Raw genomic sequence first — 72,089 nt, forward strand, 5'->3', positions numbered from 1 at the left:
AAAGTTTGCTAAGTGTCAATATACTAAGGGTGACTTCAATTGTAGATTGTGCAAGGAAGGAGGTAAGAGGATATGGTAGATCATGTGCCAAATCCACCCTAGATGGTCCAAACAGCTAGCAAGTCCACCAGACACATGGAAAGACAAGCTCAAACTCCGCCCAACACTTAGAAGGAAAATGGCATGGGAAAGGTGAAGTCCACCTAGGGATTAAATCAAAATGGCAAGACATGTGTCAAGTCTTCCCTCTTAAACAAGGAATGTCCAATGAGCCTTATAGTCCGCCTAGGCATGAAAAACAATGTCCAACATACAACCAATTCCACCATGAGTAGAGGAAAGATGGCAAAGAACACCCCAAGTTCACCTAAGAGGAAAATGGCATGAGGTTGATGAAGTCTGCCCTGCCCAAGGTGTATATGGTAAGAGGTTGGTAAAGTCCACCAAGGGAGATGTCCAATCAAGCTCAAAGTCTACCCAAGGGAAGCAAGGTAAAATGACACCAAATTGTTGAAGGCCTAACAAGCATGAAGTTCGCCATGCCATGTATGGCAAATGGCTTAACAACTATAAAGTCCACCCAACCTTGGAACAATGTCCAAAGGCTCATGAAGTTCGCCTAGCACTTGAAAAGAATGTTCTAAAGCATAGTAAAGTCTGCCCTAGATAGGTCTAGAGCTTGGAAAATCAACCTTGAAGTCCGCCTGGGATGAATGTGAAGGTGGTTATCCCAAGGAGAAGTCTGCCAAAGTGAAAACAATGTTCAAATAAAGTTCATCATTCCATCAATGGCAAGTGGCTTGAAAAATAAGAAGTTCGCCTAGAACAAATTGGCATGAAGATGGTCAAGTTCACCAAGGAAAATGAAGAAATAACTGAGTAAAACAAACAAACATGGCATGAAGCACGTGAAATACACCATGGATGAAGGTTTAATCAAGTTTGAAGTTGGAAAAATGAAACTCAACACTTAGAATTTTTTTTTTTTCAACACTTAGAAGAAATTTTAAAAAATATCCAAAACTTAGAACAATTTTTGAAATTCCAACACAAGGGAAAATTTTTGAACTCAAGAAGAATCTAGAAGGTTCTATGCCAACTCGCTCAAAGGGAAGATTAAGTTTCCATTTTGGAAGAAATAAAACAAGTCCAAGTTCGATGAACCTGAGGAAAAACAAAAAACATGAAGTTTCTAAAAATCGGACTCTTCCAACTCTATATCAATTCAACTTGTCCTTTTCAATTCATTCTCAAATTAAAGATTGAAGTTTGAAGGTTTTTCTCTCTTGAGGTTTCGAAAGAGGATTTTGAAGATAAAGTGAATTTTCGAGGTGGATTTTTGAAGATAAAGTAAAATTTTTGAGTTGAAGGACATAATTTCCAAGAGAATAAAGTGTTTTTTTGAGTTAAAGACAAAATTTCAGAATTAAAGGCAAATTTTCAGCCAAAAATATAGTTTCAAAGGTTCAAAATCTAAGTTTCACTAATTTCTTTCATCCTTCTTCTGTCTTATTCTCTTATCCTCACAAAATTAACTAAGTATTTAGCCAAATTCGTCCATTTTCAGTCTACTTTCTCACAAGAAATTTAGCTTTTTGACGGAGTGAAAGTAAAATTTTCGAGAAAAAGTTCCAAAATCTGAGTTAGAATCTTGAACTTTTTTTCGAAAATAATGTTAAATTTTCATGTGTATTGCAAGTTAATGACCACAAAGGGAGGACCTTCAAGAAAGGCTCAAATGAAGTTCAACAGTAAAGGGTTGCAGCCGGAGACACAAATCAATTCCAAGTGGAAAAATGTCATAGACACCAACCTTTGGCATGTAGACTTCAAAGATTTCAAGAGGAGAATGTATGAGAAAGATGGATTTTTGCCAACACCTATTTCTCGTCGGATGATGAGAAATGACATCGTCCAAGAAGCTAGATTTCCACTAGCTATGGAATGTGCTGAGCTTATGGTTGAATTTGCCATACACTACAATTCCCAAGAAAGAAATCGTTGCACCAAATGGAAGAGTATTGGCTCAACTTGGAGAATTAGCCATTTAGGAAGCATTTGAAATACCAAATTACAATCGAACTTCCTATAAAACTAAAGAAGAAACTAGTAGACTCTATGAAGACCAGCTTGAGCTCTGCGCGATAAATGTCAATAAATCGTGGCTAGAGAAGCCAAGGCCCAGTCTCAAGAAAGTGCCAAAGAAATTGCTTTGCATAGACTTCAAAGAGGAATATGGTGATATCATTTTATTGCTGAATAGAGTAATGGGCAGCCCTCAAGGTGCGCCATTTGAAATGGATTCATTATTTTATTGACGAGATTACCTCTGGAGTCAAAATGTTCAATTGGTCCAGGATAATTAGTGACAACCTAAATGAGCAACTAAAGAATTTGGAAATGACGAATTCCTTTTACATGAGCTCCTACATTGTCTATCTACTAGCAAGAAACTATAGATACACTAGATTGATTTGCAAAGGCATAATAGGCAATGGTGAAAATGAATTTAAGTCCAATGACTGCTATGCACAACTGCAACTTACTGAGAAGGTCCACTTCAAGTGAGTAAATGATGCGTTCTTGATGTATATCACCAAAACATTGCAAGGAGGAACCCATCAGAGGCTTACTCCAGAAGCCAAGAGCCTGATAAGCAAGTATGGATCCTAGTTTATCTAGTCTCCAATATTCACATACATAAGAGTCCAAGGATTTACCAGATGTCCTTATCGACTTCCAATCTATCCCACTAATGGAATGATCTTGCCAGAAGTTCTAAGGCAATTGGAAACATATGAAGGCTTCCAAAGAACCAAGCAAAAAGCAACCATTTCCTTTCCATTTTTCATCAGAAATATGATGAGTCTTGTCCAACAACACAGGCAGCTGAAGGTGCCAGGTTGGAGATACAGTTGTATCCATTCACACTTTACCAATCCAACGTTGATTTCGATCCACACAAGGATCGGTGAATGGAGAAAAATATAGACATAGGGTTGATTTGGAAGATTTATGGGTGAATTCTGCAGATGAGTATGACATCAGGAAAAGACTATGGTCTAGATTGCTAGTAAGCTTGATCAGAATAACTAAGCTCTTCCGTGTGCCAGATCAGTTAGAGGATGATGGAGAATATGTTCAGCTAGGCTTTGATGAGAATTGATCTCTTCCTCCTATATGATGGTCAGAACCTTGAAGCTCGCAGATCTAACCACCTTGATGTAGCGAGTTGTTAAGTATTCGTAGTGATGGGTTGATCAGCAAGTCCAAGGGCTAAGGCAGAGAAATTTGACTCTTACTTATAACTTGATGGGCAAAATGGAGTCATATTCTTTGAATGCAAAAACATCCCAAAATGTCAAGCCAATTGAAAGCATCAACTCTGCGAAAAGGAAGGAAGCAATTGAGGGTTCTTCGACGACAAAAGGAAAGAAGGTTGTTAATGAGCAATCTGTTCAAAAGAAGCATAGAACAAAGTCATCCCATTCTGTAGCATCCAGAAATATGAACGATATATTGACTATTGAGGATGACCCATTAGTAGAATTGAAGATTCCAAAGATCTCCTTCACCCTTAACTTGGCTTCATTGACAGGATATTTCTCTTCTCCAAATATTTGAATATCCTCAAAACCATGCAGATTTCATACAGGGCTGTGAAACATTCTCCTAGTTTCCTTTATTTTGTTCAATCACTATTGCATTTGACTGTGGCCGCACTTTATCCTTTGTATTTTCCTCAAATGGTTTCCTTTTCACTTGCAACTTCAATAGCATCTTTACCTTAAAACATTTCTATGACTTTATCTCCAACGAAAAACAACCACCTTACTTAAATAGCAGCGACACTTCATTATGTGACAGGAGCTGTGGCATCCTTAGACCGTGCATCGCTCCCCCTCAAACAATTTCCTTTCCCTGCCAGCAATAGCTAGCGGCTTCTGTGTTTTTAGCTACACTATTTTTGTTCTTTCATAGATAGCAGCTTGCACCTTCAACATGGTCAATATTCATTAAAAACTCCTCTTTCTGCAAAACAGAGCAAAAAATAGAAACTAGTGGCTTCTTTCAACCTTGCAGCTCCTCTGTCTTTATCATTTGCACTTGTCTACTTACTTTCTTTTCTTGGACAACAGCCTTTACATAGTCTCATGGCTAGGACTTACAAATCCGCAATGCCTTCTGAAATATACAACAACAAACTTCTTTGAGTACCATGGCTTACCTCTGAAACCTCGATTCAATCTTCAAACTTTGGTGTTTCCTCCCATGATTTGCTTCTGCTTCTGTATTGCCTCCACACGATCTGCAGTTTCAATCTATCTGCAGCTTGATCTACATGTACAGTGGATTTTATGTTGCGTGGCTCCACTCTCTTCCTTACAGCATTAGAACAGCTTGTTGTTGACTCCTACAACCTTTGGCTGCAACTAATCTTCATCAATTTCTTCCTAAGTGGTCTTCAGATCAATGCTTCCTCCTCAGCTTTGAAATTCTCCCGACAGTGGTAGAACATATGCACAAATTCTGCTGGCTCTCCAGGATCTACATGGCTACCATTGGCTCTGATACCACATGAAGTAAACAAGGGAGCAAGAAAAATACAAAAAGAAACACAAGATTCATAGCATTCGATGATTTAAATCTTGATACTCTTCGAAATAGTAATACAATAATCTTCCCTTACATAGAGCTCTCTTCCTCATTACCGTATCCTATATGAGATGCTGATTGTTGAAATCGACGGTTAAAAACGAATGAAAAGCAGTGCAAGATGATTGAAGTTATATCCTCCGTTCGTCGCTTTTCACACGGTTTTTACCCAGACTTTCGCCATTTTTACATTTATTACTTGTTTTATATATATATATATATATTAAACATTTATTACTTGTATTATATTTTTATATATAGTCATGACATATCACATTGTTATTTTAAATTTATTCACACACAAATCATTATTAAATATTACTCAAAATATTAGATATTATTTTGTTTAGTATGTCCATAATATAAGTTTTAAAAAATATTTTAAAATAATAATTTTATCACTTGTTAATTTCTAATTATATTAAAAAAATATTGAAAATATATAATGATAATTAGTATAGATATTTTATGAAGCTTTATAATTTTTTAATTAAAATATAATATGATTTTTGATGCTACAAATCCATTTCAAATTGTTGGAATAAATTTTAACATGTTGCTATAAAAAATTAATCATTATAATATATGTTTTGACGGTAGAATATAAGAGGTATAAGTATGGTTACACTCTAATGGGAGGAATCATTATTGTTTTATCCTTTTAATTGAATTGAATTGAAGCAGTAAGCACCTAAAATTGACAATTTGTCAATTTTCCCCTTTTCCTCTAATATCTCACTAAAGTTTTTTGATTAATTATTTATTTTTTTCTATTTAATATCTCTTCATCCAACATTTTATTAAATAATATCTCATATTTAATTAGTATTCACCCATCTACATTAATTAAATCTTATTTAATTAATTTTCCATATCCTTCCCACCTAAATTAAATAAAGGTCTTCATTTATTTAATTTTGGATTAAAAATACACATGATATTAATTTTTATTCTAAAATCAATTATTAGAATTCTCTCAAACATACCAAGTGGCACCTTGAGAGGTTGCCACTCACCTTGCCACTTGGTCCAACCTCTTCCTAGCCTCTTGGACACATATCCATTTCCTCATCTTTGAGAATCAAACCAAATCTCAACCGTTGATTTCTCCATGCCATCCATTTTCAAATCGGGAAATCTATAAATTAGACCCTTCTAGGCCAAATTTATCCATCATATGAATGTAGTACCCGGTATCCAATTGAGCACTTGAAAATACCAAAATGGTGAAAAATCGAAGACAAATCAAGGGAATTATGTGAGCTTCTGGATTTGATTGTGTGAGCTTTTTTTGCATCAACGTTTCATATCACTTTCAGATGATGGATCAAAGAGTGTGATCCGAAACGTTGATTTAAAAAAGCTCACACAATCAAATCCAAAAGCTCACATAATGCTAATGGATTGTGGAAATCTACTAATATTGAAATCAAGAGAATTCAAGAAATTTTGATGCATTTTACTTTAATTTAAATTTCCTTTATTCTTAATTAGTTGGTTTTGGATTGGATATGTTTTTATGATGGTTCTAATAATTCTAATTAAAAATGGACTACAAATAAACAATTTTTATGCATGAAGAGAAAAGAAAGAAAATGATATTAAACTTTAATTTTATAAATTTGCATAAAGAATCTTTCCTAAAACCCATCTAGCTATGGAGCCATCCTTGCCCCTAATGAAAAGGTAGCTTGATTAATTTCATCCAAAGTAAATGCCTTCATTACATCCTTATTTTGAAAATCCTTCACTAACATAGGGATATTCCTCAACATTGTCTCTTAAGTGTAACAAATATTCCTATAGGGTAAAATCCAAGAATTCTTTGAAGAAATTCATATCTTCCTTCCTAATGGATCATTTATGGCCAATTCTTCCAAATTTATAAGTGAATCATTCATACTTAGGGGACCATCCTCAAAGGTGATGTTCAAATTTACCCTTGCGCTTATGGTAATTTAATTGTGGTTTATGAATATAAGATCAACACATGCTTATGCTTAAAACTTCATACCCAAATTTTGACCCCACCTCAAAATATTTCTCTATTTTGCCTATGTTGGTTCAGCTCCCCAATCTTCCACTCCAATTCTATTTTGAATCTAGTTTTGAAGCAATTGATAATATGTTGGGGAATTTTTCAATAGTGGAAAAAGCCTCTTCTAATTTCCTTCATACCACTTTCACTCACATTTTGGTTAATCTAGACATCTCCATAACCATTTTAGTGGACATCACTTAAAAATTATTGATTGGATTTGGACCCAACTTTTGGAATATGAAAAGCCTAAATTAACTTAAATAAAATATAATATTCAATAAATAATATATTAATAGTTAATGGTATATATAATATATTTATTAATTAATTATTTTTAATATAAATAATTTTTTAATCATTTAATTTTAAATAATAATAAATTCATGTATGAATAAATTGCTTGTAATTAAAATCTTAAATTTGTCTTAGTTTTGTAATATTTTCCTCCATGCATTGAAAATGGTTTAATAAATAGAATTTGTATTTTATGTGTGATTTGATGTGATTTTATATTTGAATTTTTAAGTTTTTAAATAGTTTTAAAAAATTTAAATGTATATTTTTAATTATTATTATATAGCATATTTTATATTAAATAGATTTATTTTCAAAATAATATTTTAATTTTATTTATTATATTTTACAATAATGAGTGTTTAATAGTCATCATCGGTATAATTTTTATATTATATGTTATATATTTATTAATTATAATTATGTTTACTATTCTATATTATATGATATGTTATTTAATTTAATCTAATATATATTAAATTATGATATTATTTTAAGTTGATCTATACAAAGTTAGAAGAATCAATTAGAGATTTTTTTAAAATAATTTTTAAGTTTCTAATATATATCACTTCCTCTCTCCACCTCAATCTCCCACTCTCTATCTATCGATCTTTCTCTCAATATCTTTCTTTTCCTCTATCTTCCTATCTCTCTTCATATCTTCTCTACCTGTATCTCCCTATCTATATCCCTTCCTCCCTCCCTCTCTCTCCATCTCTCTACATATATCTCCCTCAATCCCCTTTTCCCCTCTTCCTCTCTCCCGCTATATTTGTATATCTATTCTCTCTCTCTCTCTCTCTCTCTCTCTCTCTCTCTCTCTCTCTCTCTCTCTCTCTCTCTCTCTCTCTCTCTCTCTCTCTCTCTCACACAAAATATCCCTTTATATCTATATCTCTCTATCACTCTTATCACTCTATTCCACCAACTATATAGATCTCTCTCTATTTCCCCAACTCTCTCTATCTTTATATCTCTCACCCTCTCTTTAATATCTCTCTATCTATTTCTTTGCCTCTTTCTCTCTCCTCTCTCTAGACCTCCATACCCATATATCTTTGGCTCTCTATCTCTATCTCTATCTCTCTATATTTATTCTTCCACATATTTGTACCCCTATATTTCTCCCTCTCTACCTCTCTCTATATATCACTTCCTTTATCTATATTATTTTCTCTCGAGCTCAATATATTTATCTCTTCCATCTCTATCCCTCTATTTTCTCCATCTCTATCACTATCTCTATCATGCTCTCTATCTTTATCCTTTATCTCTATCTCCTTACCTCCCCCCTCTCCCTCTAATTATCTTCCCCACTCCAACTCTCCCTCTTTTTATCCATATCTCTCCTTCATTAACCTTCCACACTTATTCGACGTACCCATTGCACACTAAGATACAATTGCTAGTTTTAATGCTAAAAAATTGATAATGAAAATAGAATTTATTAACTGTTGTTGCTACAGCTACATATCACTTCTACACACTTTTTCTTTTCTACCCCTTTTGTTCTTGGGTGCACCTATTTTTGCTTTTTTAATACGAGAGGGACTTCTAGACTCTTCTATGAATATCTAACAAGGAGGGAAAGCTGAAAATTGACTGCAGATGTGACAGGAGACTTGTGAAGAAATCAATCCTACCAAATCTGTCGTTTAATGTGGATATATTCCTGCATACGGAGGATATTGGAGTAGTTGGGATTATTTCCAACAGATTTGATTTTATAATTTACCAAAGGCGAAAAAGTTGATGTTGAAATTAGTCATTTTTCTTTGTAATAATTAAATGATTATATATCTCTCCTTGTAGTCGCATATAGGACGTCATCGATTCTTGTTCACAAAATCCACTTTATTCACAAAGAATATAAGCGATTAATGGTGGGCCAAAACCGTCCAAATTGACGACACTCCAGTTTTATTAGAATTAATTGTTTTAATCCTTTAAAGCTCTCATAATCGGCATTCTTCCTTTAAAGTATGCATGCACATTTATATGTAAACATGATGATCGTGTTTTCGCATCTCATTAGATGCAGGCATTTCAGTATGTAGTGATATGATCACATTACAGAAATGATTTCTGAGTTTCTCTGTAGTGATATGATCAATCTGTATATCTTATGTATGTGAAATAAGAAGTTGATCAACATGAATAGCATTTTTTTTTAAATGAATATTCCTATCTTATTTTATATTATTTAAAAATAATACAATTTTAACAAAAAAGTAGGGTGGTAGAAAGGAACATTCAGAAAGTCTAGTGAGACTTATTTTGAAATAAAGATGAAAACAACATTAAGCATCTATAGCTACACCAATATCATCTTGATATTCATCATTAGGTTTAAATCTTCATACATCAGTAAGTGTAGTATTGTCAAGAGGCTCTCAACCACTCATAGCGTCTTCCACCTAAAGAGTATCCTTGATAGGTTGTTTTGGGTGAACATAAGAGATGACAAGTTGTAGGTGTCAGAATTTGTCAAAGCTTGACCAGATAACCTCCCCACATCTTGAGAGAGAAGGAGGAGGCTATCAAGGAGGTTGTGATCATCTATGAGAAGTAGGGCCTTAAGAATTGTCTTAGGAATGAGACTTGTGACCTCTCTCAATAAATTGGTTGTGATTATGTTTGTGATTCACTTATTGATGGGAGGATTCTAAAGGTACCCTGGAAACATTATAGGAGACATTTCTCCATTGATATAAGAATTCTTATAGAGGTGATCCACGTCAAATGCAACTTTGATAGTTTGCACCTAAATCAACATGAGGACATTGGAGCACATCATAGCCCTGGTGTGCAAAGATAAATGAATATCAATACTGCAATTAAAAATATATATAAAAAACTTCCTATCTTTTCAAATGCAAAAGAGATTTCCTACCCTAAAATAATATCATAACTAAGTGTATTTAATGGGCAGACAAAGCCAAACTCCTAACAAGACCACATGCCAGTAAAAAGGAGAGGGGTGAAAGGGTGTGAAGAGATCATGGATCCAATTCTAGGTTTCCCGAGTGTGTTATATCTAAGTAGATTGATCTTAGAATCAGTCACTACCAAGCCATAATTTGAGTACAAATGCACTCATGTTATTTCTTGTATGGGACTGGTTCCCCATATTTCTACACTTTTAAATATTTATTAGATCAAATATCTCTAAACCAAGAGGATAAACCACATGTTATATGTCCCAAGTAGAAATTATCCATCCACCTAATCATCCATTCTCTCATCCCAATGCAACACACCAATGCAAAAAGACCATAGAAAATACTAACTACAATGAAACAACCTATGGATATAGAGAGTCCACATCCAAGTTACCCCATTATAATAAATTCATTATTACACTAGTAACCTAGAAATTGAGATAAAAAAGATACATTGTAGACCTCTCATGATTCAAACACCATATCAAATTCATATATGATTTTCTAAATAATTCCACAAATGAGTAAACATATTCAAGGAACCAAACAAGCATGTAGGAGATATGTGCACCCACTTAAAGCTAAACCAAAGGCCAACACCTATAATCATGAATCAATCAACACCAAGGCCCATCAATTACATACATGATCATGTCATGCCAATGCTCAAATGTACATAAATATCAATGACATCATAATCACAACCATCACTATACCTACACTCAGCACTAATTAAATTAAGAGTCCTAGTCTCATATGTATTAAATCTATGTCTTCAAACCAAAATACAACCAATTTACCCATCTCCATCAAATTTAAACTCTAAAAATATCTATAAATCTATATTAGAAAGAAGTAAATCTCATAACTTGTTGTACCATCATATTTGTCTCATAAAAAACATGCATTCCCATAATTTTTTTGGATGCTTAGACCATCACACCTTAAATATTAGACACCTACAAGTACTAAAAAAAGTACAAACTTGTATCTCTCCATCAATTGCCCGCATTGGCTCTCGCATTAGCTCCCACCCATGAAAATTCAAACTTGATGCTCCTGCTCATTGTTGTTTGCAACAGTTCCCTATTTGGGATGGCTCCCCTAATTGCAACAGTGTTGTTGACTTTTTTCATTAGCCTCCCAATCAACACACCCACATGGCTTCTCTAGATGCTTGTGCTTCAATAAATTCCTTGCTTAACACTTCCTTTGTTGATTAGCTCCATAAACTCCATTTTGGTACTCTAGAGCCCCCTCTAATAAAATGCCTTTCATGTACCTCCTCTGTCCCAAAGGTGTTCTTGAGAAAGGTTGTTCTTGATTGCATTTCCTCCTAGTTGCTCCCTTCAGTACACTCCTAGATTTGGACTCATTGGAATCCCTTACTTTCTAGTAAGTTGGAAATCTATCCTTGTCCTTGTGGGTGTTTTGTCATTTTCTTTGGTAATACAATGATAGGTATGTAGTTCTCTCAATGGTCCCCTATAAATGAGATACTCATGCCCTATCTTTATGCCCTTGGACTCCATCTTTTAATCCCTTGGCAAATCTTGTTGATGTATCTCCTACTTGGGTCTATCACCCTCACCTCTCATTTCATTTTTGGTGCATGTTTGCTTATGAATCCACTGGTAAAAATCTAGGCTAATTCATCAAATTTGACCCTAAAACTAGTCTCTTCTCACACACTTCCTTTGTGCGGATCTTAGTGGATCTTGATCTCTCTAAACCCCATCCTCCTAAGATTTTTCTTATGGTCAGAGAGCTCAAGTGGTGCTAGTTCTTGGACTGCAAAGGGATCCTATTTAGGTGTCACTACTACTTCACGATGCAACACCTGGCCTCTTCTTATCCCAGTGGGTCTAGTACTTGGTCTTCTCCTACCTAGTGCAAGGATGCAGAAATGCACCATCTTATTATATTCCTTTTGTTTTCAGACTCAAAATATTCTTCTTTTTGAGAACCCTTCTTGTTGACGACCCCTACTTCTATGGCTCATGTTGTTTCAAACACTACGACTCTTGTAAAGTCCCCTATTGCTCTTTCTACTAGGGTGCATTCTTTTGCTATACTTGCTTTGTCGGTTCGGTGTGTTGTTGTTTTCCTGTAGGATCCTTTTGGGTCTCTCTAGAGTATGAGACTCATCCTTCTATGGTCCTAGATTCTCTCTCCCTTGATTGCTAGGTTCCCATCCTTGTCTTAGCAACCCCTCTTTATGACTTTACAATAGTGTCACTTGGTTCAGGCAATACTCTACCTTATGCTTCTCCTATCAAAGATTTGTTATAGATTGTTTTTCGTAGAAGGAAAAAAAGTTAATCTCTTTCTTCGGAGAGATCTTAGAATGTTCCTCTGGGCCCACATTTTGGTCCCATGTCTAATTCTTAGGGTTCTGATGTAATTCAATTGTGTTGTTTTGTTGTTTGAGTTACCTAGTTGCAACCTTGTTGTTTTATCTTGGGTTTGTTATATGCTATCTATTTTATAATGGGTTGGGGCCCTTCCCCACTTACTTTAATAAAAAAAGTATGTACAAACCTCTCTTTACTCATCCAAATTAAAAACCATTTGATTTACTATGTAGTGTGTTACAATTTCTCTCTATTGTCTATTCAAAATATCACAATTGATTATGTATTTGAAAGATGTCATCTATTAATAATAATTGATAAATGTTGGCTTCATACACCAAATTCTAGAACAAATAGTAAAATCTAATGACCAAACTTATACCACTATGTAGTGCCCAGAGAGATCTTTATAACACTTATAAAAGGTCAAAAAATTGATAGCGTATATGAAATTTATGTGTCATGACCCCCTTTGGTTGAAATATTAAAACCTTATAATATTCAAATTAATTAATAGAACATGATTGAGCACTCACAATGAAACCAAAGCATGGTAAGAACACAAAATTTTAATGGGGATCCTTGAGATTACTAAAATCAATTAAAGATTTCAAAGTTTAATGGGTGTCAATGTTCATTGCTATTAGACTTGATATATTTTCAATATGTTTTGATATAGTACAGATTATTTTTTCCATCAATCTTGATTAGTCACGTAGTTAATCTTTTGCTAGATGTCCACAAAATAGCTAGATACCTACTTGAACCATAGACAATGTGCACTAATGATAAATATAGAGGTCCAATGAGCATGTGAATAGTTTTATAGTTGGTGGTTATAAAGTTTTGGTTTTAATTTATTTTTGTTACTCACATGATAAATTTTGGATGGGGTTGTTGACTATTTTGGTAAGATTTAGCTTTAAAGGCCGTGATGTACAATTTTTGGGGGGGGATCTATAATTTTACTAGCAAAAATTAAAGATGTTGGAGGATAATGGGTGTCAATGTTCATTGATATTAGACTTGATACATTTCTAGTATGGTTTAGCACACTGCACGAGAATATTCATGTCATCAACCTTAATACATTACATTATCTAGTTAATAGTTGGCTAAATTTCCACAAAATAGCCAGCTGACTACTTTAGCCATAGTCCAATTTTACTAATTGCATCTAATGGGTTCTTGATAAATGTAGGGGTTCCAATGAATTTGTGAATAATTGTACAATGGATGGTTTCTCTTTAATAGCTAATGATGGAGTGGGGAATGCAACTATTGTTCTTAATTCATATCCTAGCTAGCAAGCTTGTTGGACCTCAAGTTAATTCTTTTGATGGGCTCAAAACTTAAGGTGGTAAAATCTTGTATGTGAAGACATCTACGATCTTACATTTTATGTTCTAAATTAAGTTTTATGATTGAACAATTCTTAATTATCACCCTCCACACCGTTCTTAAACTAGAGCTCTATAATAGGGTATGAACATCGATGTACAACCTCATTGATTCAAATATTCTAATGCCTTAATTTATTTTAGAATCAGAGTGAAATTGTCATCCTCTATCTTGTGTAAATATTTCTCCAAAATTGAAGCCATCAGTAGGAATTGTATTTGCATTGCAACTCATTTAAAATAACCATTTGTTTATATGAAGATAAATATTATATAACTTTATATCTAAATATGATAAATTAATATTCTTTTAAATTTGTAAGTAGAATTACAAAAAATATTAAATAAAATAATACTTCTAATTAATGTTGAGAAGCACGCCATAAGAAATGTGTTGAGAGTGTTAACAAACACTGTTACCTTTTTATTTTAAATTTGTGAACTATTTACATATCAAAATTATCAATATTTAAAACAAATATAATATTTTCAAAATAAATACATAAAATTTATGTCTCAATGTATTTAGTAAATAATTTATAGCTCCAAATCGACATCTTTGAACTTTTTTACATAGATCTATTTAAGATATCTAAACTAATTTAATTACAAATCAAATAGTTTAATTGAAGATTAAAAAAAAAATTAATAGTATTACAAACTAGACAATAGGTGTTTAAGAGGAGGTACAACTCTCCAAATGAGTCCACTGGGTATCAAGTATTGCTGAGTGTGAGTGCAAGGCTCCATCATAGAGATGAGGCCAGGATCATGCCTCTCGCAAATTTGGTGGAATGGATGCCTCTGAGTCCTTGGCTCTTAGTCTATAGGCTTGTGTCTTTGTATTAAGTGGCTAAAGTTTTTTTGTGAAGACCCTCCCTGGACTAGTGTGCTCGCAGAATTTGTACCCTTGTTGAACTATCGTGCTAACTGATCTAAACCTCTATCTAGAAAACTAAATTATTATTTTTTTTTGTAACCATGGTTTAAAGAATTTATACCTATCTTATCGGAAAAGAAAACATGCAAAATGGAAGGAATATATATATATATATATATATATATATATATATATATATATGAAAAATAAGAAATAATTTAAATATTTTCTATTGAAAGTTCCAATTGATTCAGTGTAATTAAGTATTGTAATCTTCATCGATTCATTTTACTCATGCTATTCTTAATAGAGAAGACTAGTTTGTGTTTATGGTGAAAATGGATAACAACAATGTTGAAAGACTAAATAGATTCAACCACAAAACCCTAGCCTAACAACAACAAAGATCCACCATAACATATGAAGATTACCTAAGACAATGCAAATCAAATGAAATCACAAAGATTATACCATCACATGTCCAATAGGGTTTGGATCTCCATTCTTCCTATCTCCATTGATCTTGCTTGATATATTTGCTCTCAATTTTTTATGTGCACAAGAGCTCAACAAATAACGGAATGTGGTTGCAAGTAGGATCGCCTATGTTCAAAAGCTTAGTGTAGTCAAGTAGTCAACGAGGGGTTTGAATGCATAGATTGATTAGGGTTGATAATGAAGGAAACATCTCCTTATATAGAAGACACTATATGAAATGGAGGGATAAGATTGAGAGGTGTAAAAGGAGGTCGGCTATGATTAGAGGGTAGGTAAAAGAAATAATAAAATAATGAAAGGGGTAGGTAGTGTATGAATTAAGAGATGAATGACATGTATCATAGGTAGAAAAGGCTAATGAATTAATTAAATAAATAAAGATTTATTTAATTAATAGGAGTGAGATCAATTAAATAAATAAGATATTTATTTAATTTAGGAAAAGGATAAATGAGAAATAAGGCTAGAAGAGGATAAATGAATTAATTAAATAAATAAAGATTTATTTAATTAATAGAAGAATTAAGCTTAGATAATTAAATAAATAAAATATTTATTTAATTAGACTGGACAATTTTGGGTGTCTACATTTTGCCCCTCTTTGAGACAATGCGGCTTGTCGCGTTGTTTCAAAGAAGATAAGATGAACTAATACAGAGTTGCCTCAAGATGGGAATGATATGCCCCCTCGAGAGATTGGATGAAAAAATGTCTAAAAAGATCGCAGACAATCTCTCAATAAGAAAGACGGGATAGAATGGACTGACCGGATAAAGTGACAGAGTCACGGGATAACGAAGACTGACATAGGAGACTAGGGCTAGGGCTAGGGCTAGGGATAGGGTAGTCTATAAGATAGACCATGAGGGGAATACATCCTCATTGTCATCCACACATCCAAGAGATTAGAGTGCAGAGAGAGAAAAGAGCAGCAACAGTTAGCAGCGATGGCTTTGGTTCACAAATTCGATTGTGTTCGCCGATTCCAGAGGCCAATAGAGGCAGGAGAACCAGTAAGTACCACAAAACCTCCTTGTACTTTGATGCATTTATTGTTGTCATTAATGCATGCTAGGTAGAGTAATAAATGCGTGTTTATGTCAGGAAAGCGCATTTGTGTCCAAAAATGTGAATTTGTGTCTTCTAGGTCAAATCAGCAGTTTTGTGATGAACATACACTGTCGATTGGATAAGCTGCTGAGAGGATACACTCAAGCAGGTCCTCTAGGGAAGACTAGGATAACAAATAGGGCTAGGATTGACAATTCTGTGATAGAACATACGTTGCCAATTAGGAAACTTCTCAAGAGGATTCACTCAAGCAGAGGCCCTAGGATAGGATAGATCAAGGCACTTTGTGATGAACAGTGAGTACCAAGATATAGTACTTTGTGATGAACAAGGAGTACAAATGTGAGCATCACTTTGTGATGAACAATGAGTGCAAATGTGAGCAGCACTTTGTGATGAACAGGGAGTGCAAAACACGTAGTACTTTGTGATGAACAGGGAGTATCGCTAGGATAGAAGCAACACTTTGTGATGAACATTGAGTGTCACTAGGACTGAGATGATTGATTTGTGTGACTGCTGGAGTATTTGCCTATGCTGGAGTCACGGGAGAGATTCCCATCGACTCAGAGGTTGCGACATGAGTTGATAGCCGAGGATCGAGCTGCAATTGAGGCTATGGGATTGAGACATATTATGTATGTGCCTGAGTTTCGAGCGAACATGGGATTGCTGACTGCACTGGCGGAGAGGTGGCACTCTGAGACTTGCACTTTTTATTTGCCGATGGGGGAGATGATAGTCACCCTGGAGGATGTATACAGGATACTGAGGATACCGATCAATGGGGAGTTAGTACCCTACGATCGAGATGGAGACAGGGATGCACTGAGACGAGTGTTCTAGGATTCGGGACTGGAGATGAGGGTGGGACATGTGGCATGGGATACCATGACATGGACAGGATTAGCACTACCAGTAGTGTTGGCAGGAGTTATCAGTGGGTTTCTCTGTTCGGATAGGGCGACACGAGGGGTGGTTGCAGAGGACATAGGGGCCATGAGAGATGATCTTGGGGTGGGTCCTTCTAGGGCTCAGACTCCATCCAGGCTAGCCGGCTCTGAGGTAGGGAATTCATCATAGCTGTAGAGGGCTCCCTATGTATCAGTATTGTACCATTTTTGTATGATGATGTAGACACCTGCGGGTGATTGTAGCCATATAATTTTGACATCATTGTATTATGACACTTTATATATATATATGAGATGATTCATCTTTGTGGCAGCTATATGCATGTGTACCTATGTGATGAGATGTTCTTATGTGATGCTTATGATATGGATGCAAATATGTATAGGATGCAATGCAATATTTTTGTTCTTTTATGTTTTATATGTGTATGCATGATGCAAATGTGAATGTATGTAATGCAGATGAATATGATAATGCAAATGTAAATTGTGCTAACAGGTGTTGTGTGCAAGATGTGATGCAGTTGTGATATCTATATGTATGTATGAAATGCTTATATGTGGTAATGCAGGTGCAACTACATGAAATGCAAATGTTTTTGATGTGTCATTATACTCAGTCATGTGATAGCAGGCTACGCGGACTCGAGAAGGACAATGGAAGTCAATCAAGAAAGGGGGATGGAAGATAGAAGATATGAAAGTGAAAGAGCTTCTTGTGCGTTATCATCATTGAGCTTTATTATGGCAAGTAGATTATGACAATCGAGGCATATGTTCGACCCAGAAAGTCATTGTACTTGTTTGCATGGAGATAAGACAGTCACAAACAAGGAATGCCCCAGTTCATACTAGACTCATAGTGTCCTCATATCCTTGGACAAGTCATAACATTACTAAGAGACAATCCACAGACAACAAAAGAAAAATAGGTGATGATACCCCATCCTCGCCTTTCTAGTCAAAGACATCTTGGAGATAGAATCTCTAGTCAGAGACATCCTGAAAAAGCTAAAAGACATGTCACTAAAAAGACAAAATCAAAAGAAAACCAAGACTCGACACCAATATCCACTGTAGTCCTCAAATTTAGTGTATCTTGTCACTTGTATAAGTCTTATTTGATTGTGGTCACAATGTTTACTTTCACAAAAAGGATAGATCACACTGAACCATAATGTTGCCTGAGTCTATTGAAAGATTCGATTTGTCTGAGTTTGTAACAGCTTCTGGTGTTCTATGCAATCATGGGGTGGTTGGTTTGAGCTACTGAGCAAAGCTGAAAGCTGAACTTTTTACTTCAACCTCTTGTGTGTTTAGATCTTCCTCTTCCTTGTTGGGTTGATGCCATGAAGCTCCTTTCTTCACCTCTAAAGCAGTATTTTCCCGATGTCCTTCAAAATGTTTCTTACTAGCAGTAGACTTCTGGCCAGAGCGACAGGAAGGCTGAGTATTGATGCCAATCTCTGAAAGTTCACATTGAGACAGATCTTCTGTACTTTTGTATCTGCGAAGTAGACGCATTGGAGAAGATCCCTCCACTGGAGTAGTTTGTCCGCTTGATAGATCATCTGATATCCTTTTGTTCCGTCTAACGTTTCTCTTAGCACCTTTGTGCCATCTTTTCAAAGACTCCGCTATTCTTTCATCAAATATGTTGGTTTTCATGTTTGAACCCATCTGCAAAGCATATTCCAAGTCCACAAGTTTAAGTGGCATGTCAAAAAGAATATTTATGAGTTTGATAACAATATGGATTCAATTTGGTGTGAACATACCTGTGTGACAAGAGCGTAGAGAGGGAGAGTTACATAGCTGCATAAGATCTGTACAACAATCCTAAGAAAAAATAGAAAAATAAAGCATGGTAAGCATGTATATAAACAAATTGAGAAGAGCTTAAACAGACGATACGTTGTGATCAATACACTAATTACTCTCTTCAAACATATTGTTGGAAATAATCTCATATTGTCAACTAGAGGTGAGTTAGTAAGAGAGGTCTAGTCTTGAATTCTATATATTAAGTAATATATTAAGTCTAAAGGATGTTATTCAATTCTGAGTGTTTAACACTTTTAAGTCTAGAAGTGTATTCTTAGTGTGACAACATACATTAAGCAACATATTAAGCCTAGAAAATGTCAGTCAACTCTGAATATTTAACATTTTTAAGTCTAAAAGTATAAGCTTAGTGTGTGTGATTTAAGCCGTTCCTACGACAGTGTTCGATTTAAACAATATGTATAAAGTTTTTATTTGTTTAACAGATTCATTTTAAATCATATTAATAGTTCTATCAATAAAAAATAATGTGATTTCAGAAGAACTACTAAACAAATTAAAACATAAAATGTATTGTTTAAATTCGTCTGTAAAATAGATTAAAAAAACAAAACTTACCCCACACTTATTCTACTTATGATGCCTCCTCTCTTGTGATGGAAGCAAGATTTTAAGCCAAACTCATACTGCATCAAAGTCGTGCACATAATATATCAGAATATCAATGGAAAACATAAAACAAGAGAGACTAGAAAGAGTGCAGGCTAAGAAGGCTTTACCCATGCCCAAAAGAAAAATGCAAACTGGAGAGCATTCTGCAAAACAAATGTCAGCAATTTTAGGGAATGTAGATATTGCAATCTGTGTAAGATAAACGGAAAGTGTTGTAAAGAGTATGGTAATGCCACCTGAAAGAGAGTGAAGTGAATGAGATAGAGAATCCAGCGAGGACGACTGAACCAAAATAGTTGGTCGTTGGGTTCTACCACTGGAGGACCTTGTACAACAGCATTTCTGTCCTGAATTTGTAAGGCCATTGTGGATACTATGACTTGGAGCTTTGTTCCCACAATTACAAGTAACTGCAAAGTGGAAAATTTCAAAGTAATAATCATCACATACCTATTTGATAATATGGGAGGTGGGTTTAAGTGGACGGGTCATTTGATTCTCATGGTAGAAAATAAGATACAAACTCCTTCGAGAATACCTTTGTGCTGGATGATGTACTGAACAAAATAATTTGCAGCCAAGAAGTGCTAAAAGCATGTCCTCAATGTGCAACAGATAGTTCCCAACATTTACCAATAATTTAAAAAAAAGAAGCAAATTCAAGCAATGCTATGTAAGGAGTATTTTGTGGCCTTACAATCAATGGGACGAATGCCAGCCATAAATATATCAACCATCCTGCATAAATTATCCTTGTGTTGATTAATAGTCTCAATGAAACTCTTTAGATTGAATTCAGATTGTCTTTTGTATCAAATTTGAGCCTGGTTTCAGTGTGAGAAGAAATAAAAACTCTATTTATTTTCTAATTTCTCTATAAGATATTTTCATACTTATTCTAAAGAATTAATAGATATTTTCTTATAGTGATTATAAGAATGATTACACTTAAAAACGCTTCGTAACTTGCAAAGTTTAATTAAATTTAGATAGACTTACCATGCCCGTTGAGAAATATAAATAAGACAGCTAAAAACCATAGAGGAGGACTGCATGCAGTGTCATATACATCATTCATGTAATCAGTTGGTGGAAGATACACAAACCATCATTCATGTAATTAATTAAAAAAAAAACTTCAGAATAACTTGTTAACAGTACCTGATGGAGACGATAACATTGAAGTCATCTTCGAGTGATCTCTTTATATATTTTTGGAAGTCAAATCTGCTGTGTGGAGCAAAGTGGGCCTGCCATAAATTGAAGTTGAAAGTTCCATTGTTAGTTGAAAACCTTTTTTGACCGTCTGCCCATGCATACATAATATATTGAAATAGTGTTAAGCCTTACAAGTATACAAACGGTGTAAGCCTTACGAGTATAAAGCCATGGCGAAGTGTGAGGTAATCAACCTTGGGCACAGACCTCACGAATTGTCTGAAAAAACATACCTGACCATCCATAATAGAAAGTTCACGATATTATTAATTTAATATAAAGAGAGAGAGAACTATTTTTAATCATAAAACAATTAATATCTTAAAATATACAATTTTTTCTTTGAGAAGAAATTACAATCCAGAGGAAAATTGGATTTCGGGACCAAAAGCTCATATGCCTTCTTCCAAAAGTTGTGTCTCGAGTAATTCTGAACTTGGCAGGATCTGCATCATCACAAAATTTTGCTCTTGCATTCTAATTCCATAAGAAAATATGTGGAAAATTTGAAGGCTCCCTAGAAACTGTAAAAAAGAAACATGTCTACTAACCATTTGAAAATTCGTAATCCCAAGTTTTAGTCTCTTGCTCCCATGTTTTCCATTTATTCATCTGACCACATCAAAAACAATTAAATTAAATTTGAGCCGCTGCAGTTGGATGTCTAGGAGGTTGAGATGACTGAGGTTATATATGAGAAATTGATATACCTCGTGAACTTCTATCTTATTAATTCCAACATCCCTTCTTAAGTCATATTATAGATGTTTGAGATTTCTAATTTGACTTTGATATCATATGTTGAACTACAATTCATATGAATAAATTAAGAATCTAAGACCTTCCATTTGATACTAGAATTATTATTGACCCCTGTTTCACCACTATATCATTCAGATGAATGTGACTTATTTCTAATACTATCACATAAGTCTAGTGATCGAAAATATGAAAAATTGCTCGATGTAAATCTCTTTTAAGTCCAATAATAATGTTCAATGCTTTTCTTAGTGGTTTCTGCTTTGGTTTCAGTGTCTGCTAATTGTATGATTTTGTTTTTTTTTGTTTGTGTTCCGCTGTTTGGTTGATGGCTTCTTTGCCACAATTTTGTGTCAGCTTAGGTTTTGTTTGTATGTATTGTCCTCTGGAATGCATCTATGCCTGTTTTAACCACATATGGGTTGCAGAAGCAAATTCTCACTATATATTTTCTTAGATTTTTCAGTTATAAAGATTTAGAAGCACACAACTTCAATAAAAATATATACATACTACACAAAAATATCCAGAAAAAGAATTTTACATCTGACTGTAAATCTCTAAAATTATAGAGAGGTTTAGATGCCCATACTTTTGCCTGTCCAAGGGCCATGGTCATAATGCAGGATAAAACGTGAAAGACCGCCAATGCAAAGATGAATATATGTAGTTGGTGGAGACCCTCTTGGGAGATAAGAGGCACCTTTCCCTACAAACCCAGCAAAGGGCACGCAAAGAAAGTCTGAGTTAATCAGAGGGACAAGTAGTTGAGGCTAATTGTAATTTTGCTAATATTTTACTTTTGTTGTGGAAAGACGGTTATGTGAGAATGGAATGGCTTAAATTACATACATTAAGCTCACATTTCTAGGTTTAAAAGTGTCAAACACTCAGAATTGACTGACATTTTTTAGGCTTAATATATTACTTAAGGTGTGTGGTCACACAAAGAATACACTTCTAAGTTTAAAAGTGTTAAACACTCAGACTTGACTAACATTCTCTAGACTTAATATATTGCTTTAATGTGTGAAGTTTAAGACTGACCAAAGAGAATTAGTAAATGTGCTTACTTTTTTGGCACAGTGGCCAGATTGATCCAGCCTCTAGTATATGCCTCATGAACATTTTTGAATGCATGAGCTTTCTGTGGTTTCTTACTGATACAAACTTTACTTTTGTATGCTCTGCTGAGGTCTCCTCTTTAGAACAGGGAAGTAATGTGTCTCCTAAGCTTTTGGATATACAGATCTCTGAAATCGGCCTCTGCCCAATTGTAAGCAGCAGAGATATGAACCCCATCACCATCAGTTCTGCATTCATATCATCACAAATATAATCCGGAGGGATTGTTAGACATGAATTTGAAATAGTTTAATAAATCCAACCAAAAAGTAAGTAAATTGAATAATTACCTGCTTTAATATTTTTGAGTGCCCTACTCAAGGCTTTCTTGTGATGTTTTTCAAGCCACTGCAATAAAACAGTCTCTGCAATTTAGCTTACCCAATCACAATCATTTCAATTTGAACAGATTAAAATCGTCAACTCTACGTTCTGTTGATGGGTATTTTTAAACATCAAATATTTTTTTGATATTTCGATGTTTAACCTCATGGCAGCCATGGATTTTGATGCTTTCTCGGCACTTCTCAATTCTAAACTATATTTTACAATTTTAAAATTATACATCCAAAAAAACAAAAGAATAAAAAAATGAAAACTAAAATTTAAAATTATAGTTACCTTGGCAATCAAATTTATGAATTGTTCTAATGCTATAGAAATGAGAACAAAACCCAAGCAAACAATTGCAACAGCCCAAGTTGGTGTTTGTTCTAATGATCGAGGCTCTGCCTCGCCACCTCCTCCAGCCATTATTCCTCTTTATTTCTACGTATGGACTGAATCTTTTATCCCCTCGTTCTAATGAAAGAAGTTTTAACTTGAGTTCTTCAACCCTGTATATATAATCTGATGTATAAGTGAAAATTTTCAATATTAAATTTGTTTTGAACATGAATTTTCTAATTTAAAAGCATTCTATAATCAAAGAATGCGGCACTGACAATTACGAATTTTTGACTTTAGTAGTACTATTCTGTACAAAGTTGTTCTTTACACGCACTTGAGTTTGCTAGTATTCTAAATGAAATTCACTTCAAGATATCCTTCTCCAGACGGTACCTTAAACCATCGTCTATAAATAGAATTCAATATAGATCTTTACAATGGATTGAAAGTAGTCCAAAAAATAGAAACGACATAGATGATGAAAAAACGTGTGCAGAATGCAGCAGAGTACACAAAATCACGGTTGAACATTATATAGTCGTTGCAATCAATTTCTTTGTGTACAACTGGATGAATATATGCTACCATAATAGACCATTATAGACAGCTGCAAGAAGAACATAAGCTGAAAGTTGGCATCATTTTCTTTTATCTTGAAAATGGGGTTAACAATGAAAATGAGACGGTATCAATAAAAGAGACATGTCATTTTGCAAACGCTGGTAAAACCATTGAATTGTCATGTCTATTATTTGATTTAGGGTTTTGAAACTCCTTCAAAAGACGTGTGCAAATAGGGGCCTTATGTTGCCATTGAAAATGAATAAATATTGCGTCTGCTAAATGTTTTCATATTGTTTTGGCCTATGATTTCATATTGTTTTCATCATAGAATGCACAGTTTGCCAGAATATTGAAATTCATTTGCAACTATTAATAAAAAAGGTTGAATTTAAAAGGACGGAGAAAAAATCAATTTTCAAACCTTGTCAGTATACTAAAAATTATTCATTTGTACATGGATTTAATCAAATATTTTATGGAAGTTTTTGATGAAGTTGTAGAAAAACGTATATTTAATCTCACATTGAAATGAATACACGATTAAAAATCCTTTTGGTCAAACTTAAGATCAAGAATTTTACTAAAAGATCCCAAGACTCCAGCCTATAAAGTTCCACCCTATCCTTTTTTCTTTGAAATAACTATCTTCTATGTTATTAATCAAAACCCACGGAAATGAAGTCATATGTTGTGGTTAAACTAGTTAGATGTTGTAGTTGAAACTATTTTGAGGAAAATGAAGATGTTGTAGTTGAACTAGTTAGAATTTGTGATTGAAACTATTTTCATAGTTGAACTAGTTAGGTTAGGGTTTATGTGTGTTAGGATTATCTTCATGTAGACAAATTGGAAAATCTAAATTACCGTAATGGTGTATCTATTTATTGAAATGAATTCTATATACATTTTTTATTTGATAAAGAAGAGAATATTTCTTTACAATATTCTAATTCTTCTTTGCAATCATCCAAAGAACAAGGGCAAGTTTATGATACAACATAACAAAATTCATTAGAAAAGTTAAATGACCTTCCAAAAAAAATTTAATTTTTAATTCATTATTTCATTATGACTCCACAGGAGGTTGGGAAATCTTATCCTTACAAGAGAATATTTTTCATATAAGTCTTAGTCCAAGTTTTTTTTAAATATCTATAAATGTTTCTCATTTTAATTACACTCTGAGTTTTTCTCTTAATATCTATAAAGTGTAAGTGTGTTTGTTTTGATTTTTTAATGTCAATGAATATTATAATAGCAATGAATATTATAATAGCAATCTAATAAAAAAAATGTGTTTTCCTTTCAAGCTCATCTTCTTATTTTCTTATTCATTACAATCTAGCAAAAGAAAGCATTTGACTTTAGATGCCTATGATTTTTCTCATACTAATTTTTCACAATTATATTATTATTATGTAAATATGCTTTTCTACTATTTTTTTTTTGTCAAATGTAATGCTATTTTTGCAAGATTGATACCCTAATTATTCACACTTTCTCAAATAAATAGATTTGGTTATCTATGTATGGTTGCAACTAATTATATTGTAAGTCAATTTAAGATTTTACTATTCATTAAGTCTAAACAAAAGCAGCGAAATATACTCCATATTTGTTTTGACTTTTAAATTCAACTATACAAAAATAATTTTTATGCTCTTTCACAATTCCAATTATTAGTTTTTAAGAGTTAATAATGGTAATGTAATTATTTTAGTTTTTCATTTTATGAATTTTACATATTTATAAACTTATAATAATTCAATGCATAATATATTCTCTTAAATTTTGATGTATAAATAGCATCATAGCAACAACAAGCCTGATTTTTCATAGTTCATGGTGGTGATGATATTACTTTTGAATTCTAACTATGCAAGATTTTTTTAGAGATGTTCTTGAATTTACATAGGCCATTGAATCCATTTAAAAGACAAATTATTGTAATATTAGTACACCCTACTTTGAAAAAAATTGACAGCTAGTGAACTCATATTTTAATGAACCTTGAAAAAAATTAATTACACTAAATTTGCAAACACAAAATCTACCAGCTTCATAGATAAAAAAATTTCTTTCACTTCTTACTTTCCTCTCCATTTAGAAAAATAGTACCTTCTAATTTGCATCATTAATTCTTTTTTTTTTGCTAATTGTGAACAAATAGCTATTTCTTGTTAAGACAAGTTGTAGAGAGATTTGAATGCTTATCATTTTGGTTGCAAATTTGTATATTTAACATCATGATTATCTATCTACTTTATCTATTTTGTGATTTGATTTTATATGCAAACAAATTTAAAGAAAGTATCTTTTTTAGAGGGAAATGAGTAGAGTGAAACTTATGTGTAGAAAGCAAAACAAAAAAAGTTGCTTGAATGAAAATTCTTGGAACAAGTACTCTCAAAACTTGTCAATTGTAAACAAATTATTTTTATTAAAAATTAGAAGTAAAATCATGCAAAAAAAACTTATAATCTATAATATCTTTGACTTTTATAATTAGGTTAAAGCTATCATTACTTTAGAAAGAGACATGCAACGAATAATAACTAGTACCACTATATTGCCAAAGGTGATCGCATGTGTTCTATTTAGAGAATAAATTATTAAATATAAGATAAGTTCTTCCAAACTTCAAAGTTTTAACTCTCTTTAGCAAAAATATTCCTTTCCCGTGCAAAAATCAATTACATAATCATTTAAAATACTTAAAAAAACACATGAGGTAATTGACATAGTTTTTATGGTTTTGATAGTCAAATTAATATTGACAACTTCCTATTCCAATATGAAGTCCTTCCTAGAATCCCTCATGATTCCATACACAATTTAAGGTGGATTTCATTGAATTAAAACTTTTTTTAGTTAGGTTAGGGTTATCCTCATGCAATTTAATAATATAAAAATTTGATAATAAAATAATATATTAATGTAATAATAAAAATAATATAATAACAAGTCTGTGACGAGATGTGTGTAATGTATGGGTCATTACCCTAGGCACCAAGGGATACCCTTGGCATAAAAAAATAATAATTTAATATTTAGAATAAAATATTCTAGTTATTATATACATAAACCCTAATTTTGAAATGAGGGAGGTGAACAGAGGAGCGAGAATGAGGGTTTCTGCAAGGTATGATGAAGGAGATGGTGATGTGGGAGAACGTAGATGATGATGATGATGCGAACAATGGCAAAGCTCTAGATGATAGCTATCTTGTGTTCATGTTTTCTTTCGTGGATCTCGTGGTCCTATTTTGGACCCATGGTGTGGGAGGCCCCCTACTTTGGGGTTTATGTTGTTATGGTGCCCTTCTTTTGGTTTTGTTGCAACGGTTTTGACTCCTTCTCATCTTCGATCTCGGTGTTGGTCCTAATGTGTGTTGTGTGGATGGAGTTGTTTGTTTCTTCCCTACTATTTAGGGGCTTGCTTTACATTCTATTCAAGCGATTGATAGTAGGGATTTCTTCAATGAGGCTACTTTGGGGCAGTTTGGGATGAAAACTTTGTTCTTATGTGGTGGGTGGGAGCTCTTATTCATGCACAGTGCTTACCTAGCTTTCCTTCTTCCAGTTGTTGGGTGTTCTTTCTTTGACCACCTGTGTGGTTTGGAGTTCTATAGCTTAGCCTTTTCAGTGGTTGTGGGGTCTATCTTTTTCCCCTATTCTTGTGAGGGCTTCCCTTCTTGGGGTTGTGCTGGCCCTTCTTTCTATTTGTGGTCATAGGGTCTCTTTGTTTCTAGGGTCATTCTTGTGTATGTTGTTGCCCTAGTGGTTGAGGGTTTTTGTTGATTTACCCCTATTCCCTCTTCAATTGTTTCCCTTGGAGTTGAAGTTGAATATTTTCTTGAGGTGGGGCATTTTTTGTTGCCACAGTCAGGGGTTGGCTCATTGTACAGTCTTCTTCCTCTTCTATTGGTCCTATAGAGGTGATGGTTGTCCCTATGGAGGTGATGATATATCGTGGGGAAGAGGTTGGAAGTGGTGCATTGGTGGTTGGTTTCTATTTTGGATGCTCAGTTTTGGAGAAGGGCTGGATGTATTTCCTATTTTTCATGGTTTCCTCCTCTACTGTTTCTATTGAGGTGGAGAGGAGTTCTTTTGAACAGGTGAATTCCTGCTCTTTGGATGCCTTCATTGCTTGGTGTAGGATATTTGTGGGTTTCATGGTTAAATCCTTTCTAATAAGGTTATGGGAACCTTTCTAAAACCCATGTTTCAAGTTAAGGGAGCCTTGTAAAACCCTTATCTCTTGTGTTGACGTATTTTTTCTAATGGATTAGGCTTGTTGGGTGGGTTTGCCTATTCTTAGTTGCTTTGCTAATGGTTGATTGACGACGGGATACTGTTAATCTTTAATTATATCTTTTTGCAGTGTTCTACTTGTGGGTTTTGGAATTCTATTTATTCTAGATGGTTTTGGGTTCCTTGAAAACCTCTTGTAAGGGGTTTCAAGTCCTCTCAAAACCTGTTTGACCCTTAATAAAAATAATATTTAGTTATCATAATATTTAAATTATTTATTTTAGTTAGGTTAGGGTTATCCTCATGTAATTTAATACTTTGTCACTTATAAATGTAATAGAATTAGATAATATTACAATATACCTTATTATTTCTAATACAAAAAATTAAAATCAAATTACATACCTATAACTTTAACCTACAATATATATAATTCTAAGTTACAATTAAAATTAAAATCACATTGATAATCTCTATTTCTAAATTATATTACTTCAACGTTATGATTTCACTTTCATAAAGCTTTACTAATAGACTAATAATCAACTAACTCAAACAACCATTCTTATTAACATTAAAAAGATAATAATAGTTAAGAAATATATAATCTTAGAGACTTATCTTATTACATTTATTACTTCTATTACAATATCAAAACAACAAGTACTCACCATTACATAGCACTTGTTTTTAAAGGTTTGGAAATCCATGAAAAACTTCAAATTGATTGATTTAGTCTCTCTTTTTTTTCATGCACTATATCCAATTTCTACTTCATCATTATAAGGCTTCTAAAAGTCCATAATATATTTTGCTTACAAGTTGAATTGTAGAGATTTAATGTTTAGGTACAACTTGTGTATTAAAGTATGGGTTTGGTTTTTAAAACCTAATGATAGATCTTGCAAAGAAGGTAAATTTACGTATTATATAGATTAATTACCAAATACATTCTTATGTAAATCCATTTCATCTAATGAAACTAACAAAAACCAGCAACCTTAAATAAATCTGAAAATTTCAAAAACTTTATAATTGTGCATATATTAAGTTAATGAAAAGTAAATAAAGAATGAGCCCTACAATTGTTGTTTGTGGGTGAAAATATGAATGATGTATAATGTATATAAATTTTCAACTATGATATTGTAAATAATTACCAAATTGTAATGAGCCAAGGTTCTTTCAAGTCAATCATCTAACAACTAGTAAGAATTGAACTCATTAGTGAAAAATTAACAAGTGAAAGTGAATAAGAATGAATTATATACATGTATTATTTGTTAACATAATTTTATGTCTGTAATCTATATTTATTTCATGTTAGTAATTTATATTATGTATAAGTGGTGCATCACCCATGTATTGTTGTTGTGTACATTTAATGTTACTGTTGGTGTAATTTATGTCTTATGTAATTACACTTTACTTAAGTTGAATTAGGATAATGCATTTCATAGTAGTTTGCATATGAGACACTTAGGGAATTGCATATCTAGGGAACATGGATGTAGGAGAAATTACACCTTTGATAGTGTTATCTTGTTATCACATTTTCATATATAGTTATAGTGGAATGATAATTCCACCTTCAGTGGGTGATCCACCTTTAGTGAAATTATCTATTATTTCTTTTACCTACCCTTGTATGTCATTCGGCCACATGTCATGATTGTGTGCTCTCATTTCCCTATGGCCTCACTTTTATAAGAAGGCTCATGTACATTATATAGTTGATTGATTTTTGCATCTTGATGAGAATAAAGTTTGTTCAGATTGTCTATCTCATTCTCTCTTACTTTGTCCTATTCATTGGCCTCTATATCTTGGGTTGCTATAGGCAAATTATTACATGGTGTTAGAGCCATTTGGGTGCCATTGCATAGTTATCTTGGAGAGGTCTTGGTGCATTTGTAGATTTACACATTTTCAGATCCGAGGAGTAGCAAGTTTGGAGCATCCTACATTGAATTTGAGCCCACCATTGCATCCGAGAGGTTGTTTCCGTAAATTTTGACTATAAATTTGCCTATATTGAGCAAAAGTTGTTTTTAAGGCAAACAAAATTTAGTAGGTTGAGCCGTACTGCTCGACCTACCTGCGACGGTATGGATTTGTTTCTTTTAAATTTTTTTTTTTTTTTTTGAGAATATTTATTTATCAAATTCTTTATTTATATTCACAATTTTTTTATTTATTTAAAAAGTTATGTTATTTTATAAATTAAAAAAAATAAATTAGGGGGTTCGACGTTAAGAATCCCCCACCCCCGTTCCTAGCTATTGCTTTTTGCAAGGACAATACTAGACAACTCCCATGCTTCCCATACTCCCTCAACGCTCGTTTGTCGACGTCATCCTTCTGTCGGCCTCCATTATGTGTTCTCACCAGTGCATATACCCATTGACTCCCAACAAGCTTTATTCCGGCTCTGTCTTTGGCGGGACCGGCAGACAGTGGCACCACCTATACGGTCTCTACCCCTCTACTACCACTTATCCTCCAACTAGCACATCAACTCCTCCGACCATTGCTGGCTCTCCACCGGCACCACCCCGCAGTTAAACACCGTTGACGGCTCCACACCGTGTCATGTGGCGCAAACTGATTTTCTCACATAGTCAACAGGTCGTCCATGAAACATACATTGATTTTCTCGCCTCTGCACACATGTCAGCATCTCATTCATCAGATCTGCCAAATCAGCATCTAGTCGGTGCCAACTTAATAGTATGAATCCAATTACAACTTGACACATCATCCTACCGTATCGCCACGTGGCACACTCAACACCACATCACCCTAACATGTCAAGTCTATACACCCAGTCAACCTACCACATCACCCTAACATGTCAAATCTATACACCCAGTCAACCTACCACATCACCATTTGACCTGAATAGTCAACATGCCACGTGACTTGTCTAGTCAACGTGACACATCATCGGACTGTACATCCAGTCAGCAAGAAGCGTCATATCCATACAGTTTCCAGCCAACAGTCCATACCACCATGTGGTAACCCAATCACCTGCCATGTCAACACGTCCATATGTAATGCCCCGCCAGGAAACCCCGAAGGGATAAGCCAAAATTACAAGAATAGAGTGCAAATTTTTTATTTTTTTTAAATTACAACACATAAGATGCAACAAGATATAAAAGATTCAGATTACATAGCGGAAGACATCAACTAACACCTAAAGAGTTTCCCAACGAGATTACTTAAATTTCACAATTCACTTAACTCACGCAATTAATCCAAAAGCTGAATATCTTAATAACGAGATAATTCTTAATCAGGATAATTTCTTTCAAAGGACTGAAATGTAAATCACAAGCAAGGACTCATCATTAAGATCCATTCATAATCTTCATTCAAGCTTTTCATTTAAAATTACAAACCATACATCTAACATTCTAATATACTAGGATTTCATCATAACATAAGAGATCTTTCCAAGCATATTTAAATTCCTTAACAACAACTGAGTCTAATTCATTACTCTAAGTTACATTCTTTCATATTCCAACTCATTGCATTTTAAAGGACGATCACACATGCATCTACGATAAATCTCATCTAAACTACTTATGCATTCGATCAACATGGCATTCAAGAAAAAACTGAAAAATAAGCATTTATGGTTAATTCCAATTATCCACTTAACCATTCTAACATAAGTTAATCATACATGATAAAGCTGAATAAAGGAAACATAAGAGAATACATCACATAACACCATAATGATCTCGGAGTTCACCCCTAAAGGGCTACATCTTCGGGTCTGCTCAACTGCAAGACCCCTCTAATAAATAATAAGGTTAAGAATACAAGAGGTTACACCAATTACAATCCAGCCATCTAGGCGATACATAAACAATATACAAACGACCGCATCGGTCAATTAATACATAAACGATCCTTGAAAAGAACAGGATCCAGCTGAACATAATCAAAGCTAAAACAAGAGGTCCATGAGAGCATCCATAAAACTGAGCCATCACCACCCAAGGTCTAACATGAAACCGACACTCACAAGGGCAGAGACAAAGGACGACTCACAAAGGTACTCCTAACAGGACAAAACGACAACACACTAGCGAACGTAGGGACAAGTGTCATCACACAACCTGGTATGGATACCATGGCAAGTCTTCATAGGTCCCGGCCCCACACACTGGGTCACCCTGGCAACCTAATCCGGCTTCCGGCCCATCCAAGCCTCATGTGGACCCACACATCCTCTCGTGAAGACAAGGATGGTGGTTTGCCATTTCAGGCCTTCTCACAGCATGTCGAGTCTATGATAGCACTCGTCCCATGTGTGAGGCACATTTATCTTATTTAGAGATTACATTCTAATCTACTTTTAGGTTATCACTTATTAGACTCACTTTCGACGGGTTATCCAGCAGCCACTTTGGGCGCAGCCCCCAATCGAAAGCCACTTTCCCATACGACACTAGACTATACTCAGACGAACTCAAACCAAGGAATACACATGGTCAGACGAACGGAGAACAAGAAGAGAGAAACAATCATCTTGTCAAACACGACTCAAAGATGAACACTTACTGATGGTACTCTAACTAGAGACCTGATCAACAACGGTCAACCACAATCATCATTCGACTCACACACAAGGAGGATATGACCAAAACGACACTACCACAATACAATAGTCAACTCGGAATCGAGGACTAAAACAGGTACCCCAAGTCAATCCATACGACAGGGTCCTATCAAACAAAGCACTCTTGCCATTTCATAATTAAAAGCGAACACAACAATAAAACTCGCAAGGCAATAATCAGAAAGGCATTATCTTCTCAAATTGATTTAATCATTACAAGACGATCAAGTTCTCTACAAGATCTATAACAGATTACAGTTATCTACCTCAACTAGGAATAAGTTGGTCTTGGTTTTCTAACTCTTGAAGGTTCAAGGCATCGAACAGACATATAAAGCCATAAAGAGTTTTTAAACCAATTTCATATTAATAAAATTCAGACAACCATCAATCAACTAAAATAAGATATTTAATCTCCAACAAACATCATTAACATACTGGTTCAAACTCAATCTCTACAGATTCATAATTTCAATCCTAGATGCATAATACGGATCACGGAATATAAAAATATAGAAAGAGAATCTAAATGGAGATAATCATTTCCAAGCATATCGTTTCAATTTCTACGATAAATATTTCGCTTACTTTTCAATTGCAAAAATTCACGGTTGTAGAACTTAATTAGAAAGGGTACAAAAGTCGTGAAATGAAATTGGATAATCACTAACTTATAAATTCCATTATAGAATTAATTAATATCCAAATTTACATTTAGCAAGATATTGCCTCTTAATCATAACTAAGAGCAATTTAAACTTAGCATTAAAATTAACTTTCATTAACATGATATTAAATCATATGCATTTTTTTTTTAGTGATAAAAAAAAACACATAAAAAAAACTATTTTAAAAACTTGCTTTAAACAAAAAAAAAAACGCATTCAAAAAAAACAGGGAAGGCGAGGCGGTCGTGCCCTAACCCTAGCCGAGGGAAAAGGGGCGGCGGCGCTCGCGGTGGTGCCCGCAGGTGCCGCGGCACCCTGCGGCCACCGCCGTGAGCCGCAGGCACCACGGTCTGCGAGAAGGGCAAGGGAACGGGGGGAGCGGCAAGGGGGACGTGCGGGGGAGAGGGGAGGAGGGGCGGGTGGAGCTCCGCTCCCCGCCCTCCAACCCCAAAACACAGTCTGAACAAAACACGCGCCCAGTCCGGTCCAAATAAAAATAACAACGCACAATTTGTAAAACACAAAATACGTTTAAAATTTCGTTGAACACACAGTTCGATGATAAAATTAAATGTATATTTCTCTTTCCCTCAATTCCAAACACCACTGGGTTTTCAAACACCCACAAACAGGGTAAAAAACTGAGGAATAACAAAACCCCAACGATTTGAAGATTATCAATGAACATTTCTTCAACAAAACCCATACTTGGGTAAAATGGATAATAAACTAAATAACTCAACCATTATTCTCAATAACATCTAAATTCTAACAAAGAGTTCAAATTGAGAGCACCCAAGGGAGATTTACACCAAAAATTCATCAAGAACAGCCATTTCCAATTCATATCCAAAAATTAAATCTGAAAACAATCAAAAGATTGGATTTTGGCAACAAGCAACCACTTTCATAAGAACGAGGAAGAACAAATACGGTAAATCCTACCTTCATACGCATTCCTGGAGTAGCTGAAGGAGAGCCCACCTGTCAGATCTAGCAAAATTCCTTCCCAAACCTCCAAAAATCTTTCCAACAAAAATCTTCTCCAAAAATGTCCATTCCTCCATTTTTCCCCAAATTTGGGTTATATGGAAGAGTTGACCCAAAAATTCTATTTTTGGGAGTTAAAATTTTTATTTAAAAATAATTCTCAAAATTAATCCTTTCCTCACTATACAACAAATTAAACTTGCCTTTCAATTCAAAAAAAATCGATTTCTTATTTAATCAAATTTAATCTTTCAAATTTTAAAAGCCAACAGAATGCAATAGAATCTATTGAAATTCAAATACAAAACTTTCTTTCAACAGCATATCCTAAATGCATTTAATATTCCAAATCAGTCATTTAATCGAATTCACTCCCAATTAAAATAAGCAAACCATTAACAACGAAAATCGCATAACGAAAACCCGATTACTTTAGCCCATTAATCTTCAATGCACAAACGCATAAATAATCAAGACAATTACTAAGGACTAATTAATCAATTTATCCAAACACACCAAGCACGCAAACCGAGAAGGTCAACCAAACAGACGACTCGCAAACCCAAACAAGAAGAGAATACCGATAACGACTGACGATGCTCACTAGAGCACAACTAAGGTCAACTAGGGTCTTACGACCACCTAATCCAACTCTGAGGATTAAAAAGGTACACTCAAACCTGCAATCTAGGTGAAGACGAACCTCGCACTCATGCGGCATTGTACCTGAAATTTCCTGCAACCAAAGAACATACATGCATACATATATAATAACTTAATGAAAGCGTTAGCCTGATATTAATACCACGAAATAGGTACACTAAGAAGCTTGCATACAACTAGTGAGAAACCACATCAACAGCTATGCGTTAAATCAAACATCTGACCATAACATAATATTACGATAAACTAATCAAGATTAAACCAAGGTTAGAAATAGATTACGGTAGGGGTACTACATTGGACGTATCCCGCATGGTAGTGCACCTCGCGGAAAAAGCACGTGCAAGCCACATCCCGCATAGCGACGTATCTAGAAGGATACTCGCCGTAAGTCAGAGGTATACATGACTATGGTCCACCCACATGCCCACCAACACATACTAACTGGCAGCACATGTGAATAAACCTACCTTTCATGAAGACAAGGCAAAGGATCCTCCAAATCATACCATCACTATACACAAGAATCACCATCCAAACTGCTCAATTAAGGAAGAGGAATAGGCTGACACACATAAACCTATAAATAGGTTCATCAAAGGGAAAGTATTGAGTACACCTTGATACAGTTTAGTAGTACAACTATATCATTCCTCGAAGTAGAGAAGCTAAAGTCGCTTCACGCCAACATTACTCGTACGCCAATCCATACTATTCAAGGAACGGTCGCTTCGAATACTACCCCTTAACATACTGAGTTACCCACAACCCGAGGTTTGGTACTCAGCAGGGAAACAAATAAGCAACATCACATAAACAGTATGGTTTCCCATACTCATAAGCAACATATCCTCCATGGTTGATTACTTCACCAATCCATGGGCACAAATAATAAGCACTGGTTTCTCACAATACACACAAATACACCAATACTGGTTTAGTCACATTTACGGGGAGTACTTTTCAGTACGCTAACATCTATACAAAGAAGATTTCAATTATGCTTTCTATATAAATAACTGAATCAAGTTTACTCTAGATACAAGTACTGAATTCATTAACAATTCACAATTTTATATAAGGAAATAACAACATTCCTATATCTTTCTCGAATCTCACTAAGCATTCATAATTAAATTACTAGACAAGCAAATTCACTTCTAAAGCTTAGGACTTTCATCTATCACTATGAAGCCAAAAAGCAACATACAATTTCACATGTTTTATAAACATTCTATTTAAATCAATGTACTCTTTAATAGCATTTCTAAAATTCTTATGATTAGGCAAAGAGAAGGGAAAGAGAGTTTGATAGCCAAACTATTTCCTACAAAGACACAAGATCAATCAAGATCACGCTATAATATCACATTTCTCACTATAAGCCTATCATTTCAATAATTATGGTTGCAACAGGAGGTTCTAGTTTTCCCAAACAAAACAGAGATCGAGAGAGGCAATCTTTTCGATAATGCAAGACCTCTTAAGAACACTCACATAAATAATACAATATAGACACATGTCATAGTTTGCAACCTATTAGAAAAGATCACATTACGATCAAAGATAAGCAAGGAGATATCACCCAAATAAAACATATTAATGCATGCACATCAAACAAGCTTTTCCATTCGCACTTTCTAAACACATCAAGGTAATTACATATACCCAAAAGCGAGTTCAATGGAGCATTTGCTGAAATAAATCTTCAATCAAACGGGTTTAATGGAACACATAAGACAATTTTTTTTCGGAAAACACATAAAACAATCCTTCAGGGGACACATTAATACTCTCTCAAAGCTACAATAACATGCTCTTTTTAATACTTCTACAAACCATTCAGTTTCACATAATTCAACTATTCGCATAGCAATGCACCTTACTAAGGTAGAATTTAATCATGCTACTCCTACAAAATACACATGGAGAATCCTTTTAAATGTACACATACAGTTTTCTCCCATTCACCCAAAATGAATTTTTTTTAAAACCCATAGCCCTTTTAATCATCTAAAAACATAAGCGACATAAGGCTCATACAAGGGTTCAAGAAGTCACACCCTTTTCTCTCTTGCAAACAAGAAAACTCAAATCAAAGATAATTACACATATCTTAATCATTTTAATTTCCAGAAAGAAGAGAGGAATGGTGATGATCATTTAATTTTCTGCAAAATAAGCATTCAATAATTGCCATACAAGTCCTTCAAGTGGACAACACTAAGCTAGATCATAATCTTTAAACAAACATAATTCGCACTTTCAGATTCAAGACAAGCACGGACCAATCCAAATGGGTTAGTCTAAAGAGTACAACGCTCAATAAGGGAAGGTACATACGACCCTCTTTCAAGATAAGAGTAATTGTAGACCAAGACATCAATAAGCAACAATGCACAAATAAGCACTCAAACACCAACATCAAGAAGGTGAAAACAAGGTGTGAACACACACGTTCCACACAAGCTAAGGTCTGCTCAATCACTCACATGCAACAGGAGGACAAGCATACACATAAGGTCGATACACCTCACAACAATAGAGGGCACACGCGACACCAGAGATCCCAATGTTTGCAACATGGGCTCTGATACCATACGCCATGTCAACAAATTTCGTACAACCATTCTAGTCGTTCGTAATGCTAGTCATCCATATAGTAGGGACAACCACGTGGGCAGGAAGGTTTTTTGGTGTGATGGTCAGACGAACGTCAAATTTAAGCCCACAAAATGCTAACATCATCATTGCATCAGAATACTTTTAAAAAAATTTTGACCCCCTCACCATTTGAGTTTTTAGATTTGCAGCTCAACTTTGGAGGCTCGTAACCTAGTCATTTTGAAGCTTTTTTCAGTGCAATTTTTTTATTTGGCCTAATTTTTTATGCTCTCCATAGTGGTGTGGTTAGTTAAGGATTTTGGTGGACATATTTTGTAGAAATATCAATTTTTCACAATTTTACCTATCCAATTCTCAATTCCGCAACTTCTCGGGCTTTGTTTAAGCTCATACAACCTCCTTTTTAGGTTGTGTTTTTTTTTTAAAGTGTATGAATTTTCATCTGCTTTCCTGTGATGATATCATTTTTTTACCATTTTGAGTAGAAATGTCACTTTCATAATTTGGTCTTTTTGGGCCTCATTTGGCACATGTACATGCTTGAATCTTAGTTAAGGTCTTGTGCATTATTAGTTTGAGTCTGATGTAGCTTATATTTGAGGTAATTGTAATATTGAAATTAGAAGTTCACTTTTCCCTTGTTTGCAAGTGGCCCATTGTATATGCACTAAGTATAAAGTTCCAAATCATTTTTTTATTTTTTTTTGGGGGGGGAATCTTTGATTGAGTGAATTTTGGGGGGTGTCTTGTGTAATTGTGCCTCTCTCTATCTTGTGCTCTTTCATTTTCTATTAAGGGTTCTTCTTAATTTCTACTTCTAACTCCACACAATTATGCATCATGAAAAATTAAAGCATGGAGTAAGTTAATGAGAAAATGACTAATTCATTACATATATGGAATAATGGTAGCACTAGCGGATCCTAAAGCTAATCCAAATGCTCAAATGGAATGGCTCACTAAAAATTCTATGGCTCTTGGAACTTTGATAAAGTATGTATCAGATGACCTTATCTTTCGCATTGATAAATGCACTACAATCAAAGAGGCTTGGGACATATTTGGGAAATTGTATGTACAAGTTGATGAGATTAGGGGCTACAAGCTTGACAATAAACTCACAATGTTGGATCCCAAGGATTTTGATACAATCCAAGACTATGTAACTCAAACAAATGAACTAAGAGAAAAACTCAAGGATTGTGGCATTAACAAGAAGGATGCACATTTGGTTTACAATTTAGCGGACAATCTTCCATTAGAGTATGCAACCTTTATTTCTAGCTTCCAAACCCATCGGTTGACTTTAGGTGCTTCATTCATTACACCATCATTTGATGCATTAATAGAAATGTTGATACTTAAGAAAGCAAAGCTAATCAACATGGGGATTCTCAAGTCTTTAAAGTCAAAAGATTTGGTGGCTAATCAAGGGAATCAAGGAAAAGACAAGAACCAAAAGCAGTCTAAACCAAAGACACAACAAGATAGAGCACAATCATGATCTTCGCGATAAGGCAATACTTCAGCTTCTTTCAAGAAGGCAAATACACCTAAGAAGGAGAAGCCAACTTGTTCATATTGCAATTAATTTGGTCATGATGAGCATCATTTCCACTCAAAATAAATTGACAAGTTGAAAAAACATCATTAAAAAGAACAACATCAGCCATCCGCCTACAAGAAGAAGGATTCATCTCCTTCCACTTCCTCACAGTCAAAAGGAAAAGGGCAAGTATTTGTGGCAACAACAGGTTCTTCACAACTATGGATACTTGACTCGAGTGCTTTTCATCACATGGCTTCTACAAGGGAGCAATTTTCCTCATTGGAGCCATCCAAGGTACCTCACATTTTCATTGGTGATGATAGACAAGTGGAAGTTGAAGGGAAGGGTTCGATTGACATGGATGATGGAACATTTGAGAATGTTCTCTATGTTCCTAACTTGGGCACCAACCTTCTTTCAATCTACCAAATCACCCACTATGGAAATGGAAAGAAGGTTGAGTTTACACCTAATTCAGTTGTGATAAAATAACTTGATAATGATGCCTTGGTAGTAGCGGGACAAGCCAATCACAACACATGAATTTATTCATTCTCCCACTTTGTGCCTTGTTCTCCTTCTATCGCCTTGCTCACTCATTCAAATTCAGAAAGTAAGATATGGCATGAGCAGTTTGGACACCTCAATTACAGCTATCTTCAACAAGTAATCTCTAAGGACATGGTCATAGGCCTACCTCAAATCAACTTTTTAGATGGTGTATGTTCAGTGTGTTCCATGGGCAAGCCTCCCAAAGAGAAGTTTGATAAAGGGAAGTCTTGGAGAGATTTGGAAGTTCTTCAATTGGTTCACAATGATGTAGCAAGCCCATTTCCAATGCCATCATTTATCAGGGCCCATTATGTCCTCATCTTCATTGATGACTACTCCTGCTTCAATTGGGTCTACTTTCTTATTCACAAGAGTGAAGTGTTTGATAGATTTTTAGCCTTCAAGGCTCATGATGTTGAGAAGCAATCAGGGAAGCTAGTCAAGATTCCCCGCATAGACAATGTAGGAGAATATTTGAACAATAGACTTGAGGAATTTTGTACACTTGAGGGGATTGATCTTCAATGCTTAGTTTCCTACAATCCGCAACAAAATGGTGTCATAGAAAGGAAGAATATAACCCTTAAGAAGATGGCTAGCTACATGATTCATGCTCGTTTGCTTGGTCTATCTTTTTGGGTAGAAGTTATCAGTTGTGCCACACACATCCAAATTTAGGTTCCCCACAAGGCTTTGAAGGGTATGACTCCTTTTGAGGATTGGTGTGGTAGAGAAATGATTGTTAGACACTTTGAGGTCTTTGGGTCTCCAACATGGGCTCACATTCCTCCATAGAAACTCAAGGCATTGGAACCTCAGAGTAGGCCTTGCATATTTGTTGGATATCTTGAGGGTGTTAAGGCATATAGAATTATAGATCTAGAGATAGATGAGGTATTCATTGAGATGAGTGTTGACTTTGAGGAAAGCTCTCCTAGCTTGGCCTCTCATTCTCCTCATCCTTCTTCCATAGTGGAAATTGATGATAGTGACTTAGATGATTTTTCCACCTCAACTCTAATTCACATGCTCACGGCTCTACAAGATCCATTTGAAGTTGAGGAAACTCATCATTCATCTCCTACAAGACCTCATTGGACTCAATAAACTCTTGAGTCAATGGGTTCTCTTGTTGGGGATCCTTCAGACACTCAAAGGACTATGTCACGACATCAGGATCTTCCACATGCTTATATTGTTTTAGCTTTCTATCCACAATCCTTTAAGGAAGCATTAGGGGTTCTCAAGTGGGATTCAACAATGGGGGATGAGTATAGTTCCTTGATGAGGAACAACACATGGGAATTAGTCCCTCTCCATAAGAGGAGAAAGATGGTTTGATGTAGGTTGATCTATTGGACCATGTTTGTAGAAGATGGTAGTGTGGATAATTACAAAGCTCTTCTTGTTGCAAAAGGTTTCTCACAAGTTCCTAGTGTTGATTACACTGAGGCCTTTACACCTGTAGCTAAGATGAAGTATATTTGCTTGACACTTGCTATTGTCGCAACTCATGGTTGGGTTGTACATCAGATGGATGTGAAGAGTGAATTTATTCATAGGGATATAGAAGAGGAGATTTACATGGAATAGCTGCATGGATTCATTCAAAATTCTTCTTCGGTTTGCAAATTGAGGAAGTCTATCTATGGCCTCAAGAAAACCCCTAGGGCTTGGTATGCCAAGATGGATTCCTTTCTTCTTCCTGTAGGATTCATCGAGTGTCATTCAGATTCAATTTTTTACATTTTGCGATAGGATGACTCTCATTTTCTACTTGTGCACTATGTTGATGACTTGATCATAATAGGGATTTTATATGACTGACTTGGGCCTCTTGCACTACTTTCTCAAGATTGAGATATCACAGTCATCTTCCAAAATTACTCTTTCTCAACCCAAGTATTCTCTTGATCTTCTAGCACGATTCCATGTGGTTGATTGTAAGCCTGCACTAGCTCCCTTTCTTTCAGGAATCAAGCTTGAGGCTAAGTGTTCCACTTTACTTGTTGATGTCACATTGTATAGTCAACTTGTTGGGAGTCTCATCTACTTGAATCACACATGTGCTGATATTTCCTTTGTAGTTGGCATGGTTTCATGCTTTATGCAGGAACTACATGAGCTTCATTGGAAAGATGCCAAAGGCATCTTGCACTACATATAGGGTACACATCATTTTTGGGATTCACTATGAAGAAAGCACAAGACATACCCTGGTTGGTTACACAAACTTTGATTGGGTTGGTGATCTTGATGATCGTAAGTCCACTTTAGGTTATAGCTTTCATCTTGGTTACTATGCCATTTGTTGGCAAAGCAAGAAGCAACATGCTATTGCTCTTTCTTTGACTAAAGTTGAGTATTGAGGGGTTGTTAATGCAACTACTAAGGCTATTAGGCTTTAGAATATTCTCACAAAGCTTTGCTTTACCACTCCATGACCTATATTCCTTTATTGTGACAATCAAAGTTCCAATCAAATCTTGAAGAACTCAGTTCACCATTAGAGGACCAAACACATCTAGATCCATATGCACTACATCAAGGAGTTGATATAGGAGTAGGTCATTGATTTGTACTAATGTTATACAATAGAGAAAGTTGTAGACATCTTCACAAAACCCTTTGCTGAAAGTAAGTTTCATCGGTTGCAAGCTCTCTTGGGGGTGCAGGATATTTCATCTAGGGGGTCAATTACTTTGTCATTCTCTCTTATGGGGGGGATTTTTTACTCTCTCAAGGTTTTGTACTTCTTCTTTGACAGTTCTTTTGTGTGTTCATCTCTCTTTTTTTGGGGGGGGAGCGAGGGGGGGAGTTTTTTCTAGTGGATTTTCTCCCTTTCTCCATTTGTGAGAGATTTCATTGGATTTGTACGTGGGTACCTATCATGGCCCAGTTGTCGACACCCATCTTACATTGTTAGCTTGAGTCTACATTCCCCTAAATTGCACTTAAGAAGGGGTGTTGGTGTAATTTATGTCTCATGTAATTAGACTTTACTTAGGTTGACTTAGGATAATGCATAATTTCATAGTAGTTTGCTTATGAGACACTTAGGGAATTGCATATCTAGGGAACGTGGTTGTAAGAGAAATCCCACCTTTGGTGGTGTTATCTTGTTATCACATAATGGCAATTCTAATTTTGATGGGTGATCCACCTTTAGTGGAAGTATCTATTATTTCTCCTACCTATCCCTAACTACCCTTGTATCTCATTGGTCCACATGTCATGTTTGTTTGCTCTCATTTCCCTATGGCCTTTCCTTTATAAGTAATCTCATGCACACTGTATAGCTGGTCGATTTTTGCATCTTGATGAGAATATAGTTTGTTCTTGGCTATCTTATTCTCCCTTGCTTTCGTGCTATTCATTGGTCTCTAGATCTTGGGTTTCTATAGGCAAATTCTTATAGTTACCTATACTATGGATTACCTATTTGGTTGATTTCAGACTTATTGTTGGATGCCATGAATAGGTATTTACCAATGGTTGGGCTCATATGAAGGAAGCCATAGTTTCACAATTTTTTAGTTTTTCGCGTATATTTCAAGGCTACTCCATTCTATCATAGCAATAGGAAGTTTTATTGTTACAGTTGCATTAGTTTGATAAAATATTGGTAATTTAAAAGGAAAAATAATGGCTTTTCCCTCAAAGGAGAAAAAGCAAGTGAAAAAGTAGGTAGGAACAGAAAGAAGGGAGCATAGCGAAATAAAAAAGAAAACTATAGAAATTGATTTGGAAAATATTGTAGATAACGATATTTTTGCATTCCGACACATAGCAATAATCAGTCACATACTTGGGAAATTTTGTGCAAAGGAAGGCAATAAGATTATGGGCCAACGAAAAATGGCCAAAGGTTAAAGAGATCTACTTTATGCAAAAATGATTCTTTATAGTAGAATTTGAAAATGAAGCCAAAAGAGATAAGGTGTTGGCAAACGAGTCGTGGCTATATGAAGACTCATATGTATATATCTAGAGGTAGGTGTGAAACTTTGATCCAATGATAATGTAGTTTGTGGACCAACCCATGTGGATATGGTTATACACTTTTACCATTTGAATTTTGGTGCGAGGAGAGCCTTTGAATAATAAAAAATAACATAGGCCAAATCCTAAAAATTGATATAAGGGATGATGATCTAATTCTATATGTCATGGTACAAATAATTGTAATATCCAAAATCCCTGAAATATTAAAATTAAAGACAACTACTGGAATTTGGACTCAACTGGTAGAGATTGAAGAACTAAAATTCTATTGTCTAAGATACAGAAAGAGAAATCACAATGAGGATAATTATAGAATTCCACTAAACAAGACATGGAGACCTAAGTAAGGGAAAGAGAATCAATAAAGGAAGGAGACTAAAACAAGCGGAATATGGGTAAACTTGAGCCACAAGTCATACCCAAAAACCCTAATGAATAAAAATCAAGAACCAGAAATCCATAAATTGGGAGAAAGTGCGGGTTATGGGATGGCTCTGGTAGAATATAAGGAGCTATTGGAAGAAACTCCAATCTACTCGATCATGAAAACCCCAAGGGAAAGAATGAAGATGAATTGGACATGGTAGATACAAGAAAACTCATCCAAGCCAAAGAAAAACCTCAGATGATACCCCCCCATAAAACAAGAACAAGGAAGAAGACAAATAACAAGAAGTGCACGAAGGATGACTTATTACCCAACCAATCTTCCATCAAATCCTACTTATTGAGCTCCAAGAGAGGCAAACCCTCCCTTGGAGGGAAATGAAGGTCTTAACCTAGAATGTTAGGGGCTTAAACACCCCTAACAGGTGGTGTATGATCAAATGCCTAATTGATAATCGATTGACCGACATGGTTCTGATGCACGAAACAAAACTCGCAAAATATAATGCAGACTCATTTGTTAAATACTATTATGGATGGTATGGCTTCGCTCACAGTGTAGATGGCACTTCAAGTGGATTATGCATAATGTGGAAGTCAAATAAGGTTTTGGTTTCCGGTATTTCCTCCAACTAGAATTGGATCAAATGCGAAGTGAAAAGCACAAATTTTGAACTCCAATTTATACTATATAATGTGTATGAACCATAGGGAAATCAAGAAAAGATCATTCTAGCTGGAGATTTCAATGCCATATTTCACCCTAGCAACAAATTTGGAGGATTGGGCAGGATGACACAAGCACAAGAAGAATTTAATCAATCTTTTAAAGATAGTGAGTTGACAGATATCATCCCAACTAATGGTAAATTTACTTGGATGAATCGTAGACATTGATTCTTGAAATATAGCGGAGAGATTAGATCAGTTCTTTATTTTAGATAAATGGTTGGAACATTCCATAATTCTGACTACCCTAATCAAATCAATACCCATTTCAAATCACTTCCCTATAGAATTAAGCATAGTAGAAGAAACACAACCAATCAAAAGTCAATTCAAATTCAAAAAAATGTGGTTTTGATGGCCAAGTTTGAAAGAACTAGTGAAACATTGGTGGATGGAGACAAGACAAATCAAAGGTACCAAGATGTTTACAAATTGTAAAAGATTACAGGTTCTAAAATAAAAACTTAAAATTTGGAACAAAATTATGTTTAAAAACATCTTTAAAGAGAAGAAGAGGATAGAAGAGGACATGGAACAACTTAGTGAGTATGTAATTCAAAATGACATGCCTCGGACATAATATTACAAATAAAAATAATTGTTGAAGGATTATGAGGAGATACTAACTAGGTAAGAATATTATTGGAGGTCGAAGTCAAGGGAAAGTTGGTTGAAATAGGGAGACTACAATACCAAATTCTTCCACAACTTTGAAACTAAAATGAAGAGGGGATGGAATCGTACTACACAAATAACCCACAGTGATGAATGTAACGCCCTGCTATGAGGCCTAGAGGACTTAAACAAAATAAACATCAATAAAATGTGAATAATTTTTTTTGTATTAAAATATAAACCATACATTGAATTAAGAACATGATACAACAATTTTAAGTTAAAAAGTATGTACAAATAATAATTAAAAACATCTTCAAAGAGAAGAAGAGGATAGAAGAGGACATGGAACATCTTAGTGAGTATGTAATTCAAAATGACATGCCTTGGACATAATATTACAAATAAAAATAATTGTTGAAGGATTATGAGGAGATACTAACTAGGTAAGAATATTATTGGAGGTCAAAGTCAAGGGAAAGTTGGTTGAAATAGGGAGACTACAATACCAAATTCTTCCACAACTTTGAAACTAAAATGAAGAGGGGATGGAATAGTACTACACAAATAACCCACAGTGATGAATGTAACGCCCCGCTATGAGGCCTAGAGGACTTAAACAAAATAAACATCAATAAAATGTGAATAATTTTTTTTGTATTAAAATATAAACCATACATTGAATTAAGCACATGATACAACAATTTTAAGTTAAAAAGTATGTACAAATAATAATTAGCAATAGTCCTTAAGGCCCCATAACGATGTTACTCAAGGATAACCAACACTGAACAAACATGAACATAAGAAACCACATAAATATGAAAACTTTGTCCTTTACAAGGAACATGATACATATTACATAGCCATGAGAATATATATTGATCATCGGTTACATCTCAAGGTATCCATAAGGATAAAATCTCCACGAGTACAAACAATGGAGAGACTACATGAATCTGGTACATAAAGAGTCTTCAATCTTTCCACAAGCCACCACAAACATGAAGCAGATCGAACCAAAACCCAATGGGTGCGAATAAAACTCCACCCAACCATGTAGTACCATAAGGTCTACCCCTCGTGCTAGGAGGTATCAACCATACCCAGGAGACAAAAGGAAAAACATGAAGATACAAATGGCTCACATAAGGCTCACAAAACCACAGTCACAAGAGACCCAAAAGACTATAAGCACAAGAACTCACATGAGACTCACAAGCCCATAAGCACATGGAAATCAAAAAGGCTTAACCACAAGAGGCTCAAAGTAAAACAACCATCTTCCAGTGGCTCAAGAAATCCATAGGAGGATAAAAGACCCAAGTTATCACTAGGTAGCAATAGGGAAGAGTGTCATCCCTAGGTTGTCATGAGTTACCCTAGTAGGTCTTCACTAGCTCCTGACCCCCATCCTGGGTTACCCTGGTGACCTCTCCCGACCCCCGGCCTCCATACAAACACTAGTGGACCACACCAACCTTTCAAAAGGACAAGATTGGTGGAAGCCATTACAGGCCCTTCTCTACTTACCTCAGCCATAAACAAGCACCTGAGTGTAAGAGAGGCAACAAGAATTAATCTTGATTAATGTTATTTATCCACCTACTTAAATTCATTATTTTATATTATCACTTGATTATAAAACTCTTATTGAGTTACCCTGGCAACCACTTTGGGTCCCGACCCCCAATGAAAGCAACTCCCCCTTGACTTGTACCTAGGAATCAAAATTAATCACAAGGTCTAAGACAACCAAAACACTAAGAGTCTAGACCCCTCTACCATAGAAAGGTTGGCTAGCTTGATAGAACAAGATAGCATATAGGGATTATCCAAAGTAGGCTAGGAAACACCGGCTAGCTTCAAAATCATTCAAGGCTTGAACTCTTAACATCAAAATAGAAGCATGACTATTCATAAAAGAAACCATAAACTCCCGTCCTAAGCCTCTGGAATTCAAACACATAAAACCACACATCTAAGTATCCCCACAACAAAAGAGTTCATACAGATCTACCAAAGAGACCATAATAACACATGTACAACAAAAGGTCCCAAATCAACATTGATTCCATTAATCCATTGCCTCAATTTTCTGACATCTTATAATTTCATAAACATTGTAATCCATTCTTTCAAATTGGTTTTTATTATATTTTATCAATTGCATATTAAGTGAAGATTATTCAAGTTCATGAGCATATAAATAATTCCAGGCAAAGCTTAATCCACATGACTAGTTAATAATAGAAATAGCTCAAGTACATAAATATAAAAACATTTACATCTCAAGAATATATCTAATACCCAAATAAGTCCATTTTTAACCAATATACATGCATTTATATATTTCGTAAAGTAATCTCCTTACTCGAATCTATTAATCTAATTGTCTAATTTTAATTCTTTAAGATATCTTATCAAAATAAGCTACGTTTTCCAATTAATGAAAACATAAACATTTGTCTCATCAATATGCATATACTACTGCATTTACATTTATACGAAACTAAGTTGATTATATATGGATAAATATATAACTTCTTATCATTTAACCCACTTCAAAATACATACATAAATGTATTACCATTTTTATAATCATAAATTATATGTGTGTGTGTGTGTGTGTGTGTGTGTGTGTGTGTGTGTGTGTGTGTGTGTGTGTGTGTACATATATATATTAATGTATATATGTATAGATATGTATATGTATATATATATGTATACATATATGTATATACATATATATATGTACATATGTATATACATATATATATGTACATATACTTATACATAAATATATATATATATGTGTGTGTGTGTGTGTGTATGTATATATATGTATATATATATATCTATATCTATATATGTATATATATGTATATATATCTCTCTCTCTTTATATATATATATATATATATATATATATATATATATATATATTATAGGCATTGTGTTGTCATTGATGTCAACCGGTATGGGGCGGCAACCGGTATGGGAGATGTATGTGCAGTATTGTCATTGATGTCAACTAGTATTATTGTCATGGATGTCAACCGATAGCATGTGCAGTTGAGGCAAATCGATATGCAAGCTAGAGTCACCGGTATACAAGTTGATGAATGGGTATGAAGAAACTGGTATCCAGTGAACAAGTGGATGAACATGTTAGTATACATGTTGGTATTAACCGATAAGATGATGACCGGTAAGACTACAGAGTGAATAGGCCACTGGTATGTTAGTATGATGCAATCTAGCAGGACTCCCACCGGTAAATGATGTTGTTCCTGGAAGAAGAGAAGATTGAAGAAGGAATGTTGCCAGAGGATTGTAGGGAGTTTCATCTACTCAATAACAGGGATTTCACTCCATTATCCGGTAGGTGATTGGATGCATAGACCGGATGACCAAAGTGGAAGATGAGGAAGCCTCCAGAGTTTGAGATTAGGGATGTACAATGGATCAACATGTGAAGACATGATCTGCTCATGGGAAAGAGAAGGAGGAGTTGAGATGATGTGTTTGTCACCTTGACAAACCGGTTGAGAGAACCTTTCAAATGAAGATAAGGCTCTGCAGTTGTACACATGGAGTGACTAGGATGCAGATGGTGAAAGGGTCCTCCCACAGATGCATTGTTGTTGGGAGTTAATGGCATGACGACATCATGCATATTATTGGTATGAAGGAAGAAACATGTCAACCGGTAAACAAGGTGGTTACCAGTATGCAACAAAGAGTCAAGAGGCAAAGTAGAGTGCTCATAATTAGGTGGTAAGGGACATGATGACTCGCCATGGATATCTATTGTTGGTCAGCAAGGTGATGAATAGTAAATGTGATGCACCAGTTGTGTAGGAGACTAGATGGTAAGATGGTTAACCGGTAAGGTGAGATGTACATGTAGGGTTAGATGACTGGTAGGTGTGCACCGGTTAAGTGTTTGGTCAGTGATCCTATCTGGACCAACACAGAGGTCTATGCTGACGAACACCGACATAGATGCCACATGGAGTTGAAATGGAAAGCATGCAGAGGTCGATGAAGTGTCATGTTAGTGAGGTTGTTGGCATTAGTCGACATTTAATGTTGACTACGACAATCATGAGGAATTACAGAAGAGTGTGGCTCAAGGCAAATCAAAGGAAGCCCCCTGGTGAGTTGATCGAAGCAAGAGATCTGATCAACTTATCATCCTGGAAAAGATAACCATGAGACCATTTAATGTGATGGATAGAAGTGGGTCAATGATCAGTCTATCGTATTTACTAAACATAGCAACTATGCATTGGAAGCCACAAGATTGACAATGATGGATGACTTGTTGCAGGTCCACAATATAAAAGAAGATATTTGATTAGATCTGGTACGCCAATTTGGTCGGTGAGAAAAACCCTAGCACGCAAAAGTTCAAACTCACATTTTGGTGGGAAAGCTCTAATATCTTTGTTGATCAAAGATTGAAGTTGGGTGATGCTGGTTGGTGAAGGAGGGTGATCCTGAGAAAAGAAGAGAGCAGATAAGATTGACAAGAGTCAAGGAACTCAGCATCTAAAGCAAAGAGTCAGCAAGGAAGGTTAAACTGGTGAGAAGGTTTAACAGTGGCTTAATCAGTAAGATCCAACAAATCGGTAAACTGCAAAGTGAGTTACAGAGGTGGGGATCGCCAATGTTCAAGCCAACTAGAAGGTAGTGCAGAGTGAAGCAATTGTAGGTGTGTATGGGAGAGAAGATCTAACAAGTAGGTAGCAGAGAAAGGATAAACCAGTGAGCAATGTAACTAGCAGTAGGTGTATGATCTGACTGTTCATCCAATAGGCAGAGGTAGAATTGGTGTGTCAGTAGCAGCAAGTGAAGGTGAGCAAAGAGATTGAGAGAGAGATATAAGGAAGAGTAGGAGTCAACTGGTGAGGCAGAGGAGGTGAGAAACCGGTAGGGTAAAGTGTATGCAGTGGTTACAAGATTCACTTGTAAATAGATTATTACTTCTATAATTGATTATGTTCATGATAGATCACTGAGTTGGAGCTCGGTGCAGGGGTTGGTGCTCCTTGGGTTGGTGCCCTAAATTAGAGGTTGGTGCTCCTTGGGTTGGTGCCCTAAATCAGGAGTGGTACTCCTTGGGTCGGTGCCCTAAATATTGTAACCAAGGTTTTCATTGTGAGGCTGGATTAGACCAGTAGACTCCAACAACACTTCTCACTGAGGTTTTCCCCATCTTGGTTTTTCCTCATATATACCGGTGTCATGTGATGTGCATTTGTGTGTTCTTACTTTATGATATATTTCCTTCTCTTACTGGTAGGTTAACTTGGCATTAGGATTGGTAACCAGTAATCTCTCTTAGGATCAAAAGGTTAAAGAGTTTTGGAAACCACTGATTCACCTCCCCCCCCATCTCAGTGGCATATTGTGTTCAACAATTGGTATCAGAGCCTAGGTTCCCGGTTGATAAGCTTTCTCTAGCTTGGATAGATTCTGGTATTTGAACACAATGGTTGTTTTAGTGTCACCCCCTACTCTAGTGTTTGATGGTTCAAACTTTTCTGTTTGGAGTCGTAGGATGGAAGTCTACCTATCCTCCCTTGGGTTTGATATATGGATGTTAGTAGTAAATGGATGCCCTATTAAAGTTAGTCCTCCCACCGGTCCTAAAGAAAAAAGGATAAATAAATGTAATGATGAAGATATGGAGGCCATACTCAGTGGGCTATCTGGTGATGTCTCCTCACAAGTGGACAGATGCTGATCAGCAAAAAGCCTATGGGACATATTGAAGAAACTTTATGGCAATGAACCTTGCACTGCAGAACCGGTTTGCGGAATCAAGAAAAGAAATGAAGCACATGTGTTTGCAGATGATGAAGGTGGATCTATTAGCAACACTAGAAATGATGAAGAGGAAACTCACCTCTTTATAGCTTAGGAATCACAAGATGAGAGGCACACATCAGAAAGTGATCACGCAAATCATTCCCACCAGCAAGATTTATTTGATAGTGATTATGAATATGAAACCGAAGTTGATCTTGAATGTGAACTGGTAAGTGCACTAGAAGAGTTGCAAAATGTTAGAAATGAATTTAAGAGGTACAAAGATTCAATTCATGAAAATTGTAGCCAGTTGAGAACATGCCTTGAAGAATCAAATAATAATATCTGCATTTTGACATCTCAACTAGAAGAAGCAAAAGGAATGACTAATGAATTGAAATCAATCTTTGATGCTAAGGAGAGAAGATGTGAGGAGTTGCAGCTAGAAGTGGAGACAAAGGACAAAGAATTTCAGGACCTAAAAGGTGAAATGGAGAACATCGGGAAAGACCTTGAGAAGTGTTAAGATGAGCTCAAGGTAAGGATCCAGTATGATGGCAACACTAAGGCCTTGGAAAAAATGTTGAGTAAACAAAAACACTCTAAGGATATCAGAGGATTAGGATATGTTGTCGGTGAATGCTCCACAAGCATGCATGTCTCCCACAAGGAAATTTAGTTTGTCTCCTCTAATGGACATAACAAGGTTCAGACCTTCACAGTCTGAAGTGCACCAAGAAAGAAGGTTGACCTAACTACAACCGGTGAGGACATGAGGCTAAAGATGAAGATCGGTGCAACAAGAAGAAATAACACAGATCCTAAAGGAAAAAGAAAGATGAGAAAAGATAGGTTCACCAGAAACAACAATACAAGAAGGCAACCTAAAAGATTCCCCACCGATGGAAGACAATGAGATGTTGCACCCCGGAGAAGTAGAGGTGAAGAAGCCAAACTGGTCAGATCATATCATGTTTGGAAAAATGAATTTGTAAGTATTAGGTCTCCATTCTCCGGTTACCGTTTTGCTTGTAAAGGATATGGCCATAGGGCAGAGGAATGCAAAATGATGTCTAGGAATAGAAAAAGTGTTTAAACTAAGAATAGCAATTCAGTTTGTACAAGATGTAATGCATTTGGGCATAAAACATCAGAATGTAGAAATGTGTATAAGCTCACTCCCAGTTATGCTAACCAGAGTCCATTTACTGCTTCAAGAAATATAAATTATATAATTTATAACTACAATGGATCTGTCCATAGAAATAATGAGTGCAAGAAGAAGATGATTCATGCACATGGCAGCCAACATAACAGCTATGCCCAAATAAGATCTAATCGGTCTGATAGAAGATCTTCCAATCATTTAGTTGGGATGAATGTAGTATGCTTCTATGGCAATGTATCCAGTCATACTGCAAAATCTGGTAAAGAAAAGACCTATTAGCAGAAGAAGATGAGACCTTCTCCAAAGGCTACAAATGAGAAGAGGAGGGAGGCCAAGCAGTTATGGAGGAAGAAGGATGAAAGGATGACCATGGACCGACACTGGGCATTCAATGCATAGGTGATATCTCCTAAAGTTTAAAGGAGATGCAAATCCTTAGGGGGAGCTACATGTTGATCAGATCATTCACCCCCAAATGTTGAGAAGGACAAATATTAAGGACGAGTAGTTACCAGCATGAGGGAGAAGTTGAGATGAAAGAGTGTGTGCAATTAATATCTTGGCTACACATTGACACGAGCGAGATGGATCACTACTGTAAGTGTCAAAGTGGGATGTGATACCGGAAGGAGGGCCAGTGGAAAAAGTGTTGTCATTGATGTTAACCGGTATGGGAGATGTATGTGCAGTATTGTCATTGATGTCAACTAGTATTACTGTCATGGATGTCAACTGGCAGCATGTGCAATTGAGGCAACCTGGTATGGAAGCTAGAGTCACCGATATACAAATTGATGAATGGGTATGAAGAAACCGGTATCCAGTCAACAAGTGGATGAACATGTTAGTATACATGTTGGTACTAACCAGTAAGATGATGACCGGTAAGACTACAGAGTGAACAGGCCACTGGTATATTAGTATGATGCAATCTAGCAGGACTCCCACCGGTAAATGATGTTGTTCTTGGAAGAAGAGAGGATTGAAGAAGGAATGTTGCCAAAGGATTGTTGGAAGTTTCATCTACTCAATAACAGGGATGTCACTCCATTAGCCGGTAGGTGATTGGATGCATAGACCAGATGACCAAAGTGTAAGATGAGGAAGCCTCCACAGTTTGAGATTAGGGATGTACACTGGATCAGCATGTGAAGACACGATCTGCTCTCAGGACAGAGAAGGAGGAGTTGAGATGATGTGTTTGTCACCTTGACAAACCGGTTGAGAGGAGAACCTTTCAAATGAAGATAAGGCTTTGCAGTTATACACATGGAGTGCTGGGATGCAAATGGTGAAAGGGTCCTACCATAGATGCATTGATGTTGGGGGTTGATGACATCAAGACATCATGCATATTACCAATATGAAGGCAGAAACATGTCAACCGATAAACAAGGTGGTTACCAGTATGCAGCAAAGAGTCAAGAGGCAAAGTGGAGTGCTCATAATTGGGTGGTAAGGTACATGACGACTCACCATGGATATCTACTATTGGCCAGTAAGGTGATGACCATAAAATGTGATGCATTGGTTGTGCAGGATACTTTATGGTAAGATGGTTAACCGGTAAGGTGAGGTGTACCGGCAGGGTTAGATGACTGGTAGGTGTGCACCAGTTAAGTGTTTGGTTGGTGATCCTATCTGGAGCGTAACAGACATCTATGACAAACACCAATAGAGATACCACATGGAGTTGAAGTGGCAAGCATGCAGAGGTCGGTGAAGTGCCATGTTGGTGAGGTTGTTGGTGTTGGTCGACATTTAATGTTGACTTCGACAATCACGGGGAATTGCAGAAGAGTGCAGCTCAAGGCAAATCAAAGGACACCCCCTGGTGAGTTGGTCGAAGCATGAGATCTGATCAACTAATCATCCTAGAAAAGATAACTGCGAGACCATTTAATGTGATGGATAGAAGCAAGTTAGTGATCAGTTTACCATATTTGCTAAACATAACAAATATGCATTCGAAGCCACAAGATTGGTAGCGATGGATGACTTGTTGCAGGTCCACAATATCAAAGAAGAGATTTGATTAGATCTGGTACACCGATTTGGTTGGTGAGAAAACCATACCACACAAAAGTTCAAACTTATGCTTTTTCAGGAAAGCTCAGATATTTATGTTGATCAAAGATTGAAGTTGGGTGATGTTGGTTGGTGAAGGAGAGTGATCCTGAGAAAAGAAGAAAGTAGATAAGACTGATAAGAGTCAAGGAACTCAACATCTGAAGCAAAGAGTTGGCAAGGAAGGTTTAACAGTGGCTTAACCGGCAAGATCACACAAACCGGTAAACTACAAAGTGAGTTGTAGAGGTGGGAACCAGTAGTGTTCAATCCAACTAGAAGGCAGTGCAAAGTGAAGAAGTTGTAGGTGTGTATGGGAGAGAAGATCTTGCAGGTAGGTAGCAAAGAAAGGATAAACCAGTGAGCAGAGTAACCAACAACAGGTGTATGATTTGGTTGTTCATCCAATAGGAAGAGGTAGAACCGGTGTGTCAGCAATAGCAAGTGAAGGTGAGCAGAGAGATTGAGACAGAGATAGAATGAAGAGTAGGAGTCAACCGATGAGGTAGAGGAGGTGAGAAACCGACAGGGTAAAGTGTATGCAGTGGTTACAAGATTCACTTGTAGTCACATTATTACTTCTGTAATTGATTATGTTCATGATAGATCACTAAGTTGGAGCTCGGTGTAGGGGTTGGTGCCCTAAATATTATAACCAAGGTTTTCATTATGAGGATGGATTGGAGTAGTAGACTCCAATAACACTTCTCATCGAGGTTTTTCTCATCTTGGGTTTTCCTCATATATACCGGTGTCATGTGGTGTGTATTTGTGTGTTCTTACCTTATGATATTTTTCCTTCTCTTACCGGTAGCTTAACTTGGCATTAGGATTGGTAGCTGGTAACCTCTCTTAGGATCAAAAGGTTACAGAGTTTCAGAAACTAGTAATTCACCCCCTTAACTTGGCATTAGGATTGGTAACTGGTAACCTCTCTTAGGATCAAAAGGTTACAGAGTTTCAGAAACTAGTAATTCACCCCCCCCCCCTCTCAGTGGCATATTGTGTTCAACAATTGGTATCAAAGCTTAGGTTCCCAGTTGATAAGCTTTCTCTAGCTTGGGTAGATTCTAGTATTTGAACACAATGGTTTATTTAGTGTCACCCCCTACTCTAGTGTTTGATGGTTCAAACTTTTCTGTTTGGAGTCGTAGGGTGGAAGTCTACCTGTCCTCCCTTGGGTTTGATGTATGGATGTCACTAGTAAATGGATGCCCTAGTAAAGTCAGTCCTCCCACCGGTCCTGAAGAAGAAAGTAGAAATAAATGTAAAGATGAAGCTATGGAGGCCATACTTAGTGGGTTATCCGGTGATGTATCCTCACAAGTAGACAGATGCAGATCAACAAAAAGCCTATGGGAGAGATTGAAGAAACTTTATGGAAATGAACCTTGCACTACAAAACCAATTTGTGGAAACAAGAAAAGAAATTAAGCACATGTGTCTGCTGATGATAAAGATGGATCTATTAGCAGCATCAAAAATGATGAAGAGGAAACTCACATCTTTATGGCTCAGGAATCAGAAGATGAGAGGCACATATCAAAAATTGATCATGCAAATCATTCTCACCGCCAAGATGTGTTTGATAGTTATAATGAAGATGAATCCAAAGTTGATCTCAAATATGAACTGGTAAGTGCACTAGAAGAGCTACAAAATGTTAGAAATGAATTTAAGAGGTACAAAGATTTAGTTCATGAAGATTGTAGCAGGTTGAAAACATGCCTTGAAGAATCAAATAATAATATCTGCATATTGACATCTCAACTAGAAGAGGCAAAAGGAATGATTGGTGAATTGAAATCAGTCTTTGATGCTTAGGAGAGAAGATGTGAGGAGTTGCAGCTAGAAGTGGAGACAAAGGACAAAGAATGTCAGAACCTAAAAGGTGAAATAGAGAACATCAGGAAAGACCTTGAGAAGTGTCAAGATGAGCTCAAGGTAATAATCTGGTATGATGGCAGCACTAAGGCCTTGGAGAAAATGTTGAGTAAACAAAAACACTACAAGGATACCAGAGGATTAGGATATGTTATGGTGAATTCTCCACAAGAATGGATGTCTCCCACAAGGAAATTCAATTTGTCTCCTCTAATGGAGATAACAAGGTTCAAACCTTCACAGTCCAAAGTGCACCAAGAAAGAAGGTTGACCTAACTACAACCGGTGAGGACATGAGGCTAAAGATGAAGACCAATGCAACAAGAAGAAATAATGAAGATCCTAAAGGAAAAAGAAAGCTGAGAAAAGATAGGTTCATCGGAAACAAGAATACAAGAAGGAAACCTAAAAGATTCTCCACCAGTGGAAGATAAAGAGATGCTGCACCCCGGAGAAGTAGAGGTGAAGAAGCCAAACCGATAAGATCACCTCATGTTTGGCAAAATGAATTTGTAATTAATAGGTCTCCATTCTTCGGTTATTGTTTTGCTTGTAAAGGATATGGCCATAGGGTAAAGTAATGCAAAATGATGTCTAGCAATAGAAAAAAGTGTTTTTCCTAGGAATAGCAATTCAGTTTGTAAAAGATGTAATGCATTTGGGCATAGAACATCATAATATAGAAACGTGTATAAGCTCACTCCCAGTTATGCTAACCAGAGTCCATTTACTGCTTCAAGAAATATAAATTATATATGTTATAACTGTAATGGAGTCATGCACATGGCAGCCGGTATAACAGCTATGCCCAAAGAAGATCTAACTGATCTGATAGAAGATCTTCCAATCATTCAATTGGGATGAATGCAATATGCTTCTATGATCCAGTCATATTGCAGAATCTAGTAAAGAAAAGACCTATCAGCAGAAGAAGATGAGACCTGCTCCAAAGGATACAAATGAGAAGAGGAGGGAGTCCAAGGAGCTATGGAGGAAGAAGGATGAAAACATGACCATGGATCGGCATTGGGCATTCAATGCACGGGTGATATCTCCTAAAGTTTAAAGGAGATGCAGATCCTTAGGGGGAGCTACATGTTGATTAGATCATTCACCCCCAAATGTTGACAAGGACAAAGATTAAGGACGAGTAGTTACTGGCATGAAGGAGAAGTTGAGATGAAAGAGTGTGTGCAATTAATATCTTGGCTACACATTCACACGGGCGAGATGGATCATTGTTGCAAGTGTCAAAGTGGGATGTTATACCGGAAGGAGGGCCAGTGGGCAAAGTATACTAGCAGTAATATTGGAATGGTACTAGATAAACTGGCATGTGCAGTATGTTGCCAGTAGGGACAATTACTGGCAGTGAAGAACATGTGTTACAATGAATGTTGGTAACACTGCAATGGCTCCAGTGGCTTGGAAAGAAGAAATTTGCCTTGGGAAATATTGGAGAATCATTGTCTGGCAATGTGTTGGACCGAAAATTGATCTCATGTACACACATCCTGATGAGTAAACCGGTTGGATAGGTGACATGATACTGATATAGGTTGGTATTGTGGTCATGGAAGAGGATGTCACAAGATTGAGATGGACATCATGGGTGTGATAGATCATCTGCAGTTCACAGATGCTCACCTCTACTGGCACAAGTTGCGGATTGAAGCATCGGATTAGGACCTGACATGCTAAGAAGACCAAAGATTTGTAGTTCAGGGGGAGTTCACAGCTATATCCTCCAATTGGTATTAGGCATACTAAATTTGGTGGTAAATTAGGCAGTTGGTTGACCATACTGGTATGTTAGTGACTTTGGGAAGGTTCCTATTCAATTTGTCTATATATCAAACTCCCAATCTTGTTGACCGGAAGTACAGTTGAACAAGGCTCACTTAACTTGTTGTGAGCACAAAAAGGAAGAGGTACATGTATAGGGGGAGAATTTATCAAATTGGTACCAATGTGCCTGCATCAACAATTCATATCAAATTGAGAAGATGTAGTCAGACCGACAGGTAAGCAGTATTCACTGACACACATCCTTCAATTGGGTGCTTCTGCAAATTGGAATCAAACTGGTATATAAGATTGGAGTCAGTTGGTGTCTGAACCCTCCATCTCAAGTGTTGTTGTTTAAGATGATGCAAAGCATAGTGGTCAAAATGGAGAAGCAACTAGTAGGAAGAGGTGGACATAATGTCTGTATTTTACCGGATGTCAGTGCCCTTTACCATTGTTGTCAAAGGGGAAGAAAGAATCTGTAGTATACCGGGTACTACATGTGTTGACATCAATGCCAAAGGGGCAGATTGTTGGCATTGTGTTGTCATTGATGTCAACCCGTATAGGGTGGCAACTGGTATGGGAGATTTATGTGCAGTATTGTCATTGATCTCAACTAGTATTACTATCATGGATGTCAACCGACAACATGTGCAGTTGAGGCAAACTGGTATGCAAGCTAGATTCATCAATATACAAGTTGATGAATGGGTATGAAGAAACTGGTATCCAATGAACAAGTGGATGAACATGTTAGTATACATGTTGGTATTAACCGGTAAGATGATGACCGGTAAGAATACAGAGTGAACACGCCACCTGTATGTTAGTATGATGCAATCTAGCAGGACTCCCACTGGTAAATGATGTTGTTCCTGGAAGAAGAGAAGATTGAAGAAGGAATGCTGCCAGAGGATTGTAGGTAGTTTCATCAACTCAATAAAAGGGATATCATTCCATTAGCCAGTAGGTGATTGGATGCATAGACCGGATGATCAAAGTGGAAGATGAGGAAGCCTCTAGAGTTTGAGATTAGGGATGTACACTAGATCAACATGTGAAGACATGATATGCTCCCGGGATAGAGAAGGAGGAGTTGAGATGATGTGTTTGTCACCTTGACAAACCGGTTGAGAGGACAACCTTTCAAATGAAGATAAGGCTCTGTAGTTGTACACATGGAGTGACTGGGATGCAGATGGTGAAAGGTTCTTAACACATATGCATTTTTGTTGGGGGTTGATGGAATGAATACATCATGCATATTACCGGTATGAAGGCAAAAACATTTCAATCGATAAACAAGGTGGTTACCAACATGTAGCAAAGAGTCAAGAGGCAAAGTGGAGTGCTCATAATCAGGTGGTAAGGTACATGATGACTCACCATGGATATCTACTGCTGGTCTGCAAGGTGATGACCGGTAAATGTGATGCACTGGTTGTGCAGGAGACTGGATGATAAGATGGTTAACCGGTAAGGTGAGGTGTACTGGTAGGGTTAGATGACTAGTAGGTGTGCACTGGTTAAGTGTTTGGTCGATGATCCTGTCTAGACCGACACAGAGGTCTATGTTGACGAACACCAACATAGATGCCACGTGGAGTTGAAATGCCAAGCATGCAGAGGTCGATGAAGTGTCATGTCGGTGAGGTTGTTGGCATTAGTTGACATTTAATGTTGACTGCGACAATCATGAGGAATTGCAGAAGAGTGTGGCTCAAGGCAAATCAAAGGACCCCCATTGGTGAGTGGATCGAAGCAGGAGATCTGATCAACTTATCATCCTGGAAAAGATAACCGCGAGACCATTTAATGTGATGGATAGAAGTGGGTCAGTGATTAGTCTGTTGTATTTAATAAACATAGCAACTATGAATTGGAAGCCACAAGATTGACAGCGATGGATGACTTGTTGCAGGTCCACAATATCAAAGAAGATATTTGATTGAATCTGGTATGTCAATTTGGTCGGTGAGAAAACCCTAGCATGCAAAAGTTCAAACTCACATTTTGGCGAGAAAGCTCTGATATTTATGTTGATCAAAATTTGAAGTTGGGTGATGCTGGTTGGTGAAGGAGAGTGAACCTGAGCAAAGAAGAGAGCAAATAAGACTAAGAAGTGTCAAGGAACTTAGCATCTAAAGCAAAGAGTCAGCAAGGAAGGTTAAACCGGTGGGAAGGTTTTAATACTATCTTAACCGATAAGATCAGATAAACTGGTAAACTGTAAAGTGAGTTGTAAAGGTGGGAACCGACAGTGTTCAAGCCAACTAGAAGGAAGTGCAGAGTGAAGTAGTTGTAGGTGTGTATGGGAGAGAAGATCTTGCAGGTAGGTGGCAGAGAAAAGATAAACCAGTGAGTAGAGTAACCGGTAGCAGGTATATGATCTGACTATTCATCCAACAAGGCAGAGGTAAAATCGATGTGTCAGCAACAGCAAGTGAAGGTGAGAAGAGAGATTGAGAGAGAGATAGAAGGAAGAGTAAGAGTCAACTAGTGAGGCAAAGTAGGTGAGAAACCAGAAGGGTAAAGTGTATGCAGTGGTTACAAGATTCACTTGTAATCAGATTATTACTTATGTAATTGATTATGTTCATGATAGATCACTGAGTTGGAGCTCGGTGCAGGGGTTGGTGCTCCTTGGGTTGGTGCCCTAAATTAGGGGTTGGTGCTCCTTGGGTTGGTGCCCTATAGCAGGAGTGGTACTCCTTGGGTTGGTGCCCTAAATATTGTAACTAAGGTTTTCATTGTGAGGTTGGATTTGAGCAGTAGACTCTAGCAACACTTCTCACCGAGGTTTTTCCTATCTTGGGTTTTCCTCGTATATACTAGTGTCATGTGATGTGCATTTGTGTGTGCTTACTTTATGATATCTTTCCCTCTCTTAGAGGTAGTTTAACTTGGCATTAGGATTGGTAACAGATAATCTCTCTTAGGATCATAAGGTTAAAGCATTTTGGAAATCACTAATTCACCCCCCGCCCTCTCAATGGCATATTGTGTTCAAAAATTGGTAGCAGACCCTAGGTTCTCAGTTGATAAACTTTCTCTAGCTTGGGTATATTTTGGTATTTGAACACAATGGTTTGTTTAGTGTCACCCCCTACTCCAGTGCTTGATTGTTCAAACTTTTATGTTTGGAGTCATAGGATGGAAGTCTACATGTCCTCCCTTAGGTTTGATGTATGGATGACCTAGTAAAGTCAGTCCTCCCACCAGTCTTGAAGCAGAAAGGAGAAATAAATGTAATGATGAAGCTATGGAGGCCATACTTAGTGGGCTATCTGGTGATGTCTCCTCATAGGTGGATAGATGCAGATCAACAAAAAGCCTATGGGACAGATTGAAGAAACTTTATGGCAATGAACCTTGCACTGTCGAACCGATTTATGGAAACAAGAAAATAAATGAAGCACATGTGTCTACAGATGATGAAGGTAGATCTATTAGTAGTAGCAAAAATGATGAAGAGGAAACTCACCTCTTTATGGCTCAGGAATCACAAGATGAGAGGCACACATCAGAAAGCGATCATGTAGATCATTCCCACTAGCAAGATGTGTTTGATAGTGATAATGAAGATGAAGCCAAAGTTGATCTTGAATGTGAACTGATAAGTGCACTAGAAGAGCTACAAAATGTTAGAAATGAATTTAAGAGGTACAAAGATTCAGTTCATGAAGATTGCAGTCGGTTGAGAACATGCCTTGAAGAATCAAATAATAATATCTGCATATTGACATCTCAACTAGAAGAAGCAATTTAAGGAATGACTGGTGAATTGAAATCAATCATTGATGCTAAGGATATACAACTAGAAGTGGAGACAAAGGTCAAAGAATGTCAGGACCTAAAAGGTGAAATGGAGAACATTAGGAAAGACCTTGAGAAGTGTCAAGATGAGCTCGAGGTAAGGATCTGGTATGATGGCAGCACTAAGGCCTTGGACAAAATGTTGAATAAACAAAAACACTCCAAGGATACCGGAGGATTAGGATATGCTGGGCCGGTGAATGCTCTACAAGCATGGATGTCTGCCACAAGGACATTTAGTTTGTCTCCTCTAATGGAGATAAAAAGGTTCAGACCTTCACAGTCTGAAGTGCACCAAGAAAGAAGGTTGACCTAACTACAATCAATGAGGACTGAGGCTAAAGATGAAGACCGGTGCAACAAGAATAAATAATGCAGATCCTAAAGAAAAAAGAAAGCTGAGAAAAGATAGGTTCACCAGAAACAAGAATACAAGAAGGCAGCCTAAAAGATTCCCCACCAGTGGAAGTCAAAGAGATGTTGCACCTCGAAGAAGTAGAGGTGAAGAAGTCAAACTAGTCAGAGAACCTTATGTTTGTCAAAATGAATTTGTAAGTAATAGATCTTCATTCTCCGGTTACTATTTTGCTTGTACAGGATATGGCCATAGGGCAGAGGAATGCAAAATGATGTCTAGGAATAGAAAAAAGTGTTTTTCCTAGGAATAGCAATTCAGTTTGTAAAAGGTGTAATGCATTTGGGCATAGAACATCAGACTGTAGAAACGTGTATAAGCTCACTCCCAGTTATGTTAAGCAAAGTCTATTTACTGCTTCAAGAAATATAAATTATATATGTTATAACTAGAATGGATCTGACCATAGAAGTCATGAGTGCAGGAAGAAGATGATTCATGCACATGGCAGCCGGCATAACAACTATGCCCAAAGAAGATCTAACTAGTCTGATAGAAGATCTTCCAATCATTCAGTTGGGATGAATGCAGTATGCTTCTATGGTAATGCACTAGTATATTCGGAGCTGATTTCTGACGGCCGTTTGTCGGATTTGCGACGATTTTCATCAGAGTGCCGACAAAATCAACCGTCGAAAACTCGGTGTCAGATTGGTCGACGATGCCATACCCGTCGGAAATACGACAATCCAATGGACTCTGCCGATGTTGTATGTCCACCGATTATATCGTCAGTCGAAAACTTGGTAGTCATCGTAATTCCGACGATGGTAATTTTTATCAAAAAAAATTATTATTATCGATGTCGGCGTTTCCTTCCTTCGATGGCTCTTTTATATCGATGAGACATCGTTGGGTCTCATCGATACCTTTTGAATTTGGATCGATGAGACCCAGCGATGTCTCATCGATATAAAAGTGCCATAGAAGGAAGGAAACGTCGATGAATTCTAGAAAGGACTCACCGAAGATAATAACTTCATCGACAAAAGATATCGAAGAAAGCAGAGAGGGTCTTCATCGACGGGAAAAGTTCTCAAGGAAATAATACTATCGGTGCAACATAAAAAGGACCCACCGAAAGGAGCATTTTCATCGAAAGAATAATATTGATCTGACAAAAGGAAGCTATATCGATAAAAGATATCGATGAGGATATAGGTTTCGAGGAGGTTAAAAGGCATGTTCTCGATATGCATGGTTTTTTTCGATGTAACTTTATCGGTGAGATAATAGACTTTTAGACGTATAAAAATTACCATATTCTTAAATGAATATTTTATGTTCATTTCTCTATTAAATCCAATTTAATTAAATTACCCGCATTCTTCTGTTTAAATTAAGTAAATTACTCAATTTATTTAAATTAAATTCACTATACCATTTAATGAATAAATCATTTTATTCAATTAAATCCCTTCTATCCACTTTTAATTAAATTCAAATTTAATTAAATAGTTATCCTAAATTGAATAAATCTAATTTATTTGATTTCCCTAAATTACAACAAAATTGAATTAAATTAACTTTATTTCAATTAAATCCTATTATCCCTCCATCCACTTGCATTTTCCTACATCTCCCACTTGCTTCCTAAAACCCCTTCCTAATTTCTTCTAGACCCTTCTAATCACTTCTAAATTAACCTAACCCATCTTCTAAACTTTGTCACATCCCTAAGCAAGGGGAGGTCACTTCTCAAAACCTTAAAGTCTTTGATAACCATTAAAGGCTTCAAGTCTTCAACCACTTAATTTCCCAAAGTCTCCCAAACCATTAATGGTTAATTCAACCCTCTTACATGGTTAGAGACTTTTTGCCTAACTTAACCTTCATCCAACCCAAGGGTCTCTTCAAGCATTCATTTCTTTGACCATAGTTATTCCTTAATCATTTGCACAAGAGTTTATCCTTGGATTAACTCTTAATCCAATGGGTAATCTTAACTTAGGCTTGACCCTTACCCTCTAGACAACCATGAGGTCTTCTCAGGCATTTAATGCCTCCAACCCCTTCTCTCAACCCAACCCTATGTTGACACTTGTCACCATTTCATTGGTGCAAATTGCAAACATGGATTCCCAACTTTCAAACTCAACCCTTGATTAACTCTTTCAATTCTGACCATCCATTGCCCTATTTTTGCTATAAATAGAGCTCTCATCCCTCCATTTTGATCATCCAAGTTTGTAGTATCATACTTATGCTCAAATACATTCAAGCTTTCATACCATTTTTATGCTCATCATTTTAGCCTCTCTTTTAGATAGGAATTAATCTAAATGTGCATGTTTAGAGTACTTTCTTTATCATTAGCTTAAATCATTAACTAATATAGTATGCTAGGATAGTTTGTTTACTAACCTTGTCATCTTATAGTTAGTTTATTGCATTTCTAGAATCATGCATAGCTTAGGATGCATCTCATATTAAATCAATAAAAACCATCCCTCGTTCTTACATTTGCCATCCCTAAACCATTTTGCTCAGTGATTTGAGAGCAAAAACGTTGGTTTGAGGGACCGTGTAAGATAGAGAACCATGGGACCAACCTTGGGAAGCTGAGTGATACTTCATTACTCCATAGCTTGCACCAAGAAGTCCTATGAGTGTGTGAGCAAGGCTCCCTAGAGCTCTGTTTTTCACATTTTGAGTTCTATCGACCCGCTTTTCCCGCATACAAGACTCATTCATCAACGGGGCATTATGATATTGATGAAAGAAGTATTTCGATGGAAAAATAAAGGAGCACACCGAAGCCCAAGGTTTCTTCGACATAAGACCCGATGGATATTAGATATGTTTCAATGAGGAGACAGCCATACTGGCCGAATACAATATTTTGATGAAGGGAAAAAATACTTGATTGAAGTAATATTCGAAACAAAAGTATTGTCGATAGAAACAAAGAGATCGATGGACTAAAGAAACAAATGATCGAAAGACATATCCTCATCGAAATGATTATTGATTGCTGTGAAAATCAGCAACAAATCCCACGGAAGGTCACATCACCATTAAATTCAAACGTGTGCCTGAGTGACTGTTGTCCAAACTGCCATTACTAACTGATTAAATACGCCATAAGTAGTAGATCAACATCAAAGGACACAACATTAAGGAATTCAAAGGTGACGAACTGAAAGCAGGAATTGGGCAAATTCACAGATAAAGCTCAGTAATTCAAAGTAAGTTGTTTGCACACAGACCTCTTTTTTAAAATTCAAATGGAATCATCATCTAAAACTAATAAAACCAGAAAGGGAAAAGAACCTATCGCTGCAGTAGAAAAACCTAAAAGACAGAAAAGGGAAGGGCATTCTTTGGCCCAGGACCTAATTAACCAGTGGTCATCATCTAGTTTGAGGTCCAAGAAGATTAGAGCTGATGAGGAAGGCCTGGAGGACCGGTTTGAGGATCTTGGAGACATATGGACAGAATTGAGAGGGTATGAATCATTCATATATGGGTACAACAGAAGAGTTGCCCCTCAACCTATCAACAAGTTATGGCGATTGAACTTAGGAAGGTTAGTTGTGGCTAATGTATTCGTGAATGTGGAGCTCATGAAGGCATTGGCAAACAATTATGACCCTAAAACCACGACCATATATAACTACATGGGTGAGCCAATTCTTGCAATCAGAAAGGAGGTTATTGACACCGTGTTCGAGTTGGATTGGGGGCTTGAAGAATTGATTGACCTCAAGAAGTTAACAAGTGAATATTTTAACCTAGAGCACATTTACAAAATGTGGAGACTCCCTATACATAGACCTAAGAATGCAAGGTCCTTAGTGCCACTAGGTCAGGATGACAAAGCTCCCTATGATGTCAACTCTTTCCATCCATATTTCAAGTATACCTATTACTGTGTTGCCCGAGTGCTAGGGATAAAATCCCATCCTTTGATGGATGTTGCAGCCATGGTCATTTGTGCTAATTTGCAGTCTAAGGACCCCCGCTTCTTTGATTTTTCTGCTTATTTGGTTGAGGTTTTGAATCATGGGTTAGAAAAGTTAAAGGGGAATGTCATCAATGTTCATTTCAAGCATTATTCCTTACTTATGCATATGCTATTGTATGTGGGCCAAGATGAAGGGTTATGGCCAGAAGAGTTATGTGTCGGGACATATGACAATGCTGGGATGAGAAAACCAGTGCAACTATGGGTTTCTTCATGGGACCAGAGGTATGCGAATAATCAATATTGGCATTTTGAGGAGTTCTTTGTCAAGCCATTATATAGACTATTGGGATGCCCGTGCGATCATGCCCTTGCACCAGAGGTTCAAAGATTCCTAAGACCAAAAGATTTCGCTGAAGATCCCTCAATTGAACACAATTGGGGAGATTGGTATTGTTTTTAAGACTGCACACAAGTCAGGGTATATGGGTTCGAAGGGAGACCATACTTACTACCACTTACATTCCCTAACAGAGTGGCTTGTCTAGAAATTGTGAGGCAACTATCAATAGTGAGTACAGAACATCTGACAAGCCATGGGAAACAATCAATTGTACCTAGGTTGTTAGTATTTTCATATTTTATTGTGAAAAGTTCAAAGGGTTATGGCCTGTTGCAGAAAAAATTGGATTATTATGGTGTGGCTATGGGGGATCCAAGGCCCAATTTCGATCCTGAAGGATACATAAGGATAGCCCGGTCATCACAAAAGCTGAAGGTTGGAGAGCATAAATCTTACCTACTGGATGACCTCATTAAGAACATTGGCAGAGAAGAGGCCAGAGTGAAGCGAATAAAGTTTGAGAAAGCAATGCAGGCTTAAAAATGGAAGCTTTTTAGAAGGAAAATGGATGAGAACGTGCTACAAAAGATTGAAGAACCCTTGGAGTTGGCCAACAAACTTGTGGAGCATGAATTGGAAATACTTGAGGGAGTCCCGCCTCATGTTTTTAGGGATTACATTGATACTATTAGGAATACATAGCCTTTGGCTCATATGTCTCCTGCTTCCACATCTGGCATTGTTCCATTCACTCCTTGAGAGGATTACCCCCTGGTTATGAAGAGGATACACCGATAGGACAATTAAATGTCCAAGAAGTGGCTGACATCAGATTCCTGGAGCATGAGGATTTTATTGCTGATAGTGACTTCATTGCTTCCAAGGAGTTCACCACATTCCTCTATCAACATAAAGGATCTCAAATTAGGAATAACATGAGAAATAGTGAAGAAGAGTAGCAACTTCAAAAGTTACAAGAGGAGATGGATCTTGTGATGAGAGAAATGATACCTAAGAAGGGAAGACAGTTGCTTAAGGAAGTTGGTGTGCTATTATACTCTGGATGGGACATGAACTCTGCCTTGTTGTTTGATGGATTCATCAAGAAACAGGACCCAAGTAGGCAAATGATGCCAAAAGAGATTGATAAACTCTTTAGAGGATCAGGATATGATCCAAATCAAAAGGCTCTTCTACAGTGGGCTATCTATCCCAAAGCTAAAAGACCTATATTGGTTGATATAGAAGAAGCTTTTGGACATTTGATGGTGCAGCAGGTTGGAAAGATTGACCCTAGAACAATTGTCAAACTAAATTTGGATGTCGCTAAACTGAACCAAGATCAGATAGAGTTTCTGGTCCAACAAAATTCTACATAAAAAAGCCTATATGAGAAAACCGATGAAGAAAAACAAAGGCTGCAAGCAAGATTGCTTCAGATTGATACAAGTACCAGTCAAACAAGGATGACATACGATGTTGACAAAGATGCCATGGATGTCTTGACAGATGCTATGTATTGGAGGAACAGGGCTGAAAAGACATCTCGGCAAGTTGAAAAGGTACAACAAAAGATGGATAAGTTGATTCTAGAGATCATTGAACATAGGTTCAGAAGTATGATGCAAGTTGCAGAAATCTATTGGAAAACATACACTGGAATAGTCGGAGCTTTGAAAGAGCATGAAAGGCTCAGGTCTCAGTTGGAAGACATGATGAATGACAACAGTCTGATTAATCTAGGTGAGAAAATTGAAGTCGAGGCTTACTTGAAGTCCCATGATGAATTGGCAAATGAATTAAGGAAAGAACTTCAGAGGCTGGGGGATGGGAATACCCCTAGGGTGCCCTCTTTTTACAGTAATGGTGAGTTAGTATCGTTCGAACAGTGGAAACAAGAGTTCATTGATGAGAATAATCGAGCAATAGCAGAGTTGGATCGGGACAAAGAATTGTCACTTTGTGTTAACCATATTCTATCCAATCATTTACAAACAGAAAGTGACATGAGGACACTAAACAATGACATTCTAATGTATAAAGATGATAAGTACATTGAACACATAGGAATGCTGAACTTGTTTATCTTCTAGTTTGTTAACAAAAGTGCTAATTAATAGTTATGTGCTGAAAAGCCATGATGCTTGGTGACAATGTATACCCTCATATAAATGAGGGAACTTTTGTAACAATAAGGATCATTAGAGAAGAAGTAGAATATAGCCTCAGGCTTACTATTGTACCATTTTGCGAGCATACATAATATAATCAGTCTTCTTTCCTTTGTGTATATGTTGTGGATTACTGCATCTTTCTGTAGGGAGTTGCTTGTAATATTATCTAAAGGAGATAAGGTTACTTGTGTTCTTCCAGTAAAACTTTGTGTTTCATATTGTGGATTTGAATAAAAGATTTACTTGCGAATATAGTTTTGTATATAGTGCGCCTGCATATTATCTCAACCATGGTGCGCCTGCATATGTATATAGTTTTGTTTATAGGTGGAAAGCCTAAGGTTCAATGTCAAACTTGGTTGCTCTGATACCACATGTAATATTCCACATCTGGCATACACTTGAGCCAACTAACTCATTGGTTTACTAACCAACTATCTAGTGAACTGCTTAATGTCTACTAAGAATAACGGTCATAAATGACCATCATAAGATAACTAACATACACTTGAGTCAGTTGATTCATTGGTTACAGAACTTCTAGGTTTAGCTGATCCAATTCGTTACATAATAGTCTCATGTCTACTGACATTAACGGTTTACAAGGACCTTCATAGGATTGTGACATAACCTAACAAGCCAACTGCTGCAAATCCCCTATCTCTAACAAGCTTCAACTGTCATCATGGAATTAAACCTAATACAACATTGGTTCCCTTATTTAGCTAAATTAACACATCATATTATGACTCAACAAAAAATATGGTTCTAATATATTTTTTTGTCTTTCTATATTCCCAAAAGTATGCATCTAATTGATGATAAGAATCCTTCTTCAGGTCTTGCAACCATGGAGACTGGTTATAATCTGATTATAACCGATGTGCATTGATTCCAAGATGAACCATATTCGGTTGAACTATGAGTTAAGAGTGGAAAACAAATAAACATACAATAGCTACAAATTATAGCAAGATATTGTGACTATAAGATAGAAAGCATCCTAGGAGCCTCCAATATATCAAAAGTTGAGAAAGTAGCAAGCTTACTGTACAAAGACAGTGATCACTATAAAGTTGCAGTCAAGTTCAAAGCATTGATTTGTGGGAACAAAGGGTTTCATATGGGGATAGAGCAGTCTCATGACATATCATGATAGTCATAATCATAATCTAAAGAGTAGTCAGATCTTCAAGATAGATTGGTGATAGTGCAGTCATTCTGTTGAGCATCAAATCTGAATTAAGTAAAATATCTTGATTTGAGAAATTAAATCATAGAAGTCATCTCTCTTTGGAAGAAATCATCATTTTCATTTATACCGTAATAACCCATAAGTTATCGAACAAGTCTAAAAGCATTCTATCGAAGTATCTAAGATTCAAACAGTATCGATGAGACCCAGCGATGTCTCATCGATATAAAAGGGGCATCGAAGAAAGCAAACGCCAATCAACTTCAGAAAGGACTCATCGAAGATAGTAACTCCATCGATAAAAGATTTTGAGGAAAGTGGAGATGGTTCTCATCGACAAGAAAAGGTCCCGAGGAAAGTGGAGATGGTTACTTTTTACCACTTAAGTGAATGGTTCATTTGTCATGAGAAGTGTCCCCCTATTGTTATTTACCTAGGCAGTCCCTTAAATATTTTAAATTTTATATGCCTATTACTTTGCCTTTTTTCTAATGTTTATCAGGCCCTGTAAGTGTCATGCAACTCTTTATTGATCCAATGGCCCGCATTGATTCATAGCCAGGAGATGCTCGTGATTTACCTATTGCGAAGTAGCGAAAAGATGGTAGGCCCAGGCGTGGTGGTCAATAGAAGGAATAAAAGCAGTGCAAGTCCCTGAGATCTAACAGCCCATGTTATTTCGTGGGATTAAGATGATCGCGAGTTACCTATCGTGAAATGGCGAAAAGGAAAGTGGGTCCACGCGGTAGTAAAGATAAAGTTAAAGACCGATCATTTCTATTTTGATCGGATGGATCACGTGGTTTCGTGGGATGAAGATGATCGAGTTTTACCCTCCATGAAATAGCGAAAAGTGGCGGGTCCCAAAAGCAGGCAGGTTTTCCAAAGAGTAAAGAATGGTTGGTTTAGAGAATGATCAACGGTCCACGTTGATTCGCGGCAAAAAGGTGCTCAAGATTTAGCCTTCGCTAAGTAGCGAAATGACATGGCAGTCCAGTTAGTGGTCCAGGTGGTTTAGGTGGCAAATCAGAAAGTCACACGTGGCCTCGAGATTAAGTAAATCAAAGAATTAACTTGGCGACTAGGTGGTGGGCCCAACAGACAGATTGAATCATACCGCCAATGAAAGAGGTGACCTGTTAGGCACAGGTGGTAGTTTAAAAGTGGATCCCATAGAAGTTTTTCAGCAAGTAAGAATTTGCCACATTGGTTTCTTAGGAGATCGAATGCCAGGGTGGATAGCGCTGAATTAGAGGGCACACATCTACCAGATTAAAGTTGTTAAAGAGCGAGTATCTCAAGGAGGATCCAACGGTGGGTGCTATTTCGCAGCCCGAAGGAGAAGGACAGTTAGCATTTGTGAAACAGCGAAGACTGTTAGCCTTAACCGCTTGGTACGCAGTTAGTGAGGTAAAATGTCAGGTTAGGACATGATAAAGACCGATCAAGTTCTATCTGATCGGACGGCTTGCATGATTTCGCTGGGTTAAAGTGCACGATGGTTATCATTCATGAAATAGCGAAAGGAATTTTAGGCTATTGTCGGATGAGGAAAAGTCAAAAGGTAAAAGCAGTGCCAGTTCTATCTGATCGAACGGTTGGCGTGACTTTGCTAGATGAACATGCAAGGGTTTTATGCTCTGCAAAATAGCGAAAGAGCGAAAAGAAAAAATACTCAGGATAGTTTTGACCTGTTGGAGCCAAATTTTTGAATTCTTTCATGAATTCAATTCTGAAGGGACGGTCGAAGCATGCGGTGTTAATGTCGCAGTTAAGAAGCCCAATTGCGGTATATACTCTTGCATCAATTGAATGAAGGTATCATTTCAAAGAAGTTGTTGCAGAGAAAGTTGGTGCAAAGCAGAATTCTTCAAGCCGAAATCGGGTTTTCTTGTTCTTTGCTTACCCATTGCTTGAAAATTGTTGAATTGTGGTTTTTTTCTGTTAAAGAACTGCTTTGATTGATAATTGGCATAGTTGCATACTTT

At 36.4% G+C, this 72,089-nt stretch overlaps 1 pseudogene; it reads right to left on the minus strand.

Moving 5' to 3' along the window:
• Positions 1-17,887: 17,887 nt before the first annotated feature.
• On the minus strand, positions 17,888-23,402 carry LOC131054362 (MLO-like protein 6; annotated as a pseudogene).
• Between the last annotated feature and the right edge of the window lie 48,687 nt (positions 23,403-72,089).

Source organism: Cryptomeria japonica, chromosome 3, assembly GCF_030272615.1.
Source record: "Cryptomeria japonica chromosome 3, Sugi_1.0, whole genome shotgun sequence".
Classification (NCBI taxonomy): domain Eukaryota; kingdom Viridiplantae; phylum Streptophyta; class Pinopsida; order Cupressales; family Cupressaceae; genus Cryptomeria; species Cryptomeria japonica.